This window comes from Cervus elaphus, chromosome 5 (assembly GCF_910594005.1).
Source record: "Cervus elaphus chromosome 5, mCerEla1.1, whole genome shotgun sequence".
NCBI classification, from domain to species: Eukaryota; Metazoa; Chordata; class Mammalia; order Artiodactyla; family Cervidae; genus Cervus; species Cervus elaphus.
Window position 1 is genome coordinate 3,741,108 of NC_057819.1, and position 60,948 is coordinate 3,802,055.

A 60,948-nucleotide genomic window follows, 5' to 3' on the forward strand; every position below is an offset into this window, starting at 1 on the left:
CCCCACCCCCAGCAGGGTTCAGGTGCCTTCTCCGTGTTCTCAGAGTGACGGGACCAGTGCTCATCACATAGTGGAGCTGTCCCCTGCCTCGTATTGATTCCTGTTGACCCCCACCTAGTCTATCCTGTGTTGATTTTGAGAAATAAACATAGTCTTCCCTGCTTTACAGGGGAGGAAAGTAAGGCTCAGAGACACGTTCTTTTGCTCGGTGATGGTGCCAGGCATGGAATTTGGAATGTCAGGCTCCAGAGCCCTGAGTCCCCTCACCCATCTACCCCCAGAGGTTGGGTCATACCAGGAGTACGGCTGGAGGAGGGCAGAACCCAGCAGCGTGACTCAGCACTCTGGAGAGACCCAAGGAGAGGGTTGGGTGGGGCAGCCGCAGAACAGAGGACCCAGAAAGGATGGGCTCGCCTAGCCATGTCGGTGTCCTGGATTTGAGGGCAGGAGGAGTGAGCGGCCCAAACATAACCATAAAAGCCAGGTCTACTGATCACTTATCATGTGCCAGGAGGTAGTGAAATACCTTACTGGCCTCTTCTGACCATCCCAGTAAACTTATTAGAACGGAATGTTATTAGCCCCAACTTACAGATGAGAAATCTGACACGCAAGCTCACCTAGCATGTTAGAGGGGAAGCCAAGGTTCAAACTCAACTGTTTCAGCACCATATATTTCTGAACCATTCGAGGATGACTTGCTCAATGTTGGGAGAGGAACTACAGCTGCCTGGTAGTCTGTTTGCAATCACCCCCAGACTCGGCCTCCCCGCAGCAGTCTTGGGCACTCCAGGTTCCCCAAGAATGGCAATAAAAGCAGAGACCAGTTTGGTCTGACCTTGAAACACTCCATGCCCTTAGGGTGGCCCCTGGTATCATGAGCAGGGGTGTGCCAGCTCCGGCCCTGGACAGTGTACAAGCTCCTCCACTTTGTAGCCTCCTTAATAACCCTACTCCATGCTCCTATCACCATAGCAACCCATTCCTATGGTAAGCAGCAAGGGCATGTTGGCTGAAAACACAAGGCAACAGCTTCATGACATTGGATTTGGCAGCAATGACTTCTTGAAAATGACACTAAACATACAAGTAACAAAAGAAACAACAGATGAACTGGACTTCATTAAAATTTAAAACTCGTGTGCTTTAAAGGACCTATCAACAGAGTGAAAGGGCAACCCATGAAATGAGGAAATATTTACAAATCATGTAGCTGATCAGATTAAAATTCAGAATATATGAAGAACTCCTACAAGTCAATAACAACAAACTTCATTTAAAAATGAATAAAAGACTTAAATAGATGTTTCTTCAAAGAAGATATACAAAGGGGCAATAGCTCATGAAAAGACGCTGAACATTACTGATTGTTAGGGAAAGCAAAGCAAAACCACAGTGAAACACCACCTCACACCCCTGAGGATGGCTGCTGCTGCTGCTGCTGCTAAGTCACTTCGGTCGTGTCCGACTCTGTGCAACCCCACAGACGGCAGCCCACCGGGCTCCCCCGTCCCTGGGATTCTCCAGGCAAGAACACTGGAGTGGGTTGCCGTTTCCTTCTCCATGAGGATGGCTATTATCAAGCAACAGAGAATGCTAAGTATTGATGAGGATGTGAAGAAACTGGAACGCTTGTGCATGGCTACTGTGAATGTAAAATGGTGCCGCCACTGTGCAGAACAGTATGATAGTTCCTCAAAAAATTAAACATAGAATTACGTTATGATCCAGAAATTCTACTTCTGGGTAGAACTGAAACCTGGGGCCTCAAACAGGTATTTGTACACCGATGTTCATAACAGTTTTGTTCATGATAGCCAAAAGGTGGAAACAACCCGTGTGTCCATTAAGAAATGGATGGATAAACAAAATGTATTCTGTTCACACCATGGAATATTATTTAACCTTTAAAAAGGAATGAAATTCTGACACATACTACAACATGAATGAAACTTCAACGACATTAAACTAAGCAGAAGAAGCCAGACACAAAAAGACAAATACTGTATGATCTACTCCCAAGAAGCACCCAGAGTAGTCAGATTTGTATAGACAGAAAGTAGGATGGTGGTTGCCAGGGTTACTGACTTTTCCAGTCAGGCCCCAACAAGGGTCCCCCTACCTGTTGTCATTCAAGTCAAAAGAATGAGACAGAGTTTATTGTTGAAAGACAAAGTTTGCATGCATGCTCAGTCGAGTTCAACTCTTTGCAAACCCATGGACTAAACCTGCCAGGCTCCTCTGTCCATGGAATTTTCCAGGCAAGATTACTGGAGTGGGTTGCCATGTCCTACTCCAGGGGATTTTCCCGGCCCAGGGATCAAACCCACATCTCCTGCATCTCCTGCATTGGCAGCTGGATTATGTACCACTGCGCCACCTGGGAAAGCTTTATTTCTTTCATCAAAGAATAGACACGCGCAAGCTCAAGCTCTGCAGTCCAGGGTCTCCCGACAGGCCGCGGGCAGGGCTGCTTTATAGGGGCAGGGGCGGGGGGAGTGGGCGGGGTTTGGCACAGCGGCGCTGCTTCCGGCTTCAGATAGCAGTGCCGGGTGCAGCATCTCTGCACACGGCTCGCTGCTGCCATCTTGAATTGAGTGTCGTGTGCAGCACTTCTGCACACGGCCCACTGAGCTGAGGAGTCGCTGGCAGCCATTTTGCACTAGGAACTCTGGTCTGAAAAGCCGATACAAGGCCTCTGCATGCAGCCCCTGTGAGCAATGAAAACTAGACTAAGCACAGAGGAAAAGGGAAAAAAGGTTAGACTTTATTTCATCACCTGCATTCTATTTTAATTTACCGAGAATTGTTCCTGAGCTTTGCCAGTGACACCAGGGGCTTTGAGGAGAGGAAGCAATGGAAAGTCAGTGTGTAATGGGTACAGAGTTTCAGTTTGGGAAGATGAAAAAGCTCTGGAGATGGATGGTGGTGATGGCTTCCCAACAGTGTGACTGTCACTTAATGCCACTCAACTGCACTCTTAAAAATGGAAAATTTTATGTTAGGCATATTTTACCACAATAGAAAAAAAAATTTAAACAGATACCTAAATATAAGAGCTAAAACTAAATCTTGGGACTTCCCTGGCAGTCCAGTGGTTGGGAATTCATCTTCCAATGTCAGCAATATGGGTGTGGTCAGGGAGCTGAGATTCCCACATGCTTTGCAGACAAAAAGCATAAAACAGAAGCAATATTGTTACAAATTCAATAAAGACTTTAAGAATGGTCCATATAAAAAAAAAGTTGAACATAGAATTACTACCTGCAATTCCACTCTTAAAGGTACACCCAAGAGAGGTAAAAATATGTTTTCACAAAAATTTGTAAAAAAAATGTTCATAGAGCATTATTCATAATATCCAAAAAGTGGAAATAACCCGGATGTCCATCAACTGATGAATGGGTAAGCAAAATGTGGTGTATTCATGCAAAAAAATTTTATTTAGCTATGAAAAGAAATGACATTGATACCAACTACAATATGGATGAGCCTTGTATACATTATGCTAAGTTAATAAAGTGAGTCAAAAGATCACATACTATATGCTTCAATTAATATAAAATATACAGAATAGGAAAATCTATCAAGATAGAAAATAGATTAGTAGTTGCCAGAGGCAGGAGCAGGGATGCAGGAAATGGGGAGTTACTGCTAGAGGGTACAGTGGTTTTTGAGGTGGGGATAATGAACATATTCTGCAATTAGGGACTTGCCTGGTAGGCCAGTGGTTGAGAATCCCGCCTTCCAATGCAGGCAATGCGGGTCCCATCCCTGATGGGAGAACTAAGATTCCATGTTCCTCGGGGCGACTAAGCCCATGCCTTGAACACTACAGAGCCCATGTGCTCTGGCGGCCATGTGTCAAAACTAGAGAAAAGTCTGCCAGCTGCAAGAAGATCCTGCGTGTGCCGAAGCTGAGAACCCAACCCAACCAAACAGAAAATAAGTATTTGTAAACAATATTCTGCAATTAGACAGTGATTGTATAAGATTATACAACCTTGTGAATATACTAATTTTACACCTTAAGAATGGTGAACTTGTATGTGAATTCACATTTTAAGAAGGAGGTGAAACTGCCCAGAGGGGAAACAGAGAAAGTAGACCGTCCCAGGGTTCTACCCAGAATACCACTGGGACTGGGGCAAGGCGCCCCTTCCTACCTCCCTCTCCCACAGTTCCCCTTTCATCTCTCCTTTTTAGGCCATTCCACCTCACCCCACTATATTCCGAACCCCACCCTGGCTTCTTCCCCAGCAACATTCACCCCATGGTGAGGCTCCCTCACCCCCTGGGCCCCCTCTGTACTCACCCAACTGGTTCTGATACGATGGCATTTCGCATTTCCTAGTAACTAGCGTCTGGAAGGAGGGGTCTAGGGTGTGGAGCGGGTGGCCCTGTCTACCCCCTGCGATTGTTTGCTTGTGTCTTGGTTGTTGCCATGGGCCCCTGAGAGCTTGGCAAACTAGGACTTGGAGAAGACGGGTACTGTGGGTGGGGGTTCAGGGGGTTCTTTTTCACCAGGGTCTTTGTTTCGATGTAGGGAAACCTATTCTCCTGGGCTCAGAATACCCTGCAGCCCGAGGTGAGTGGACCCAGGTTTCCTAGCACACGATGATTATTCACTTTTATCGAATACCTCCTACATGCCGGGTACAACATTGAGCCCTTTGGGGGAAGGTGCGCCTGGGCAGTGGCTCCATTACAGGTTTCAGAGTCAGACGGGCTTGGGTTCAAATCCTGGCTTCCCGTTTCCGGGCTATGAGGCTTCAGAAAAGTTTCTTAACCTTAATCTTAATCTCTGGTCTTTCATATCCTTAACTGTAAAGTGAGGATACCCCTACCTGTTTCCAAGCGGTTTGATAAGGATGTAATGTTCTCAGCACAGAAATGGGAGACTGAGAGCTCCAGGCAGGCAGGGACCCGACCCATCGTGTTTACTGTAAACACCTGTTTACATGGTGTTTGCGTCCCCAGCTCTGCCCTCCCAAGACATCCCAGGCGTGCTTTTCACCCGCCCCGCTCCACAGCATGGCTCACGCGGTCCCTTCTACGGGGTCGGGGGGGGAGTTGCCCTTTCCTCTACCCCAGTCTCCGCTAATTGACATCCTCCCTTTCTTCAAGGTCTGGCTCAATGCCACCTGTATCCCACTGGGGTGATTTCCGTGCCTGGATCTTCTCCCTGTTTGCGGTGGGGACTCCAGAGCTGAGGCTGAGGGGCGGCCTCCAGTGTGACAACAAAGTGATGAACTGCATGGGCTTCTCTCTGGATAAGATACTAACCTCCTCTCTGCCTCAGTTTGCTTGTCTGTAGGATGGACTTAATGATAGGAGCTACCCAGAAGGGGGCTCTGACGTTTAAATGAGGCGATGCACTTAGTTTGGGGCCTGGCACGTAAAAAGCCTTCAATAAACGCTGTAGATCTGTGCTAATATGGTAGCCATGTGGGGCAACCTATAATAAAATTAATCAAAAGGTAAGTTAATTAAAACTAACCACATGCTGGGAAAGATTGAGGGCAGGAGGAAGAGGAGGTGACAGAGGGTGACATGGTTGTATGGCATCACCAACTCAACGGACATGAGTCTGAGTAAACTCCGAGAGAGAGTGAAGGACAGGGAAGCCTGGCATGCTGCAGTCCATGGGGTTGGGAAGAGTCAAACACGACTTAGTGATTGAACAGTGACAACAACCACATTTCACATGTGACAACTGGCTACCAGGGATGCCCACTAGGAACCACCCCCAGATACAGAACATTTCCGTTGCTAAAGAAAGTTCCATTGCATAGTGCTGTCAGGCATGATGATGATAATGTGAGTTTGCAGTCTGGGTCACGAAAAGCGCTTAAGGGTATCTCTCATACCCCTCAGCTCCTCATAGCTCCTGGGGGGACCCCCAACTCCTCCTCCTGGCCCTGCCTGCCCCGCCTCTGACGTCCCCAGGGGTAACCAGAGACCCTCCCATCAGGAGGATTAGGGCGAGAAAGGAGACTGGTGAGAACCAAGCAGGATTAGGGGCTAATGAGAGCGCAGTGGAGGAACCCAATCTCCACGTGCTGCCCGCCTGGCGGGAAGTAGGTGTGGGTGGCAGCAGAAAGAGCCTGGAATGTGAAGAGGGGAGGGGCTGGAGGGTGGAGAATTACCTAACTGCTCCAGAGTGTATGCAGCAGACGCCCTGGACGGAGGTAGATGGCCAAAGATGGCTCCCCTTCTCCTGCACCCGATTCTATCAGGGCCCAGAGCAGAGAGGTTTCAGCACTCACCCCCCTCAGCTAAATCGGTCCTAAGATAGCCCAGGCAAGGGGACCCGGGGTGTTCTGAGGGTAAGAGAGCCCTGGGAAGAGGGCCTTGGGCTAGCCCAGCCGTTGGGTCCGAGGCTAGACCAGGGGAGAGTTTCAGCCCACGTGGACCCACCTCCCAAGGCCTGGAAGAGGTAGCTGCGTAGCTATACTGTGGTCTCCAGCAGATGCACTCCTGGTTTCCTTACAGACAGTCATGGACAATGTGGCCTCTGCCCTCGGAGCTTCCGACAGCTGGAGGATAAATCTCTTAGAGGTGCACAACCCTGGACAGTCTCCATGTCTCAGTCAAAGGACTGGGGAACCTTCTGGGTTTCCCTCATCACCTGGCAGAGTGGTGGGGCACCCCTCACTGATCAGATGTTTAAAATCCCAAGGAGCACCCATACTGCCTCACGGGCATCAGCGTCCCCCTTCTCCCCCTTGGGACCCAGGGGATGCGGGATCTTGGGCAAGGCCTCTTGTGTCCTCGTGACCTCAGCCATGAGAAGGGAGGTAGGCAGGGCTGGGGGCCCTCAGCCCTTCCCTGTATTGAAGGCACACCCGCCTCCTCTTGAATATGGACACTTGTTGCAAAAAAGCCATGAGCCTCCCACCCCAAAAAAGTGACTGACATATTTACTAGACTAAGTCCCTGACTGCCAGCCGGCAGGGCTGGGTAAGGGTGATCTTAGCAGGGCCGTAGGTGCAGGGTTTCTTCATTAGGGAGAGGGGGAGACCGAGGGCTGGAGAGGAGGGTGCCTGCAGGGAGCACACCCATTGTTTTGTTAGTATTTGCCGAGTATTAGTACTCGGATTAGTACTCTTTCCCCCTGAAGTCCCCCTGTCCCTGGAGAGGCCTGGGAGCACTGAAGGGGTTCTACAGGCACCCAGGCTGGACACCCACACCTTGGGAGGCCAGCCTCATTCCCTCCCAGCCTCCTCTCCCTGGCAGGGGACCTCTGACACACCCTGCTTTCCCCACCTGCTCCCCACCCCACCCCCCAGAACTGTCCAGAGCCAAGCATGGGACCTCAGTTAATCCCAATTATATAACGTGCAATCCAACGGTTGGCCAAGGAGGAGGCGCCCTGGAGCCACGCCCAGGAGTGGGGGCAAAAGACCTGGCTTGGTCAGGGCCGGAGAGCAGGCTCGGCCTCTGACTGGAGCGGCCCCCGCCCCTCCAGCCTCACCCAGCACCATGAGCGGCCGAGTGGGAGACCTGAGTCCCAAGCAGGCAGAGACCCTGGCCAAGGTGAGCTGAGGAAAGGGGCAAGGGCTGAGGGGCTGAGGGAGCATGGTGGCCGGAACCCTCCCCCTCTGCTGGGCTCAGCACGTCCTTGACACTGTCTCTGGGCCGTCATGTCACCCGGGGTCAGGTCCTACGGTGCCCGGGGACGTCCGCCCTGTCCAGGGCAGTGGTGGGGGGAACAGCACCATTTGCAGACGGTGGGGCAGGTGCCAGACCTGGAGAACTTTATCTGACCTGCCACCTCCCCACCTCCCCGTGGGTGGGAGCCAAAGATGCTGAGGCTCTGCCCACAGACTCTGTTCCCATTCACTCCCCGGGACCCTGGGAGATGACCTGTCTGTAAGAGCTAAGAGTCGGGGCCGAGTGTGTATGTCATCCCCACGGTCATTGGGGAAGAGGACGCATAACTGCTAACCATGTTTTCACAGAAAATGGGATGGAAAAAAAGAAGCTTTGGGGGGCTAACGAATGAAAAGAGCAAAGAATACATTCACATCTCAACCCAGCGACCCACCAACCCACCCATCTAGCTTTTCCTTCATTCCTCCTCCCATCCCGCCCCACCCAATGATCTATCTCTCCTCTGTCCATTCACGCCCGCATCTCTCCTGTCCATTCATTGGTTTCCTCTTCCTTTTTTCCCACCCATTGATTTATCCACCAATCCTTTCTTCTTTCCATTTACTCACCCATCTAGCCTTCCTTCCATTCACCTTCCCATCCCTCCATCCACCCATCTTCCATCACCGCAGGCCAGACTGCACTGGAGAGAAGGAAAGAAATTGAAAAAAAAAAAGAAATGTATCACCGAGTCTAAGCTCAAGGCTCTGTGTGAACACCTCTTCAACCAGCATCTCTCTTCCCAGTTCCGAGAAAATGTCCAGGATGTGTTGCCCGCCCTGCCCAACCCGGATGACTATTTCCTTCTGCGCTGGCTCCGAGGTGAGGGCAGATGTGGGGGAGGTCAGGGCGAGGGGCAGCAGGAGGGACCTGGTACCAACTGCTCCAGAAGGACCCATGGCTCGCAGGATCCGATCACATCATCTTGCTTCACGTTCAGGTCCTAGAGAGGGGAAGGGACAGGAAAGGAAGTCCCCTCTAAGGCCCCCGGTGCCCTCCATAGCCCCGCCACCTGCTCAGGGCCAGGACAAGATGACTGCAAGGCAGCCTCTTTCGCACCTCACCCCTTCCTTCCATCTTCCCACAGCTCGGAATTTTGACCTTCAGAAATCAGAGGCCATGCTCCGCAAGGTGAGACCTATCCTCCTCTGAAACTTTGGTGAGGGCCTTCGTCGGGGGCAGTTCCCGCCTCCAGGCTCTACCTCCATCCCCCTCCTCCTTCCCCTCCTTACCACTCATCTCCCTTTCAGTACATGGAGTTCCGGAAGACCATGGACATTGACCACATACTTGAATGGCAGCCCCCTGAGGTGAGCCAGCAGCACCCCCCCACGCTCCCAGTCTCTGACAGATGTACCATCCAGCTGCCTCGGCATCACTGGGGACCGTGAGTAGAGGGCAGCAAGCCTGAGAGGCCTGTGAACCCCCGGGAAACTGCAGCCAGATCTCCTGTAATAATTATGAATATCTGCTATTAAGATCCAAGCTTGAGTTAAGACTGTACCTGCATGAACTCATCTAATCCTCACAAATGCCTGAGGTGGATCCAGCTGTACCCATTGTACGCATGAGGACACTGAGGCTCAGCAGTGCTTACGCAGCCACCCGGAGTCCCACAGCCCCTAGGTGGAGCCGGGATTTGAGCTCAAGTCTCCAAACACAGGCTCTTCAGCAGCAGTTAGCTTGCGGCTCTGAGCCCTTACCCCCTGGAGCCTTGCTCAAAGCATCCTGTCTAGGTGGGAAAGAAACTTGGCCCACGGAGGAGTCAGGGAGAACACGCCCAGCGTGGTGCCTTAGTTAAACAACAGTCCTAGTTTCATTTGCGGAGCACAAGCTCTGAGTCAGGCAGGCTGCTATGCCAGTGTGATCTTGAGGACTTTCCCCAACAGAGGAGGGGGGGAATGGGGCTCAGAGAGGTGGCGTCACTTGTTCAAGGGTGCACAGCAGGGAAGCAGCCGCATCTGTTTTTTGAACCAGGTCTGCTCACCTTTAGTATCCATGTTTTTCATCACTAAGCCCAACCCCTCTCCATGGAAAGGGGCATGGGAGACTTTGGGGGCAGAACTCAGGAGCCCAGAGGCCTCCGGCAGGCCTGGCTGAGTCCCGCCTTTGCCCTGTACCTGCCGTGAGCAAGGCCCTCCCCTGAAAGCCCCGCAGCTTTCTCGCCTAGACAGTAGGGCCGCCCTCCAGGGAAGGGAAGGTGCTTGGACCAGGGTGTGTGCAGGCTCAGACCGACCACGGCAGCCTGGCTTGGGTCTCTATGCTCAGTCGCTCACTTGTGTCTGTCTCTTTGCGACCCCGTGGACTGCAGCCCACCAGGCTCCTCTGTCCATGGGGTTCCCCAGGCAAGAATACTGGAGTGGTTTAGCCATGCCCTCCTCCAGGGGATCTTCCCAGTCCAGGGATCAAACCCGGGTCTCCTGTGTTGCAGGCAGATTCTTTTCCGTCTTTTCCACCAGGGAAGCCCAAGGCGGTCTCTGGGAGGTTGCACATTGCCCAGTTCCATGTGTCTGTCCTCACGCAGGTGATCCAGAAGTACATGCCTGGGGGCCTGTGCGGCTATGACCGAGACGGCTGCCCCGTGTGGTACGACATCATCGGGCCGCTGGACCCCAAGGGCCTGCTCTTCTCGGTCACCAAGCAGGACTTGCTCAAGACCAAGATGAGGGACTGTGAGCGCATCCTGCATGAGTGTGACCTCCAGACGGAGCGGGTGAGGCTGCCCGGGCCCGCGGTCCCAGGGACACACCTGCACCCTCAGCGCCACCGTCAGAGGGCTCTGGGCTCACACCCCAGCTCCGACACTTCCCAGCTGTGCCGCCTTGGAAAGTCACCTCACCCCTCTCTGAGCCTGTCTCCTCACCTCCAAAGCCGACACAATGATAATGGTTGCAGAGATGAAGTTAGATAATATGAGTATGTGGCCGGCACCTGGGGCCTCTCAGCAATGCTAGCCACTATGATCCCCTCTGAGTCTTTGCCCTTGCTCTTCCTTCTGTTGGGATAATCCAACCCCCAGCACACACACGTTCCCCCCCAAACCACCACTGGCTCTGTCCTATCCATCTTTCAAGACTCAGACAGTCACCTTCTCTCCCTCATCTGGGTTAACATGCATCCCCACACCTGTGCTGTCCAGTCGCGGCTCTCAGCTCAGGACCATGGTGACCCCGTTGCTGGTCAGTCTCCCCAACCAGACTGTGAACTCTTTAAGGATAGGAACACTGGATTATTGAGCTATATGACATACTCTCAGTGACTGGCTCAAAACAGGTGTTTAATAAATATTAGCTGGACAAACGGAGGGATGAATGGATAAATGAATGGCCGTATGAAAGGATAGATGGGTGAATTGGTGAGTAAGTGGGTCAATTAACGGATGAGTGGGCAGGCGGGTGGAGGGTGGATGGACGATGATGGGTGATGGACAGTGGATGGACGGGTGGTAAATGCAGTCACTGTTTTGTCCTCTCATTCCTCTGGGGACAGAGCAGGGAGCTGGGAGAAGCCCTGGGGGTCACATGCTGAGGCACCATCCCCCAGGTTCTGAGCCTGCACCCTGATCCTTGCTCTTGTGCTTGCAGCTGGGGAGGAAGATTGAGACTATTGTGATGATATTCGACTGCGAGGGGCTGGGGCTGAAGCACTTCTGGAAACCCCTGGTAGAAGTGTACCAGGAGGTGAGCAAAAGGCCCCGGGCGCCCCTGCTTGCTTTAACCACCAGCTTGCCCAGCTGTGACCTGGCTGCTCACTCAGAGCCGGGATCTAGTAACAGGTGGCGGCCTTTCCTGGACCCCACCACTGCAGCCCGGGCCCCATCACTGTGTTTCCCGGAGACCACATACTGACCCCACAGGGGCCGGCTTCCAACAAACCCTCCCCTGCCCTGCCACCTCCGCTCTGTGACGCGGGCAAGTCACTCTATCCGTCCACGCTGCGTTGTCCTCACCTACAAAATGGGGGTACTGGTTGTCTGCCCTCCAAAGGGACCTAGCCACACTTCTGTGACTTGAAACATAAACGGCACACACCGCGCTTGGCAAACGTGCGTGTATTCTCACTCCGTCGTGACCGACTCCCTGTGACCCCATGGACTATAGCCCGCCAGGCTCCTCAGTTCTTGGGATTCTCTAGACAAGAATACTGGAATGGGTTGCCATTTCCTACTCCAGGGGACCTCCTCCACCCAGGGATCGAGCCTGCATCCCCTGCATCTGCTGCATAGGCAGACAAATTCTTTACCGCTGTACCTCCTGTGAAGCCCCAGTAGTGAACATTCAATGAACAGTAGCCATCATTATTACTGTACTACTGTTGCTATAAGGTTTGTTCTAAAGATGGTTAATATTATGTAATTATTATAAGAGTGTGCTCACAACGGTCTGTGGAAAGGTTTCCTCCAGGACCATGGAAGTGATGGAAAGAGGGGAAACCCTCCGCAGCCTTCTGAAGGCTGCAAAGGACGGGGATAGGAGAAGAGGAGGTATGGGCTCTGACGGGGTCTTTCTTGGTTCCGCAGTTCTTCGGCCTCCTTGAAGAGAATTACCCAGAGACCCTGAAGTTCATGCTCATCGTGAAAGGTGTGTGGCACGTGACTGCACCCTCTGTGCTCCAGCCCCTTATCTGAACTCTGAGGACAGTAATAGTGCCTTCTTTCCTGGAAGCAGACAGGCAGGTTGGTTGCTTGGCTGCATGCAAATCAGAGTGCCTGGAACAGAGTAAGTGCTCCATAAACAGCAAATTCTATGGTTGGTTTTCCTGCAAAAGGCAGCTCCAACCCCAGCTTGTCCAGGAATCCCCCCTCACCTCGCCTACCCACGTCTGTCTCTCCCTCCTCAAACTGCCTCTGCCATTGGCAGCCCGTGCAGCCCAGTCTGGCCTTTGCTGCCTACTGCCTTCTGAGCCTGCAGTTATCTTTATGTATTCATCCTGCTGTCCTTGAGTTGTCTACTCCTTGAAGGCAAAGCCTTTGATTCTTCACTTCTCTTGTATCCCTCACAGGCCTAGGGCCAGGTGGGAACTCAATAGTATTTGGGTACTTGTTGTTTGGGTGGGTGGATTGATGGAAAGATGGCTGTATGTTGATGGTTGACTGGTTGATTCTTTGCTTGGTTTGTTGTCTGTTTAACCAGCCAGTTGGTTAGCTGACTAGTTGACTGTCTGGTGGTTGATTGCATATCTGATTGGCTGATTGGATAGTTGTTAGTTTGGAAGATTGAGTGAGTGACTAGTTAGCATTTTGCTTGGCTATGAGGGTGAGTGTCTAGTTGGCAGACTGGTTAGTTGGTTTGACTGGATTGTGGATGGTGGACTGCTGGTTGGTTATTTGAATGGTTGACTGACTAGAAAAGGCAGTTGGTTGGGCAGTTAGCTGGTTGTTTAACTGACTGATTGGTTTTCTGCTTGACTGATATGTCAGTTGGTTTGGTAGGGTTTGGTTACTTGGTAGGGTGGCTAGTTGATTGGTAGGCTGGTTGATGGGTTGGTGAGTATTGGTTGGCTGTCTGTTGGCTGGTCTGCTGGCTGTTTGGTACACTGGATAATGGGATGGTTGGGTAGTTGGCTGCTTGTTGTCTTCGTTGGTTGGATGGTTTATCAGGTGCAGGGCATTGAGATTTGCCAAGGTAATTCATGATTCCTCCACGCTGTTGACTCTGACTGTTATGGAGAGAGTGGCCTGATGGAATTATTTTTTCCCCATTATACTTGCTTATGTCTCTCCAGCTACAAAACTGTTCCCTGTGGGATACAACCTCATGAAGCCCTTCTTGAGTGAGGACACTCGCAGGAAAATTGTAGTGTTGGGAAGTAAGTAGTTCCAGCTCCATCCCCTGAACTCTATTCATGAACTTCGGAGTAAGTTGGCCCCTCACTCCCATCCAGAGGTCCACACATCACCTAGAGTCAGAGGCTCCTCCCTCTCAAAGGTGTAGCGGGTCTTACACTATGGAGTCTGTCCAGTTACCTCTGTCTTACTCCCCGCCATACCTCTTTGATGACAAGGCCTCCACAGCTTCCTCCTTATCAGTTTCAGTTTGGTTGCTGGTCAACCTCTGGGCTACGGGCCGTTTCTTTATATTAACCTTCCATGGCCATGTAGGGGGGATAACTTGGATTGGTTATAGGAGTGGGGCCACGTGACACCTGAGAATCCAGAACACAGAGCTTTGCACAGGGCATGAAGAACAGTAATGGGCTTTATGATTGTGATGATGAAGCAGCAGAGAGGGGGAGGTCCTTTCAAAGACCCCAGGCTGCCCCTCTTCCACCCAGAGGTCTGACTTGGGTGGGCCATTTGCACATTGCAAGGCCCCCAACATGGTCCTTGACCTCATTGGGGTTTAAAGTCTCCTTAAGGCAATTAGACAACATTAATCTTGACTACTCATCACTGGGAGACCATCAAAAATGGGCAAACCAATCAGCCAGGGAAAACATGTTTCCATAGCAACACAACGCTGGAAGACTCTTCTACAACCCAAGGCCTGAAAGGCTGGGGGATCAGCCCTGGCAGCCCAGCTCCTGTAGGGCTTCCCCCACCCACCAAACTCAGGCCCTCCTGGTAGGAATAGGGGGTGCTGACAGGACCCCTCCATACTAAATAGTCACCCTTCAACCCCTCTGCCCACAGGCAACTGGAAGGAAGGATTGCTAAAACTCATTAGTCCTGAGCAACTGCCTGCCCAGTTTGGGGGGACCCTGACTGACCCAGATGGGAACCCCAAATGTTTAACCAAGGTATGAAGAGCCCCAGAACAGGGGAGGGTAGAGGAGTCAAGCTGGGTTCCTTTCTCATCTACTCATTCATTCCACCAGTGTCTACGGAGAGACACCTGTGAGCCAGTATTGAGTGAGTCCCAGCCCTGCCCTAACAGAGTTCTCGGCAGCTGTTCAGACAAATGAGAAATGGGAGAATTTTGACCCAGAGGGATGAGCTGGGAGAGGAATTTCCCGGAAGAGGCCCTGACTGAGGCTGGTGGGACACAGAAGTCTTCCTGAGGGGTGGGGAAGGACAAGATGAGCAGAATACTTCCAGAAGCTAGGGAAACGTCTTGGACAGGAGACGCAGCCTGAATGATGCAATGGCTGGGAGCGGGGAGCAAGCCCATCCTGCTCTGTGTCCACAGATCAACTACGGCGGGGAGATCCCCAAGTCCATGTACGTGCGGGACCAGGTGAAGACTCAGTACGAGCACTCGGCGCAGATCAGCCGCGGCTCCTCCCACCAGGTGGAATACGAGATCCTGTTCCCAGGCTGTGTCCTCAGGTGGGCCTCAGGCCACCGCCCACACCCCAGCTGGACCCTCGCCCCTCGGGCATCTCTCAGACTCGGCAGCAACCCGTGCTTCTTCCCCTCCCCCCAACACAGGTGGCAGTTCGTGTCAGATGGGGGTGACATCGGCTTTGGGGTTTTCCTGAAGACCAAGATGGGGGAGCGGCAGCGGGCCGCAGAGATGACGGAGGTGCTGGCCAGCCAGCGCTACAACGCCCACATGGTGCCCGAGGACGGGAGCCTCACCTGCCCGGAAGCCGGCGTCTGTAAGTCTGCCCTGGTCGGGCCCCAGCTCTGGAAGGATGGAGCCACCTGTGCCACGGTTTAGAGGAAGACACGGAGAGGCTGTGACCCCCTCTCCCAGGGACATGCAGCCTAGATCAGTGCCATTCATCCACAGAGTCATTCATTCCGTCCACACTCAAGCGCACCCTCGGTGTGCAGGGAGCCAGAGACAGACAGGCCTTGAAGGGGTTGAGAGCGTCGCAGGTCACAGGCAAGAGACAGTAGGGGAGATGACTTTCCCCAGGAGGAAACTGAGGCTCTGAGAAGTAAATCAACTTGTCCAGAGTCACACAGCTGAATGTGGCACCGAGTTGTAGCTCAGCCTGGTGGTAGCAGCATAATCCTGGGCAAAAGTCCTGAAAGTCTTACCAACCTGGAGCCTTGGTTTGCTCACCTGTGGAGCAGAGGTCACAACTCCTACCTCTCAGGGTGCTTGCAGGGAGGCAGGAGGCATGTGCAGGCCTAGCCCAGCACCCCACTTCATCCAAGGGGGCTGGTAGGCCTCTGACATTCCCAGCTGCCCCCGAGGACACCCCATCATGTGACTGTCCACGTGTGGAGACAATGGGATGCAGTGGCCATTGTTCTTGTTGCCAGTTGGTGCAACTAAAGCCAGGCTGGGCACGTGCCAGGGGGAGGTCAGGGTCTGTTTACAGGCCCTGCTCAGGAGGGGCAGTTCCCATGGGGAAGAGAACAAGAGTGGGGGGAGCTTGGCCCCGCTTGGCAAACACAAGAGGTGGGAACACGACCTGTTCTCCCCCATGGCTGGGGCAGGGCGCGGGGAGGATGGAGTCGGGCCCAACTACCCATCTTTCAATCTGTCCCCCCAGACGTCCTGCGCTTTGACAACACCTATAGCTTTGTCCACGCCAAGAAGGTCAGCTTCACAGTGGAGGTGCTGCTCCCGGATGAGGGCATGCAGAAATACGACAAAGAGCTCACCCCTGTCTAGGCAGCTCCCTCACTTCCCAGAGACCCTGACCCTTTGCTTTCTGTCTCTATATCCTTCTCCCCACCTCCCTCCAAAAGTTGCTCAGTAGTCCTTTTGACTCTGACATTAGTCAGAAGAGAAAGGGCTGCCTTGGGGAAAACACATGTGCTGTGGTCAGATCAGGAAAAATATGGGAGGCACAACTTCAGAGGATGTTGAGGTTGCAGAAGAGGAAGAAGCAAGGGTAGAAACAAGAGGTGGATGTTCCTGCAACCCGAGAAATAGAAAAATGAATCTCCTAGCCTTTGTTCTCACTTCTGAGGCATTTGTGAGCTTGAATTTCTTCCCCACGGGTTATCAGCAACTTGGGTCAGAGATGTATCTAAATTCTTTTTACTTCTACCTCTTATATAAGTAAATGCTCAACTAATGTGAAGTTGAATGGAGGTAGGGAACAAATGGGTGTGCAAGATAAAAAGAAGTCTACAAGGGGAGATTTCAGCACCTCGGACAGGGGCTGTGGCGGGGGATGGTCTCTCCTGAGACTCACGTGACCCAGCCCCCAGATTTCTGGCAGTGGCTGCCCCCTGGGGTAGGTAGGAGCTGTCTATAGAAGGCTTTGTCTGGCTCAAGACACACAGCTTTCCCAACCCCTCACCTTGGAACCTTACCCTTACCACCTCCCCTTGGAACTCACAGCTTATGTTTCAAGAAATTAAAGGCACTTCCTTAAAAGCAAAGGAAGTCACATCTGGCTCTAGCTGCTGCCCGGCAACAATAAAAAAAAAAAATCACAGCCGTCATTCAGTGAGTTCTCTCGGTGTACCATAGACGGTGCCAAGTGCTTTATGAGTTTAGCTCATTTCACTCTCACGCCTGCCCTGGGGTTACATATCACAGTCACATATGCAGAAGGAAACTAAGGCTGAGAGGTGAAGTCACTCTTCCAACACTACACAGCATCCAAGACTCAGGTGTTTGTTTTTTTTAACTCCAAAGACATTGCTCTTAATTGCTGCATAATACCACCACCTAAGACTCTGCTTTTACAGAGAAGAAGGAATATCTTAGATTGTCCAGCGGAAACGTCTTGGATGTCACCCTCTCCAATCCCAGTTTGTGGGCAGAAGAGGATTATGCCCGTTGAGCAGTTGGAACAATGGAGACCCCCGATGCTGATTAAGCAGGTCGTCCAAGGAAACTCACAGCAGAGCAGGCAGGGCTTGTGCTTCAAAGCCCAGCATCCAGTCCACTGCTCACACGGCCGCTGAGAAGTGGCCTCTTGCCCCCCACCATGACCCTGGGTGACGCGGGGAGACACCACGGCCCCAGGAGCTTCCTGCTCCGGAAGCCTCTGCCCCATGGAGCTTCCTGCTTGAGCCCCAGGTCCTGATACATGTCTTGACAGGAGGAGAGGAGTTCCACAGAGAACATGGGTGGGTGGGGACCGAAGGACTTGAGGTTCCTTGGGAATGAGCTAAGAGCCCAGCCTGCCGGGGCAAGCCCCGCCATGGGCAGAAGAGGCCTGAGTCCGAGACCATTCACGCTAAGCACAGCAGCAGCTAGTACTTTTCATCTGCACTTAGGGATGCATTTTATAGATCAGAAACAGCGCTGGCCTCATTTCCTTCAGCCCATGGGTGGCAGAAATAGGACTGGAGCCAAAGCCTCCCTCCTCCCACCTGCTGCCTCCCACCCTCCCACCACTAATTCCCGTTACTGCAGCAACTTGCCAGAATGGGACAAGACCGCCAACTCTCTGAACAGGGGGCTGGGGAGAGGGGTGGATAGGAAGGAGAAAGAGAAGAAAGGGTTGTCATATTTAGAAGAAGAAAAAAAGCAATACTTGGGACATGCTATTTATCTGAAACTAAAATTTAACTGGGTGTCCTATATTTTATCTGGCCACCCTACAAATAAGGGATGGAGAGGTGGGCGGAGAAGAGGTGGATGGATCCATGCTCGTGGAAGATGGTGGCAGCGCCTGCAGGTGGGGCAAGGATGTGGTGGGGGAGGATGGCTTAGCATCGGGTCTCACCCTTGCCCCCTGAGGGAAAGGTCCCACCCCTAGGCTGCAGCGGGGGTGCAGAGGAAGCAGGGGTGGACCGTTTCCACCCTTGGGGCTGAGGCTGCTGTGAGCTGTGCCGTTGGATTATCTGCATCTGTCCCAGCTCCTCGACTGCAGTCCACAGACCCCACTGTGGACAGAGGTGGGGACTTGCTACCAGGAGGCAGGAGCAGGGGTAGCACAGACAGCCTAGGCTAGGGCTGCAGCCAAGAGCCAAAAGGTGCCCCTTGGCATCGCCGATGCCCAGCCGTGGCCAACCCACAGCCACAGCTGACGAGCAGGACCCCTCCTGCACCCTGCCTCCAGGCGCCGAGTCTCGCTCAGGGCCAGGCGCTTTGTTCTGAGCGTCCAGGCGGTGACATGGGGAGGGAAAGAGACCCCACTTAGCCTTGGCCAGTGGGCCCCACAGTCTAGCAGTGGTCAGTGAGCAGCATAGCAGCAGGAAGGTGGAGGCCTGCAGGCTGCCCCCTGTGTGTGAAGGGGGAGACCCAGACTTTGCGGAGAAGCAAGACCTGAGCAACCCACAGAAGCCTCCTGGGGGCAGCCATAATGAGAAGAGACATTGCCCCCCTCCCCAGCCTCCTTACATTGGCCCAGAGGAGGCTGAGGAAGGAACGCGCCTCACCTGGAGCCCACACGGGACCCCAGGGCCCAGCCAAGCTGGGCCGGGCTGAGCGCGTCCACATTCCCCCACCCCAGGCGCCCCCATCCACCTGCCTGCAATGACTCCTGATTTTAGGAATGGCTCTGAAGCTTCTCACTCACGTGGGATTTAGTGAGAGTTAACTGCTGACGGAAGGCTCACCGCACGTGGACTTCAGCTTCTCATCTGTAGGATGATAACGGTAGCACCAGGTACCGAAAAGGCCGTGACAGAGTTTCCATAATAGCGCCTGGCATGCAGTAAGCGCTCCAGCCGTGTTCTCCGTGGGTGTCGTTTGATGATTCTTGTCCAAAGAGGGAGCTGCATGATGATGAGGGGGGGAAGGTAGCAGGGAGGGTTCAAGGAGCAGGTACCATTAAAGATGGACCCCGAAGGCTGAGAACAGAGGGATGTGGGGGTGGGGAGGGCATTCCCAGCAGGCGGCATGACCTGGGCAAAGCCTGAGACTGGAGGGGTCAGGGGGGAGGCAAGGTCAGAGGTGCAGGGTGTGTCACGGTGAGAGATGAGGCTGCCTCGGCAGGGAGGCTCTGAAATCTGGGCTGGGATGTTCAGACTGGGTCCCGGGGACTTCCAGGAGTCATAGAAGATATCAAGACACAGAAAGGATTTGAGGAGACTCAGTAACAAGCAGGGTCAGATCAGAAGAATGCTCCTTTACACACTGGGGCTTTAAGGAGTGCCCAAGACTTTTTCGTATGAAAATAAAACCATGGCGATCACCCTCAGATGCACATCTTCGAATCACCATCCAATTATTTCCTCTGGGTAAATTCTTAGGACTGGAGTCCCTGAACCGTATAATTGGCATACTTGCTCTCTAAATTACTCATCTGATGACACAGTCACCAATTGTTTGTCCTTGAAGTGCATGTGTCTTGCCCATTATAGTCATAATAGTGATTAAATAGCCCCCTCGGTGAGACCCACTCTGGCCGAATTTGCAAGCCATTTCTCCTGTAACCCTCTCAGCAGCTTCAGAGGGTCGTTACGGAGTATTGTACAGTGAGGGAACCAAGATTCAGGGGGGTTAGGTAACTTGCCTAAAGTCACACAGCCTGTGAGTCAGCTCTACGTCTGAGTCTGTAGAGAGCCACGGGCTGGAAGGCAGTAGGAAAGGGGGATGGGGGAGGTGGGAGGGTTTAAGGGACTCCAACTCCAGGAAACAGAGACCCAAACACAATGTGGATGTAAAGTAAATAAGCCACATCACAGGAAACACTTAGCTTGGAATCAGGCCTACTAGGAGTGATTGAATAACATGTATGCTTCTCAATAATCTTGAAAGTGGTTTGAACCAGCCAAGGTGGGCAGATTGGAAGGTGCTGCCTCCTCGTGGTGGTCCTGAGCATTGCATGAAGCGGCCACTGGGGGACCTAACTCCCAGCATGCCCCAGGTCAAAGGCCACCAGGCCCCCGGGGTGGGAAAAGACATCTCCCCCAACCCCACCAGGGGTCTGCCTTATCCTCTCAGGCCCCAGGAAAGCAATTTCCTGTTACACCCAGCATCTGCCACTTCCAGTCCAGTTGACCTCTCTGCCTGTTTCCCATCAAATGAGGTAACACAAGTTAGTCCAGTCACTAAGAACTGTCCCCTGTCCAGGAAAGAGGCAGTTGGAGACAGTGTCTCCCACCTCTCGAGGGCTGGGGTGCTTGGGGGAGGTGTTCCAGCGGATGCCTGCCACCCCAGAGCAAAGTTGCTGATAAATACAGGATGCCTCGTTAAATTTGAATTTCAGATAAACAAGGAAGAATTTTTCAGTGCATATACATTCCATGCAATATTAGGGACATACTTGTACTAAAGTCTTATTTGTTGTTTAAGCCAAACAAAACTTAATGGTGCATCCTGTTACGTTGTTATATCCAGCAGCCCTACCCTGCAGCATTCAGAGCAGAACTGGGAGGGGCAACGGCCCATTCTGTGCCTGGTGCTCTGGACCTCCCAGGTCAGCTCGCACAAACTGCTAGGAGGAGTCTGCTAATCCTACCTCACCAAGGGGGGCTTCCCTGGTGGCTCATCTGGTAAAGAACCCATCTGCCAGTGCCGGAGACTCAGGAGACTCAGGCTCGATCCCCGAGTCAGGAAGATCCCCTGGAGAAGGAAATGGCAACCTGCTCCAGTATTCTGGACTGGAAAATCCCATAGACAGAGGAGCCTGGTGGGCTACAGCCCATGGGGTTCCAGAGTCGGACACAACTGAGCACGCATGCACGCGCACACACACTGAGGGGCCACTGAAACTCCCGCTGGCTCAAAGGCACAGAGCAGATGTGTGCGGGGGGACCTAGGGGAGCCCTGCGGCTGCAGCTTCCAGGACAGATGGAGGCCCTGGCCCTAGGGGCTCACATGGGGTGGGCTGGGGCTACTAGCACAGCAGTGGAGGGAGCCTGGAGGAGGCTCCAGAGACAGAGGCTATCTTGAGGGGGTGAACCGAGGGAAGACTGGGCTGAAGTCAGGTTCAGGTGGTATCTGCCCAACAGACTCCCCTCCTAGTGTGTATTTTAGGAGACTCGCAGAAAAAGGACAATGCCCATCCCAGAGGAGGCTGGCAGCACCAAGGTAGAATTCCAGGCATGTGCAGGGGACCACTGGTGGGCAGGGAGGTACCAGACAGGCCCAGTGCTGGCCACTGTGAGCAGTGCGTTCCCAGAGACACCAGCCTCCACCTCTGAGGCCCCCAGCCCTGCTCCCCCTCACCACGTCCCTGCTCATCCCCAACAGAAAAGGAGAAAACTCAACTTCTTGAGGATTTATTGGACTGAGAGCTGTCATGCCTTCCAGCCAGGCCCCAGCAGGCCTTGCACCAGGAAGGGGCAGAGAATCCGTCCTCAGGGTCCCCACAGGCGTACTCCCATGTTTCTCCGAGTGCCTTGCTGCTCCACCATCATGACCTGGCTGAGCCTTTGGGAGTCCTGGGTCCCCAGCTTGCTAAGTGATCTTGGCCGTGTTCCTTGCCTTGTCTGGGCCTCAGGTGCTTTACCCTCCATGGGAGGATGTTATTGTCCTGTCAAGGGACAGGGCTGGGCCCACTCAGAGTCCAGGCCGGCTCAGTATCACAGATTCCGTGGAAGCGGATGGGGTTCAAGTCCTGTCTGTGAGTCACTGCAGCTGCTGCACTGAGGTCTTTGTCTTTCGGGTTCCGACCAGTTTAAGCCCACTCAGGTGCCAGGGCTTCAGACCCCAGAGAGCGAGGCATCCGCATCCCCTGGCAGGAGGAGGGAGTGGGAACAGAGCAGGGAATGGGCCGGCCCGCAGGCCAGGATGGCGGGGCAGGTCAGGAGGAGCTGGGCTTCTCCACTGAGGGGTAGAGCTTGCGCAGACTGGAGTCCAGGAGGAAGTCCACCGACCTGTGGGGAAGTGCAGGTCATGACCCAAGCTGACCAAGGGACGCTCGTGGGGGAACGGGAGGCAGGAGACCAGGGCTAGGAAAGGGACCCCTGGACGCGGGACACAAGTGCCATTCAGGTGGCAGCCATCACCCTCTTGCTTATCCAGTTGGGAAAACTGAGGCCCAGAAGGTAAAAGATTCATGCAGGGCCTCCGGGTCATCTCTGTTCCCATGGAGAAAGACGCTTCCTCCCACTCCATGTTGGTCTGATTGGGCTGGTCCCATCTCTGGTTCTAAGGGCGGGCACATGACCCAAGCCTGGCCCATCAGAAAATGGAAAGTGGCTCAGGGGTGGGCACTCAGTCCGGGATGGACCAATGACAGCCTTCCCTGGGATTTTTGCTATCACTATTAAGATGCCTCCTATGGGCTTGCTAAGCTGGTGGGAGGGGAGCTAGGGGTTGCTAGGAGCCATCTTTACTCCTAGGAAGGGAAAGTGACTAGAGCCAACATGGGATACGGTGGGGAGAAGGCCAGCCGAGAGACCTACACACCTAAGAGCATCAGTTGGTTTCTTGGTCCCAAGTAGCTGAACTTTGCAGTTACACGAAACAATCAATTCCTATTTTACTTAACCCAAGTTTCAGCTGGGCTTCTGCCACCAAAACTTCTCAAAACCCATCCTTCCCAGGGTGCACCTGTTCCTGCCTACCTCTGGTTGTTTTCTAACACTGAGTTTTCTTTCTGGGAACTGACTTGTCCTCTGTCCCATACTCTCAAGGCACCTCCTACCTTTACTGCCGATGTACCTGCCAGATCATATGACGAGGCCCTAGACTGTCCTTTCCATCTCAGGAGCCCCAAGTGCAGCGCTGCCCCTGCCGCAGGTGTTCTGTGGAAAGTAGGTACACTCCACCCCTCTCAAAGCTCAGCTCTGCCGGTACAGTGGGTGATCCCTGGGGCTGAGGGGAACACCCACCTGTCGATGGGGTGGATGATGACGGGGATGGCGAGCAGCCCCAGTGCAGTGGTGGTCCACTTGCGGACAGCCAGAGGCCAGCGGGTGGCAGTGCTCAGGATGTACAGGGAGGCTGCACACAGGCGGTTGATAGTGAAGCCTGGGATGGCCACAGAGGCCAGCGCCTGCCACACAAAGGTGTCCATCACAGCCACCGTCACCCTGCTGCTGCGGCCTGCCTCAGGGCCTGGCACCTGGTAGGCACACGAGACACTTAATGCAGCAGGGGCAGAGGCGGAAACCCCTGTGGACAGGGGAGACTGGACCAGGGAGAGGGAAGGGAAGGCGGGGTGGGGACAGAGCCACCTAAGTGTTGGGTTCTGGACTCTACCAATTCAGGGCTGAGTGTGGACTCACATCCAGGACCAGGGTATAGACTATGTCACCCACAGGACTGGGGGTGGGGGTCACTACCCTACAAAGGAGAGGGTACAGAGTGTACCAGGCCAGAGTGTGGGGACTAGACTGTCCTACAAGGGACTTAACCATGTGCAAGGCTGTGGACTGACCACAAGGGGGCGTGGGCCAGGGCGAGGGGTTGAGGGGCGGGTTAACACTCACATCTCTGGCTTTCTTGCCCTTGTCAATGGCATCGGCCAGCACGTAGGAGCTGGACACGCCATAGCTCAGCCACACGACAGCTGAAGGCACCAGGGAGCGGAAGGCCTCCCCCACCTCATTGGCGTAGCCTGGTGGGGAGAGGATAGTCAGTTCCTGAGCCCTTGGGTTGTTCCACAAGGGGGCACTGGAGACAGCTGGTTCTTACCTCAGCCTGCTGAGGAGCAGCTGGGTGAGTGTAGACAGGGAGCGTACCCCTCTGAGCCTCCGGGTCCCAGCCTATAAAACGGCACCCATGACGGCCACCCCAGCTGGCCTCTCGTGGGAGAGCTGAGCACAGACACCTTTCTCATCACTCACCTGCCTTCACAGCCTGGGTTCTAGAAGCATTTGGCTGGTGGGCAGAGGCAGTGAGAGAGGCTGACTGAGGGCAGCCCCACTGCCCAGGCACTCACCACATGCCCGGATTCTCTGTACCTGGTCTCATTCTACCCTTACAACTACCAGGCAGTGAGAGACACCCAGTGGGCATCCCTCTGCCCTGAGGGGGAAACAGGCTCAGATGCAGTCAGTGAGGAGCCAAGATGGGAGTCCTAATGCCCTGACTCCGCAGCCCGCGGGGGGCATGCCAGAGAGGGGAGCCAGCTCACCCGGTCCTCCGAGCTGGACTGCAGCTATCACCTGGGAGACCGACCAGCAGAAACCCCAAGGGCAGGGCTGGGCAAGCCAGAGCTGTGTGACCCTGAGCTAGTTCAGAACGCTCTCTGTGCCGTCTCTGCCCCGGCTGAGAGAGAACCAAGATGCTCCCACCATCTCCAGGCCCCAACGGGCCTCTGGCAATTCCTGCTTCCCTAGCCACGTGCTGTGGGGTCGCTGTGCCCCTTGCCCGGAGCTCACCCAGGTACCGCACCCACGTGTCCCGGAAAAGGTCGCGCTCGGCCCCCCGCGAGGGCGGCTCGGACATGGCGCTTCCGCCAGGGTCTCAGCCGCAGCTGCAGGTCCTACCGCCTCGGCTTCCACCAGCACTCCCGTTCGCCGCGGCGGGACCAGCCGAAGGTCCCGGACTGAAGGACAGGTCGTGCCGTCCCGCCACCAGGGAGCGTCTGCAAATTCCCCCGCACACCGGAGCCCCTCTCCCTGGCTTGGGTTTTACAGATTAATTTTCTTCACGGTTTTCTCTAGAATTGAGAGATTGGCGCCATCCTCTTCTAGCACTGACTGTGGTGGTGCAGCCAAACAAAGGCGATTCAAATACGGGATGCTGCGCTGCACAGCTATGTGACCTCGGGCAAGAGCCTGTAACCTCTCTGAGCCTCACTTTATTCATTTGTTACAGGAGGAACAGGACAGGTTTACTCCTGGAACGATTTCCAGGATTAATTACATGTCATCGCTGATTGAGTTTACTACCGGCCAGACTGTTGGCTAAAGACTAGATGAATTGCTTCTTTTAAATCTTCCCACCAGCCCCCGCCCCATCCCACTCCATTTTACAGGTGAGGAATAGAGACAGAAAAAATAGATCACTTCCCTAGAACAAAAAACTGCTGAATAGTGAAGCTGGCATTTGATTCCAGGCAGCGCAGGTCCAGTTTCCATGCTCCTAAGGTGAGCTGAGCACCTAAGGCAGCGGGGGTGAAGGGTGAGAACCCCACTGAGGTGGATGTTTGGACATTTTTCCCCATCTGTACCGGGGAATGTGGGATCTTAGTTGCACAACCAGGAATGGGACCCACGCCCCTACACTGGAAGTGTGGCAGAGTTTTAACCACTGGACCCCCAGCGAAGTCGCTGCTTGAACTCTACTGGAGACCCTTCTCCCTAGGGGCCTGTGCTCTCAAGCACTGGGGTCTCACTAGACTGCCCTTCTTCCCAGCAGGACCTCGAATGAACAATAAAGGAATGAGGCCAGGGAAACAGACTTAGGGTACAACACTTAAGGGAAATGGGCAGAACAGAATGACAAGACATGGGGTTATTGATCACTAAAGAGGAAACTCTTAGCCACCTGGACTTCGGTTTACCCACGTGAGGAATAAATGCACTTCACTAAAGCTCTGTGAATCCCTGGGGGAGGGGGGTTGGGTATCAGCAAACAAAGGCATAGCCTTTAAACACAGGCAGTCCTGGGTTCAAATCTCAGTTGTGCCACCTGCTGTCAGCCAGGTCTGTAAGAAATGAAAAGTAGCCGACACTTACTGAGCGTACACTTGTACCAGGCTTTCTAAGAGCTCTGCATGTATTACTGTTTCCTTGAATCCTTGCAGTAACGCTAAGAGGTAAGCACCGGGCTGTTGCCTGGTGCCCAGGAAATGCTCATTAAAGAATTAGCCTTATTATCATCAAATAAAGATCACAGCCTGCCATCGAGAGCCCTGTTGTCAGCCCTGGGAGGCTTTATCATTGTAGGATCGTGTAGGGCAGCCAGGTCAGCGGGATCTTGCAGGAAGCTGGGTTCGGGACCCAAAGGCGATCCCCGACCCCGGAAACACTGGCAGTGCCTGCGCGGAATTAGGAGACGGTCCCTAATGCCACGTGATCGTCGCTTCTCCGCCACCCTCCCAATCCAGGCCCACCACAAGCTCTGCGCGCGCTCGCCGGACCCGCACTAGTTAGCTGCAGAAGCCGGGGCGGAGCGAGGCGGGGCCTCCGCCCTGACTGTGAAGGCAGTCAGGACCATTAGTGCCCTTAGCAAAGATGGCGGAAGACAGCCCACCGGTCGGGCCAATCTGGGGACGAGCTGGCCGTGAGGGGCGCTCACACGAGGTTAGCGGGTAGCTCCTGCGCATGCGCCCCGCTTATTGGAGGGTAGACGCTAGGGTGCTGAGGCGGAAGTTTGCCTGAGTGAGGAAGTGTGAGGAGCGAGACAGAGGGCGCAGAGTTCCACGCTCTGCGCGCTGAACGGTCTTTATTCATTGGTTACTTTTCCTAACAGAGCGTTGTAAACAAAGGTCGGGATGTCCTCCGGAAGGGTCTGGCTGGGGCCTGTGCGGCCTCGGGGCCTCCTGTCAGCGCCAGCCTCCCCCCTGCTCCTGCCCCTTCAGCTTGGCTAGACCACCCCCCAGGCTGGGCCAGGGCCTGGGTTTCTGAGGGGAAGGAATGCCCCAGGCAGCGAGGGCCGGGGCAGGGCGCCTTCCCCAGCTCTGTGCAGGGCCTGGTGTTTGTTTGGAAGACGTGGAGCTGGGTTAAGGGTCGTGAATGCCCGCGGGGTCTGTGACCTGCGGCCCCTGGTCGCCGACCCGCCACTCCTAACCGCTCCCCCGCCCCCCACCGTGGCCATCCCTGCTTGTCACCGCAGACGGAGGGGGTGGGGGGCCTCCGAGGCTATCTGTGGCTGCCCTGAGCCCCTGCCGTGGAAGCCTCCCCAACAGGCACCAGGAACCCGCAGCACCCACCATGTGCCTCCCAGAGACGGGACTGCTAAGGCCTCGCTCAGGTCAGTCAGGAAGTGGGCTGTCGGGCACCCTGGGAGATTTAGCGCCCTCACTGCCTTGATCCCATCTGTCACTTTGGGGTGGGGTGCTCAAATGATGAGTTAATGAAAGGCTGGCAGCACTAAAAATACGGGTGGAAGCCCCAGAACTCGCACCCACCAGCCTCTCTGGCCCTTCCCAGAGCTGGGATCTCAGGAGGTAACTTCCCTGTGCTCTGTTTTCATTGGAGGACAGTGGCTGGGTACCAAAGCTCACCATCCCAGGAAGCTCTGAGTTATTGACAATCATCAGTAATTAAAGAGGCAGCCAGCAGGACCCAGGGGTCACTGAATTCCTCGAGGTGAGGGAGAGGCCTGCCTCTCACCCTTAAAGGGGAAGATCTGTGCTGATTCAGGCCACTTTCCAAGACCTGAGAAAAGCCAAAAGATCCCAGCCTTGGAGACAAAGGGCAGAAGAGCCTCAGAACCCCCACCATAACTCTAGGAACTGGCTACCTTGTTATTCCTCATTATGATCTAGATTTACATGTTCATTTGGGAGCAAGTTCCCACCCCCAGCAGCTGGCTTCCCTGAAGTGTTAGGTCTCAATCTCTCCCCTTTTTCCAAATTTCTTCCCTTCCACCCCATGGTACCTGCCTTCCTGTCTCAGCCTACACTGGACAGGTGAAGTTGGCACAGTTTACAAGGCAGATACTATCTCAGTGCCCAACCCCTGGGGCTCCTTAGTAATGTGAGAGGCAAGGAGACCCACTCCAGCTACTCTCCCAGTCTTTCTTATTCTCAAATGAAGGCTCCCCAGATCCAGCCCCAAGGCCCTTCTCCTAGCCCAGTTTTTCTGGGTGTCTGAGTGCTGGGGAAATGACCATTATTACAAGGGGCAGAAACTGATGGGGAGACACTGAGGGAGCCAGGCCTGCTGTGGGGGGAGGCATTACTTTGGGGTGACTGCCCCCAACTGTTTCATCTTCTCTTCTGAGGCTTTGTCTGGAAGCAGGACCTCCACGGTGAAACTGACCTTCTTTGCATGAATGAAACTGTAGGTGTTGTCAAACCGCAGGACATCTGAGGGGAGGCAAAGAGACAGACATTCAGGCAGTCCCCACAGAGCTTAGAGACAGCGAGTTTTGTTGGCTAAGCAAGTCAGTGTGGGAGGTAATGAGGATGAAGGTGGCATAAGCAATGGTCCTTCACCTTCTGAAACCCAGTCTAAGTGGGTTACAAGATGTTCATGAAGAGGAAGAAAAAAGAACATGCCAAGTGCCAGATAAGCGGCAGAGACAAGTCACATCTGTTAACAGCTTGGAAGGAGGGGGCCCTATAGACTGAAATCATGAGCAAGGCTTTTTAAAGGAGTTAGAGCTTGAACTGGGTCTTGAAAGGGGGAAACAGAGTTAGTAGCAGCAGTACTTGTTAAAATAACGATAGTAATGGTAACAACGGCTATTCCTGCAACTCAGGAGAGGGTTGGCAATCTATATTATTCATGATAACTCTTGAGTTCAACATTAGTCTTGTTTTATAGAAAAAGGAAGTCACTGTGTCACACAGTGAAGAAGGGATGGAGCTGGAATTTCCCTCTGGTCTGCACTGCTGACTGACTTGGGCCCTGGAAAGCCCAATCCTGTTCAGTTTCTGAAAAAAGTAAAACAGGTAACCTTTTTTTTGGGCAAACTTTTTGAACCAGAAATTTATCCCACAGAAAGATAAATGGACAAAGATGCTCAATGCACCCCTATTTGTAATCATGAAAGATGAGGAAAACGAAAATGTTCAAAAGAGAACTACTTTAAAAGTTTTTATTGAAATATACTATACTGGATAAAAAGAAGGTGGTGAGCTTCATGAGAATTAACCAGGGAAACTGTTGACAATATATCCTTAGGCCAAAAAAGCAAACTGCAGAACAGTCTGTAGACTGTTTACAACATTTCTGTTAATATCAGTGAGTGCTTAGCTGCTTAGACATATCCAACTCTGTGACCCTATGGACTGTTGCCCACCAGGCTCCTCAGTCCATGGGATTCTCCAGGCAGGATTACTGGAGTGGGTTGCCATGCCCTCCTCCTGGGGATCTTCCCAACCCAGGGATTGAACCCACGTCTCCTGCATTGCAGGTGGATTTGTTACCGCTGAGCCACTGGGGAAGCCCCTTTTGTTAATATATGTTTAAAAAAAAAAAATTCTTTTTGGCTTTGTTACTTGGCCCACCTACACTGACAAGTTTTACAGTGTCAAAATTCCTTCAAATATACACTGAATGACAGATGCTAATTCCTATGAATGTGTATGTGTGGGTGGGCACATGTCCTGTATATTGTGGAGACATGTAATGCTCCTAAAGGGCTGGAAAATATTTAGGATAATTCACAAGACCTGTTAGTGATTTCCTAGGGAGAGAGAAAATGGGCATGCAGTTGGCAGAGAAGGCTTCCAAGCCTTGGCCAACAAACAGACTGCTTTTAATCTAACCCTTCTTTTTTTGAGTTGTTCCATTGCAGTCAAACACCCCTTCCAAAGAACAGGGTGGGAAAACAAAAACACTAGCTCTGCTCTTTCTGCATCCTTGTCTTCTAACTTTTCCCAGCCGAAAAATACCCTGTGTATTTAATCCTGAGATGTGATCTTCCCTTTTTCTGCCCCTGGATAAAATGCATAGTTTAGAGCAAGGGTAGACATACCACCCACCCTTTTCTTCATGGTATGGAGTGAGTAATAATAGCCATCAATTTTCTCTCTGTGCCAGAGTTCTTCAGGACCAGTGGTGCCTCTGGAAAGAAGGAAACTTCCTCTCTGCCCTGGATGACACAGCCTTAGCAACCAGAGTCAGTCATGCTAGAGGAGAAGTCTTTGAGCTCCTTGGACCAAGCACCAGGGCTGAGATGACTCTGCCTAGCATGACATTCTGTCCTCAGAAACAAGGAAGGCGCTGTTCTTAGGCCCAGGCCTGAGGGAAGCGGAGGTCATGAATTGGAGTGGTTCATTTTGACACTAATCATGTACTCACGGACTCATAGAGGCCCCAGAGATTCTCCGGGCTAGGGCTTCTTCACTTTTGTAGGGGAACTGATCTCCTTGAGAATCTGACAGCATACAATTTCAGATCCCACAGAGCCCATCATGGACCCTCTGGGGTAGTGGTTCCCAGTAGGAAAGTTACCATTCTGAAGAGAGGTGCTGGGGGTAACTGTGCCCTCTCATTCGTGAAAGATTCTCAATTAGTGTCCATAAATTTCTCTTTTATATTCCAGATTAAAGTGAAAGTGTTAGTTGCTCAGTCATGTCCAATTCTATGCAACCCCATAGACTGTAGCCCACTAGGCTCCTCTGCCCATAGAATTCTCCAGGCAAGAATACTGGAGTGGGTAGCCATTCCCTTCTCCAGGAGATCTTTGCAACCCAGGGATTGAACCCAGGTCTACTGCATTGCAGACCATCTCTTTTTAACATCTGGGCCACCAGCAAAGCCCTATATTCCCAATAGAGTGTATTAAATTTTTAGTTATGTATGTAGGTGGGTTATAGTATGTATGAATTTCATTTCAGGATAGTAGAGAGGACATTAGACACTATTATAAAAGGGAGATGGTTGGTCTTTAAGATTTAAAAGCACTGCTCTGGGGAGCCACAGACCCCAGATTAAGATCTCCCGCTCTAGCCTACTCCCCTCATTTTAAGGAAAAAAAGAGCAAAATCTAATTATTTAGAGGCAGTTGCTCAAAACACTTGGGAGGGTTACTTGCAAAGCTGGACTCAGAAACCACGTCTCCTGGTGCCCAGCTGGGCTGTTTAACCTCCCTACATGTTTCAGCTCTCTGACCACACCACACACTCCCAGCAAACAGAGTTCAGATCTTTTTTTCCTGAATCTTTTTCTTTCCTAGACAAGTACTCTACAATCAGGGCCTGAGGATATATTAGTTGGGAGAAAAACAAAGTGGAATTAGTTCAAATTTTGAGTATGCTTGGGAAATGACCGGCACAGCCCAGGGAGGGTTCGTGGGCTCCTACCACTGGACTCAGAGCTGTAATTTCTCCACTGGGTGGTTACGCTCTACTTTTCAGAGTGTTGCCTGGTTCCCCCAAGGCATCAGCTCCCACAGGTGAGCTTGTAACCTAACACCGGGTTCTCACAGGCTCAGCTCTAACCTCGGCCATGACCCAGGCAACAGCCGACCCCACCTCGCTGTCTTTAAACCTGGGCTGGGGGCGTGGATGCTGGGGCTCTGTGCCTCCCGAGAACGGACAATAAAAAGCTCCCAGTCAAGGCCCCTGCAGGCAGGTAAACACTTCCTAGTATCCACGAGTAACTAAAATCTGGGATTTGCAAACCTAAGCCTGATTATGTTAAAGAGTTCATGGTCCTACGTGGTACTACAGAGAAGCAGTGGGCAGTGATGGAAAACGGGCTGGGCTCTGCTCCTGGGCTCGGGCTAATTACTTCCCGGGTCTGGGACCCCGCTCTCTCCTCTGTCACATGACCATCTCTAGGTTAGTCTGTGGTCACGAGATCCTGCCTCATTTCTTGCCCATATCTGTCTCTTGGTGTCTACGCATGCTACACTGTGGGACAGTATACCTCTCTATACCTCAGCTTCCCTGTTCTTTAGAATAAAGAAACTCAGGCTTGCATGGACCAAGTGCTTTATGCTCTGAGGATGACAGTGTCTGGGTTGGCGCCACACCTGATGCCTGATGCAGCACAAAGTATACCGCCTTCTCCCTGAGGACCCAGCAGCTCGCTAACAAGCATAGCTTTCCTCCCCAGGGAGCCAGACCACAGAGCATCTGTGAGGAGGGGGCGGCAGAGACTGAGGTTGCCTGGGCTGCGGGGGAGGACACAGGATCTGAGGTTTGGGGCGGTGGTGTGGACAAGTACAGAGACAGAGACATCTGTGGGACTAGCGCAGAACTGGTGGTGTTGCCATGGAAACGGCACTGGGCTTGTCCCCTCTCCAGCACTATCTCCTCCGGGTCTTGCCCTAATAAATAATAACGGCGGCCACGGTGTGCTGAGTGCTGTAGGGCAGGCATGATGCTAAGTACTGCACCGACCTGATCACATTTCATTATCAGGTGTCCCCAGGAGGTACAGAACTTCATCCCCATTGTAGCAATCAGGGGACTGAAGCTCCGGGAGGCCAAGTCACTGGCCTACGGACCAGTCTGTGGTCAAGTCTATCACAGCTGGATGACAAAGCCCTTACTGATGTTCCATGCCTGGCCCCTCGGCTCAGACAGAGAGGTAACTGGAGATTTGAGGGGCATTTTCTGTGTGTGTATGTGTGATTTTTCTGCCTAGAAATATAGTACGTGTTCTTTGTAACATAAACTGTATTTGCAGAACCAGTATAGAAAAAACAAAAGCCCTCTGTAAGCTTCCTTAAGTTCCCAGAGATAACCACCACTAGCGTTAGTATAGAATCCCCAGAATTCTTTTGACTTCTTTTTTAGTCAACGTGAGGATATACCATATATGGTATGTCTCATGCCTTATTTTTTTTTAACATGTTAAGAGTCTGCCTGCAATGCAGGAGACCTGGGTTCGATCCCGAGGTCAGGAAGATCCCCTGGAGAAGGAAATGGCAACCCACTCTTGCCTGGAAAATCCCATGGACAGAGGAGCCTGGTGGGCCACAGGCTCCCATGGGGTCGCAAAGAGTCGGACACGACTGAGCAACTTCACTTTCAGTTTCAGATATCTTATATGTCACTTTATTCTCTTTAATGTGATATTGTATTCTACTGTATAGGCAGACCATAATTTGTTTAATAAAGCCATTTAACTTATTGTCAGTTTCCCAAACTGCTAAGAACATCTGTGCACCTAGATCTTTGTGTCCTTGTATAAATATCTCTGTAGGATAACTTTTCAGATGTAGAATTGCTGAGTCAAAGGGAATTTGATCGATATTGCAAAGCTAAGTGAGGTTAAGCACCTTTTCCAATGTCTATTTGCCATTTTTATTCCTCTTGAGTAAACTTCCTGTTCATGTTCTGTGGTCACTTTTTGATCAAGCTGGAGATGAGTGAAGCTCGGCAGAGTCAAAGCTGGGTTCTGCTCACCCTGTGATCCCTGCACCTGCCCAACCTGTTCTGCCTCTCTGATGTCTGGGGAAGGGGCATCCCCCGGAAACGTCTGATAGTGGCAGTCACAGCCCCAGGGCGACCCGGAACCAGAGCGCAGGCGTTCTGAACTCTTGGAGTCACCTAGCACTGTGACTCTCCTTTACCTGGGAGCATCAGGTCAGAGTCCTACCCCGCTGTTAACCAGCTGGGTCACCTGGGCCTGCCCTCTCACCCCTCCATCCTAGGCTTCCTCATCTATGCAAGACAGGGTGGAACTGATGGAGTTCTGCTTCTAGTGCTAACCGTCTGGGAGCTCAAATCCAGGGAGAAAGAGGGCCCTCACAGGCAGACAGCTAGAGCAGGGGCTTTGAGAGACTTACAGATGCCAGGGTCGCTGCAGGTGAGGGTCCCGTCCTCGGGCACCAGGTGAGCGTTGTACCTCTGGTTGGGCAGCACCTCCCTCATCTCCCCGGCCCGCTGCCGCTCCCCCATCTTGGTCTTCAGGAAAATCCCAAAACCGATGTCCGAACCATCCGACATGAACTGCCACCTGCAGGGGACAGCCACCCACTCAGACGTGACTCTGTCTGTACGTGCCCTCTCTAGAGTCCTGTCACCAAGGCTTCTCCCGCCTCAGCCCGCCGGCCGGCACCGAGGGCGGCAGGCCCCGGTCTCCTGGGAGGGCCCAGGACCCTACCTGAGGACGCAGCCCGGGAAGAGGATCTCATACTCCACTTGGTGGGAGGAGCCCCGGGAAATCTGCACACTGTGTTCGTACTGCTGCTTCACCTGGTCCCGCACGTAATACTTCTTGGGGATGTCACCCCCGTAGTTGATCTAGAAGCAGGGCACGGGATGAGCTGGAACAAGTACTGGGGCCAGGTGTTTCCCGGTCACCTTCAGCCCCCTGGGGAAGCCCGTACCTTGGATTTACATTTGGGGTTTCCATCAGGGTCAGTCATGGTGCCCCCATACTCCACAGGCAACTGGTCGGGGCTGATGTATTTCAGCAAAACCTCCTTCCAGTTTGCTGGCAGGAGAGGGAAGGAAGGAGGAAAAAAAAAAGGATCAGCACTAGGCAGGATTTCATCACAGCCCTGGCAGTCTACACACAAGAGGCAGAACAAAACCCGTCCGCCCCCGCATACCAAACACGGGCCTTGGGAGCACAGGATGTGCACACAGCTCTGCAGAGGGGTTCGAGAGGGGCTGTCACCCAGGGGACTGCCCAACACTGTACCAGGAAACGAGAGCAGAGTCATGGCCCCATGGCCTCTGGCCAGCTGGTCAACCCGAGGCAAGCCACTCCGTTCTGAGCCTAGGTCCTCCTGCTGCCTTGCAAGATCATGGTGGGATGGAAGTGAACTAAGCACTCGAGAAGGTGTTTGTCCTAAACTGTAAAGTGCCCTATCCTTAGGAGAGTGTATTATCACTCCCAGGAAAGGGATACAGATGTCTCAAGTGCAAGCAGGAAGGAACAAAGGGAAAGGCATTCCATGCAGAGGGCACAGCACGTGCTTCAGGCAGGAGGGCCCGAGTCAACATGATCCGCCCTGGTTAGACCGACGTGAGGGCCCGACCGGGGGTCTCGTCCCCCATCACCCTCTGCTCAATCATGACTGAATGAATGCATCACTGTAGACTAACCTCTTAAGAGAGCTCCCTTGGCTTTGCCCCTGGCACACTTTCACTTCTGCTCTTGTTTAGGCTGTCTGGCAACCGGTGATTTTTCTTTTTTTTTGGCTTATTTTAGTAATCATACCCTTTCCTGGCTAGGAGAGTTGGCCTCAGGTGCAACCAAGGCTGAGATCCACTCCTCTGCCATTTCAGACTCCTAACCGAGTGTCAGCCGAAGGACAGTATTGTGACCCTGGGAACCTCTCCGCGCTGACTGCAGACACGACAGAGGCAGCAGCCCCGAGTCACAGGGCACCGGCTGCATCCTGTGAGGCCGGTGCCGCCTGGAAACCCACGAGCACACTCTAGGGCTCCCAGCCCGCAGGCATCTAGAGACCTGCGACCAAGCAACCGCAGGGACACGTGCCCGGTCTCGGGGTGCTTCCATCCGTGCTGAGCTGCAGCCCAGGGTGAATTTCTGCCCCCTCTCTGTTGAAGATCTGTGCCTTCCCAGCCCAAGGCGGATTCGGTTGAAAGGGTTTCAGGTGTGGGTGGGAAACATACTGAACCTCCTCCGCGGCCCCGCTGCCAGGAAACCAAACTGGGCTCACGCACGTGGTGGGCGGCAGCCACAGAAAAGCCAAAACTCATCAAGAGCCTTTCGCTCAGACTTTTTTCTTCCCCCAGCTCAGCTGGAGGGTTGGAATCCGGCCAGGACGATTCTTCCCATCTTACAGACAGGAACTGAGGCAACAAGGACAGAACTCGTTGCGCCAGAGCCAGGACCAATAGCCAGAGGTCCTGTGCCCTCCAGACTGCTTCACGCCACACCCAGGCCTCAGCACACGTTTGCGAAACCTCCGCATTCAACGTGGTGCCTGAAGGCGAACATTCAGAAGCCTTCAGAACTCCCTGTTCTCCAAGTTCAGCACCGCAGGTGGCCTTAAGCCATCCATGAAGCCGATCCACTTGTCTAGGCTTTCCTCCCACCACTCCACGTCACACTCCAGCCAGACTCGCCCCCTGCTTGTCCCTGGCTGCCTTGATTCCCGAGCATCTTCCGTCTTGGCCCCTGACGTCCACCTGCTTCCCCGCCAACCACTTCTCCGCCTCCCTGGCGGGCTCCTCTTTCTCTGCCTGCCCTCGAGCCTGGATATCCCCCACGCTTCAGCCTCTGTTCCATGGGCAGTCTCATTTCCTTCTCAAGGTCTTAGCCACTGCCTGTTGTTGTTCCGTCGCTAAGTCGTGTCCGACTCTTTGCGACCCCGTGGACTGCCCCACACCCAGCTTCCCTGTCCTCCACCATCTCCCAGAGTTTGCTCAGATTCATGTCCATTGAGTCGGTGATGCTATTTAACCATCTCATCATCTGTCACCACCCCACCCCCCTCTCCTTTTGACTTCAATCTTTCCCAGCATTAGGGTCTTTTCCAATGAGTCAGCTCTTCGGATCAGATGGCCACAGTACTGGAGCTTCAGCATCAGTCCTTCCAGTGAATATTCTGGGTTGATTTCCTTCAGGGTTGACCCTGTTTCTGAAAAGTCCCAGAACTCCGGACCAGAGTCTGCCCCCTAAGATTCAGGCCCAGGCCTCCCCAACATCTGTACATCTCACAGTTTCCTCGAATTCAACTTGGAGCTTTTCCTTCCGGTCGTATTATTTCCCAGTGGAAGTGACTGCAGTGCTCAGTCACTTGTGCCAGACCCCAGGGAGCCATTCTAGATTTATCTTCCTCCCTTCCTACTTCCAGGCAATTGAGTTCCACCTCCTACAGAAGTCTGAAATCCACCCTCTCCTCTCTGTCCCTACCGCCCCCGCCCCCACTCAGCCTTTCAGCTCCAGACATGTGGACTGTGGCCATGGTGTGCAAAAATGGTATCTCGCCCCTCACAATCAACAGAGAATCAGATCTTGGCAGCTACTCCGCCACCCAATCGGAGCTCCTCTCCAGTGCCCAGGAGCCTGCAGAGCCACACCCAGCTCCCCAGCACAGGCCCTGGGTTCTCTGCCACCCAGCTCCTGGCACCCGGCTCCCTCCTCGTGTCATCTCTTGCCACACCCTGCGGTGCACGCTACAGCCACCCTTGCCACAGTGTGCAAAGTCTTTGCTAAGTGCCCTTCTCTCTGCCCAACGGCTTGCTGCCTCGCTTTATCCAGCCGCCCGACTCACTCCACAGCTCGCAGCCGAGGGAGGCGCCGCCCCCTACCCAGGCTGGGTGGGCTAAGCGCCCCACTCAGTGTTCCTATGGACGCCTCCCTTTTACATGTAACATCACACACTGCTGTGGTTTTACCCAGGTGGCTCGGTGGTATAGAACCCACCTGCCAACACAGGAGATGTGGGTTCGATCCCTGGGCTGGGAAGATCCCCTGGACCAGAAGTGGCAACCCACTCCAGTGTTCTTGCCTGGAGAATCCCATGGACAGAGGAGCCTGGTGGGCTGTGGTCACGGGGTCTCAGAGTCGGATGCGACTGAGCACACATGCATGCTCACGCCGATACACCTGTTGGTGTCTCCCTTTCCGAGAGGCCACCAGCTCTTTAAGGGACTCTGTCCTCCCTCTGTGGCCTTGACACCTACCTAGTCCAGGGCTGGGCACACAGCAGGTGCCCGTTCAACGAAGCCAGCTGTGCTCCTGTGACCCCCCTGCTCAGTCGCGTCCAGGGCCTCTTCTAGCTTGTGTCCCAGCTTTCTCTTCAAGGGCCCTCTCCTGTTTCATTGCAAGCTCACCGAGAATGAGGGCTGGCATCTCATTCACCTTTGATTTTCCCCAGTGTTATAGGAAGAGTTCTCATGAAATCAGAGAGGAAGAAGCCCCTTGCTGGGGCCCAGCCTGCTCCCGGGGTCCCACTGCGCCCCAACCAAAAGAGGGAGCCTTGGCCCTGGTGGCTCAGGCCTTCCCTGTGACGCCATCCCCGGAGGAGTTGCTGCCACGCAGCCCTGGTTCAGAGACTCTAGGCTACTCACCTCCCAGAACCTGGATCTTCTTACGAGTGTCCTCACTCAGGAACGGTTTGACGAGGTTGTAGGCCACAGGGAACAGCTTGGGAGCTGCAACAGAGACCAGGCCACATGAGCCCCGGAGCAGAACTCACTGTGTCCCTAACCACGTCTATCACGGCCCCCGGCATCGGGCCACACACTCCCGGGGCTGTGGAGCCCACGTAGGCAGCCTGTGTGAGGTTCAGCTGTCCCATCTGTACAGAGGGGAATGCTCCAACTTCCTCACCAGGCTCGAAGGAGGTAAATACTAAAAGCCATGTGAATTATGACGCCGTCTGCGTAGTCACAAGTCAGTCTTCAGAATGTGTCCTAAAACCGCCACCCCAACCTTTGGCTCATTCTAATTTTATTCTCCCCCGAATCTGTCCCAGGAACATTTTCGGCCCCTCCTTCCTATTTGGCTTCATCACAGGTAGTTCCCAACTTACCTTTAACAATAAAAAGACGCTTCAGTGTTTCGGGATAATTTTCCTCAAACATGCAAAGAAACTGTGAAAAGAATTCAGCGGGCTCGGAACTCTGTGCCAAGGAGAGAGGCTCTGCTTCCTCCAGCCTCCCCTACCCCACAGGGCCTCCGAGCACCCCTATCTCTCACCCTCCCACTCCACCCCAGCCCTGGCCCTCACCTCTCCGTAGGCCTCCACGGCCGGCTTCCAGAGATGCTTGAGACCCAGGCCCTCGCAGTCATAGATCAGGGTGGTGGTCTCTATCTTCTTCCCCATCTGCAGGGGCACAAGAGCAGAAAGTCACATCATGCGGCTCCACCCCCATAAACACACACCAAAGGCCACCCCGGTTCAGGGGAAACACTGATTGTACTTTGTACCCATATGCAACCAGATCCGGGCAGGGCCAGACCCAGGGTTTTCCAAATCAAGATAATTACCCTCAGGCCGGAACTGTGGCCTAGACAAGTCCCCCTTCCCGTCTAGATCGCCCTCTTCTCGTTCAGTAAACAACTGGGTAGGCCGAGATGACATCTGAGGCCCCTTCTGTTCTGCAGTTTGACCTGGTGTCCGCCCCCTTTCCTCTGCGCTCCATGCGGCCACGTATCTCACAGGCACACATGCTCTCAGGCCAACAGGAGCCCTAAAGGGGCATCCCCGTCTAACGCTTCTCTCCACACGCAGCCCTGCAGGGCCTCGGCACACGCTAGGTGCTCAGCGACTGTGGATGACACTGTTAAAATGTCCCCAAACCTATCACATCGTTTCACTGCATGTTTACGACGGCTGAGGAGGAGGGAAGGAGAGAGGACCGTGGCGGCTCCAGCTTGCTCTTCAGTCTCTCTCCTGTAAGAGAGTCAGCTGTCCTTCTGTCTGTCTGACTTGAGTGAGACAAGCACAGAACCTGAGCTGACACCAGCAGCACCCAAATAACCGTCCAAGGATAGGGTGGGCCCGACAAAGGCTCCACTGGTGCCCAGGCAACAGGAGAAAAGGAACAATAACTTAGTATGTTTTTACGAAGCCAAACTTTACTCAATCTAAAGGACTGCCTCTTCTTTCAATGGCTGAGTCAAAGATCTCTCATGATGAAAGTCACACTGCACTTGAGAATATGTGGGTTATTTTGAAATCTCTTGATATTGATTTCTAACATAATTCCAGTGTTAAGAGAACAGACTCTGTATGATTTCAATACCTTGAGACCATGAACTACTTGCACCTTGTTTTATGTCCCTTTATATCTTCCAGTGTCTCCTGGTTTATAATCTATGGGAACTTGAACAGAATCCGTATCCTGCTGTTGTGTGAAAACTGTATAAATCTTAATTATGTTGAATTGATTCACAGTGCTTTTTAGGTCTACTATATCCTTCTACTTTTCTATTCATTCTATTAATTTTTGAAGAGTCTGTTACTGAAATTCCAACTAAAAATCTTAATTTATCTACTTAAAACAATAATTGTAATATATAGTGAAACTGTATGTAACCTTGTTTTGTACTTTCCAAGTCTCCTGTAAATGTATCATCATACTCTCATAATTTAAAAAATAAGAAAGAAAAAAAAAATAAAAGGACTGTCTCTTTTTTTTTTCCTGACTGCACCATGCTGAACTTCCCTGACCAGGGATCAAACCCCCACCCCCCTGCAGTGGAAGCAGGGAGTCTTAACCACTGGACTGCCAGGCAAATCCTGAAGTTCTACCCTTTGTTCTGAGATGACACTCTCCCTATAGTTTGGGGGTTAATTATGGCAATAATAGCTGGTAAGTGTTTTCTCAGTCCTTACTTAGAAGAAAAATGAAATCTGGCAACACAGGTCAGCCCCTAAAACTCTGTAATCTCACTGGTCAATGAAATCCACGCATCAGGGCCTGAGCCCTGAGGCTGCGCTTCAAGCCACATGTGACATCCACGGGCCGGCGTGACCAACTCCACCGGCCGTGCCGGCCCCCTCACCTTTTCGCTCTGGCGGACACATTCCTGCAGCAGCAGCTCGCAGTCCCGCATCTTGGTCTTGAGCAAGTCCTGCTTGCTGGCCGAGAGGAGCAGACCCTTGGCGTCCAGGGGACCAATGATGTCGTACCAGATCGGGGAGCCTTCCAAGTCGTAGCCGCACATGCCCCCTGACAGGTACTGCTGGACCACCTGGGCCAAGACAGAGGGGGGCGCCTGGTCAGCAGGCCCAGGGCAGCTACCCCTTTCCCCGTGTCCAGGGCCCTCCTCTGGGTTGATCCTCCCCCGGGTGCCAATGGATACTCATTCAGTGACTCGGCATCGTCAGACCTTCCCTGAAGGCCCCAGGCCCAGAGGCCCAGGACTGTGGCCCTAACAGACCTCACATGGGGTACTGTACTGTACTACTGCAGTCCCTCGGGCGTGTCCAACTCTGCGCGACCCCATGGACTGTAGCCCACCGGGGTCCTCTGTCCATGGCATTCTCCATGCAAGAATACTGGAGTGGGTGGCCATTTCCTCCTCCAGGGCATCTTCCCCACTCAGGGACAGAACCCGAGTCTCCTCTGTCGCCTGCATTGCAGGCAGATTCTTTACACGCTGAGCCATCGGCCAACTTTCGGCCTTGTCAGACCTTTCGTCTGAGGGTCCCAGTCCCGTGGACGCAGGATACAGGCTGTGGCTGTAACAGACCTCCTCACGTGGGATGGGGCGGGATAATCCGTCCTCACCTCTGGAGGCTGCCAGCTCGTGATGTTGTCAATGTCCTTTTGCTTCCGGAACTCCACATGCTGCAAACACATAATCGGGACTTTAAAAGAGCAGGGCAGGGGAGGGGGCCACCCTTAACAGGCATCTAGCAACGGGTGACAGCACAAACAGACCACTGACCACAGGTAAGTCACGAGAAAGCCACTGGCAGGAAGAGAAGAGAAGGCAGTGCCTGTTTCCAAGGTCTCAGCAGCACAGATTATAATTCTTGGTTGGCCCAGAACTGTGAAAGCTCTGTTTCCCGGGAAGGGAATGCACTCTGTTGCCCAGGATAAGGCAGTACAGGCTGTGATCAGGGTGGGAGGACTGGGCAGAAGTCCGGGCACGGTGTGATTCCCGTGGGCAGGAATGGAAGCAACCAATGGGTCTCACCTTCCGGAGCATGGCCTCGGATTTCTGCAGGTCGAAGTTTCTTGCTGTAACAGGGAAACACGGACAATAGTTAGGCCAGTAGCCTGGGCACTGAGGACTGAGAGCCTGTCCTGCTCCTGCGCTGGGGCCCTAGGGACTCTCAGATCACCCCTCATGCGGAGGTGGGGTGAGGACATTCACTGAGGGTTTGGGGAGCACCTCGACCCCTGGGCTTGCAGGGAGAGCAGGCCAAGGCTCAGGGCAGGTGGGAGCAGCCTTGCAAGTTCAGGGTCAAAAGAGTTCTCTCCTAGTAGATGCAATCAAGTCAAGGATCTTATCTCCTCTCAGGAAAAGCAAACCCTGGACTCCCTTATCATTTAGCCTTCTCCTTCCACAAAGCTAATCTCCTGCAGGGTCTAACACCCAGTGCTGAGAACTTGACCTTGGGTTCAAAGATGAACACAGCTGCCCCGTAATCTGGGGCAGGACTGGCAGTACATCCCAGTAGGATGGGGGTGGCGGTGATGAGCCTCCAGTCATCAAAGGACCCACGCATACCCCAGGGGGACAGAGGGCCCTTCTCCTCCCAGGATTCCCAGGAAGTTTCAGAATCAGAGTTCCCCTGGGTCAACAGTTCAGCGCCAAAGAACTGATGCTTTTGAACTGTGGTGTTGGAGAAGACTCTTGAGAGTCCCTTGGACTGCAAGGAGATCAAACCAGTCCACCCTAAAGGCAATCAGTCCTGAATATTCATTGGAAGGACTGCTGCTGAAGCTGAAGCTCCAATACTTTGGCCACCTGATGAGAAGAACTGACTCATTAGAAAAGACCCTGATGCTGGGAAAGATTGAGAGCAGGAGGAGCAGGGGATGACAGAGGATGAGATGGTTGGATGGCATCACTGACTCAATGGACATGAGCTTGAGCAAGCTCGGGGATTTGGTGATGGACAGGGAAGCCTGGCGTGCTGCAGTCCATGGGGTCACAAAGAGTCGGACACGACTGAGAGACTTAGCAGCAGCAGCAGCAGCAGCAGAGCAACTGAACTGAACTGGGTCAACTGAATCTCAAGCACAAACCTCGACACACTGTCCTGCTCAAAGTTCAAAACAAAGACCTCTCTGCCCACCAAGGCCACCTGCTCCCAGACAATCCAGGCAGCCATATGCACTTGGCCCTCACTGTTCTGAGCAGAGACCCTTCTGCAGAGACCCTCAGAGAGGAAGGGGTGCTTCCTCAGCCACGTGACAACCCCTCCAAGCAAACTCTGTGCTGCCACCCTGAGTCCCCGCCTGCCAACATGCTGCCCATCCGTCGATCCTTTAACCACCCTGCACAGCCTGGTGTCAAGTCCATCCACTTCCCTTTGGAGGTTTTCCAGTTTCCCAGCACCCCTCCTGAAGTGTGTGGGCCAGAGCACAGGTGTTATCTACCCTTCTCCAATTAAACCTAAGAACTTTCTTGGCCAGAGGCCAGGTCCTTAACTTGAGCAAAGCTTCCCAAACACTGAAACCCCCAAATCCTTTTCACCTGGGCTACTGAGAAGCCTCTATCCCATAGGCTGAGAGGCGGTTTTCTGGATCTCTCTCTATCAGATTTCATCTTGTTACAGTCAGCCACATTGCATTTCTTAAAGAGCTTCTGAGATCCACATTCTGAGCAATTTTGCCATGGAGCCTATGAACTGCCCCTCCCAGCCCGATGTCCCCTGTGGGTCACATCGACACTCAGATCTGCTGACAGCCCCGGGACCTGGGCCAGACAGGCTGCCCTCTGGACCGCCACCGGCCCCTTAATCGCGGCTCTCCGGGAGTGGCCGGGCACATTCCCTGACTCTGCTGCCCTGAAACGCAGTCCACTCTCCTGCACCCAAAGGATGCAACAAGAGATATGCCCAAACCCACGCTCATCACTCGGGCCAGACACGCGCCTGCAGAAATGAAAAGGCTTGGCTCTGGGGAAGTCCCCTCTCGTGGTCCCCCTCCACGTGCCGTCATGGCAGTTAGGGGTGGGCAGCTATCAGAGGAATATAACCTGGGTTTGCATCTCAGCCCTTCCGCCTTCTTCCTGTTTGACCTTGGACAAGATATTGCAGCATCTCTGGCCGAATTGCCCAATGAGCTAAAAAACACTTGGAAGACACAAGGCACCATGCTGTCATGCCAGGGGAGCCCAGCCGGGCCTGAAACTGGGAATCCTCCAGGCGAGGGAGGGAACCCCCAACTGTGACGTCATCCTCCTGGGGAACAGGAGTGGTGGCGAATCGTGAGCCCCTTATCTCAGTGAAGCTCTCCAGTGAACCCTTAGCGGTTCGGGCCCAATATTCAGGGTCTTCGTGGGCCCTCCCCAAGCTGCCATTGCCCCTGGCAGTACAGGCCTGAGGCCTCCCCGGGCCTGTTCGTTCAGGCCTCTCCAGGGCTTCTGCCCCCTGGTCAGGGGGCAGCTCGGGGCATGGCTTAGGGCACTGCCAGAGAGATGGGCCTGGGAGCCGGAGTCCTGGGTTCTTATTTCATCCCTTCCTAGTCCTGGGAAACGAGGAGGCTAAGTGTTGCCCTGCCGGGCTCACAGATTTCCTCCATCTCCTGGTTTTACCTTGCCATCTGACCCTCCTCCTCACTAGCGTGCCCAGAACTGGGGAGGGGAGAGGGGGGTGGTAGTGGGAAAGTGATGTGTGAGGGCCTGAGGGCCAGCAGAAAGCTGAGCCCATGTCGGGGAAGAGAGAACAGAGGAACCCAGAGCTCACTCACACCTAGGCTACAGAAAGCCACCTGGCTGGCGGGTGCCTTGCAAATGTTTTCTTTAGAATGAGAAGGAGAAAGAAAAAAAGGTTTCTTTTAAAAAGGTGGGTGGGAGGGGGTCGGAATTCCCTGGCAGTCCAGTGATTAGGACTCTGAGCTTCCACTGCCGAGGGCTTGGGTTCGATTCCCGGTCAGGGAACTAAGATCCTTGCATGCTACACAGCACAGCCAAAAAGGAAAAGAAAAGCAAGGGGACAAAAAACCTTAATTGAAATGCACAGTAGAGTCTGACCAGGCCTGAGCTCCTGCCCAGGAAAATGTGGGGCACAAATAAAGTGCAGAGGAGATACGTCCTCGGTTTGAAGAGACAGAGCCTGCCTTGGCAGAGAAGGGGGTGGACAGCTGTGGCTGACTCGAGAGGATGCTGGCCTGGGAACCAGGGGCCCGAGGTTTCTGCCCTGATTCCGTTTCGCATTTGCTGTGTGCCCTCAGGTAAGCGCCCTCCCCTCTCTGAGCCTCAATTTTCTCATGTGGCAAACGAGGATGACTGCACTCCTCTATTCCTGCAAAGAGAAGGACAGGAGCTGTCCTAGGACTGGGGGCTTGGGGTGCCTGGGAAACCAGCTGCCGGCTTCTCTTACGTAAAAGACAGCTGCGACGCTGTTCACCTCAACAGCTCTCTGAAACCACAATCCCCCCACCTCAAGGGAGCTGGGAGGTGTGTCTGATCCTCCGGCAGCTGGCCCTTCAGTAAAGGCTGTTGGCTCACTCTCCCCACCCGCCCCCTGCTAGCTGCAGCCCTTCAGTAAAGGCTGAGCCAGAATATCCTCCCACTCTGCACTGACTCCACCGCCGCCCCTCCTCGCTGCCCCCCACCCTTTCTGAGTGGGCAGAGGTAGGGGGCAGTTCACAGCTTTTTTTTGGGGGGGGAGGACAAGTGGCACTTTCTGAGGCACACAGAGCCTCAGGGGGCTCTTGTGTCCTGGGGTGTGGGGAGGCCTGCTAGCAGCCTCTCCAGAGTGCCCCAGCTCTTCAGTTCCTGGGCTGAAACAGAAAAACGTGTCTCTCCACCTATCCCAAGACTCGTAGGAGACGTATGTGTGTATCTATATCTATAAACAACTAATCGGCCGGGCCTTAACTTTAATACTGGGGGCTACGACTCTGTATCTCCACTCCAGTATTCTTGTCCGGAGAATCCCATGGACAGAGGAGCCTGGCGGGTTGCAGTCCGTGGGGGTCACAAGAGTCGGACATGACTTAGTGACTAAACCACCACGATTCTGGGTCCCAATTTAATCTCTGCTAAAATAACAGAGAGAAATGTTCTCTATTATTTCTGTGTCTGGCGGTAAAGTTTCTACAAAGGAAGAAAAAGAAAAATATGTCACAAGAATTGAGAAAGAGGGTGGCACCTGACTTGAATCACAGAAGAAGAGAAGAAAGAAAAAAGATTTCAGGAGTTGCAGCGTGGGGTTGAGTTGGACCCCGATGCTAGCAGAAACGTGTACATTTCACCACCACGGGCATGGCACCGCTATGTCCCACCCTGCAGCATCCAGGACACCCTATCTCGTCCTGCTCTCCCACACAGGGGCCGAGGACAGAGGTTCACCTCTGGCCCAGGTACAGGCCAGGCAGAGCTGGAAGAGATCTCAGGGCTCTGGAGCCAGACGGTGGCTTGAGGGGAGCTGTGTAAACCTAGATTGGGCTGAATCCCACCCACGGTATTCCCCTACGCACTCTGCCCCTCCCTGAGGACACATGAACCTCTGGCAGCAGGCACCCTGCTGTTCCCACAGAAGGGGCCAGCCTCTCCCAGGGCCAAGACTCTGGTTCTGAACTTGGCTCTGCCTCCAACTTCCCACCAGCGTGGGGCCTTTCCCGGCATTTCCTCAACCTGCTTCCCCACATCCATCAGCAGAGTGTGTTCATCCAGTGGACGGACAGGGCACAGGGCTGGGAGCCAGCCCACCTGGGCTCCGGTCCTCTGCCTGCAGCTCAATGCTGTGCGCCTCGGGGCAAGTGACCTCTCTGAGCCTCAGTGTGACTGTCTACCCAATACTATCCAACGGAGAGATGAAATTATCTAAGAGCCAAGAACCCTTTTGGTTCTAAAGGTTGAATCCTCCAGATCCTGAGCGCGCCAGGGGCAGGGTTCCCAGAGGTTGCCATTTCTGTGACCCAGAGCAAGCCTCTAGCCCAGGCTCCCTCCTGCAGCCCCTCTCCCCTCACCTCGGAGCCAGCGCAGGAGAAAATAGTCGTCTGGATTCGGCAGGGCGGGCAGCACATCCTGGACATTCTCCCGAAACTGCAGTGAGAGGCAGCTGGGTGAGCGGCAGGTCCCACCCTGACCGCCCTCTGCTCGCGGCTCTCCGTAGAGGCTTTCGCTGGACCCCTGCTCAGTGGGGGGCAACTCTGCAGACACAGGCTGAGCACCTGGGCGGCACGGGGCCCTGTGTGGGTCATGCAGGTGGGAGCTGGGTAGCGGAAGGAGATGGGCAGGAAGTACAACACCGCCCCGGCCTGGCTGCGGGCACTTACACACTCCTTCGTGGCCGACGGGCAGACATGTCCCTAGATAACTGTCACAGGAGACAACCTGGGGTGTGCCACTGTAAGGGCATCTGTTTACCAAGCATTTCTGGTGCGCCCAGCACTGAACTTGGCACTGATTCACTCTTCACTCAGAGTCCCTAGAGGTATGACTGCTCCCACTTTACAGATGAAGGAATCAGAGCTCAGAGAGGTGAAGTCACAGCCCCAAGGTCAACAATTAGTAATCAGCAGAGCTGGTAAGCAAACCTCGGTCTGTCCCAGGCCAGAGCAGGCACGCTTTCCACCACGGTCTCCCCCTTTAGTGACGGAATGCTGAGCAACGTGCTGGCGGGCAGAGGGAAGAGTTAGATTCTAACTGGGGCCAGGAAGAGGCGGGATCTTACGTGACTTCATATAATAATGGCATTTGAGCTTGAAGGACTCCAAAGGCAGCAATCCGGGTGGAGGGAACAGTTCCAGGCAGAAGCCACAGCGGGGGAAAGGGCGGCGAGTGCCAAACAAGAGCTGGACAGTGACCCCAAGGATGGCCACGCCCACATCCCACCGCTCTCAACCCTGGCTGTGAGCATGCCCCCACGTGCCATGCTGTCCCCAAGCCTCCTGCTCCCAGTCACTGACCTATGGGGCAGCCACAGAGGGACCAATGAGGACCCACCACCTCTGCCCCTTGCTGGGGTCAGCCAGGGACTGAAACCATCCCAGCCCCCAGAGAGCTCCCAGAACCCCAGGGACTCTGGCGTGCCGCCACCCCTTACCAAGGACCCTCCCCAGCCCCCGATTCCTAGTTTAATCACCACCTAATCCCTTCTCTGCCTGATGTCCCCTGCAGGTCAGCAGTAATATCTGAAACCTCCCTACCCCCCAGCCTCCTGGGATGGGGAGGCCCGGCCTGGGGCGACAATTTCATGGGGCTGGTGCCACGGCCCCACTATTCCTGGCAGGAGGCACCTGCCAACCCTCCTCCCCCAGTTTCTCAGCAGTGGGAAAGTGCCCGGTTGTGGAGCCTCCAGACCTTAAGGCTGGACCCAGTCGGTTCCAAGAATGGTCACTCTCTCCTCTCCCCAAGGGCAGCTGGTGGGAGAGGGTGGGGCTCGGAAACTGCTGTCCCCTTCCTCTGCCCAGGCACCAAGGCAAAGGCAGGCTTCCCTCCTTGCCTCCTGGAAAGCATCAGCCCGAGTCCCCAGCCAGGGAGGTTGGGGCGGGGGCGGCGGCTGGGTGGCAGGACAGGGGAGTTAGGGTGGAGGGTGAGGAGCTGGTATCAGCTCAAACTAAGCCCAACTCAGCCTGGCCCCGGTAGGATCCCAGGCTTTGCACCAGCAGGTGCTCCCCCTCCACCATCTCGTCCAAACTCCTCAATTTCTTCCCTCAAGGAGCGAGCGGAGAAGGACCGCTTGTGCCCAAGGTCGCAGACAGACTCGGGGCCAGAGCAGAAGCCATCCAAGTCTCCCAAGGAGCCCTCGGGAGGAGGCCCCTTCCATATGCCACTCACTGCCCCTCTGCCAGAGGAAAACCTCCCGGAAATGGGAGGGGACCTGGGGCCCTGCCCCTGCCCCCGGGGCCCGGCTGCCAGTGCCCGGGAACCAACGTTGCCTCTGTGCCCCCCCAGCTGGCTCCGTGGGCTCCCAAGCAGCCACTTCTTTCCCAGGTGGCAGCGCCAAGGACTCGCCCGAGGATGGGGCCGGGGCGGCCAAACTTCCCCGGGGTCCCCTCGGCCGGCGGAGGAGGCCAGGGCGTGTGGGGGGTCGGCGGCCGCGGGCAGCTCGGAGCGGCGGCCGCCGCTCCCTCCGCCGGCCGCCCGCGGACCCGCGCTCGCCCCCCGCCCAGCCCCTTCCCCGGCCCCCGCCGCCGCCGGAGGAGGAGCCGGCCATCGTCGCCGGGGCCGGGGCGAGGCTCACCTTGCCCAGCGCCTCCTTCTGCTTGGGGCTCAGGTCGCCGACCCTGCCGCTCATCGTGGCTCAGGCTCGGGGCGCGGCGGTTGCCGCAGCAGATGGAGCACCGACGCGTTCTCCGCCGCCGCCGGAGTCGAGTCCCAGCCTTTTGCCCGGGCCGCGGGTGGCGGCCAAGCCCCGCCTCTTAAAGAATCCCAAGGGGCGGAGTAGGGAGCGATGCGCCGGGCGCGGGAGCATCCGAGGCGGGTCCCCTCCGCCCTCCTGAAGCGGAGACCTGGGCGGGAGGGGCGCGCGCGAGTGCCCACCCGGGCCGAGGCCGGTGGACCGCAGTGGGGCAGGAAGTCTGGGTTGCAGTCCTAAATTTACCTTTAGCTCACGGTGTGACCTTGGAGGAGACACCTGAGGTCTCTGGGCCGTGTGACCCCATCTGGGTACTATCTAATGATTTCTTGTAAGATCAGGTCCCCAGGATGCCAGACTTCTCCCTCCAACCCGGGAGGGAGCTTGCCTGATGCCCCTGTCGCGGGGGGCCAGGTCCCCTAAAACTAGCCATCGCTTCCAGGACAGTGTCTTTTTCTCTCTGGGGTCCCTGCCTTCCTCCTGTCCTGCCATGGATTTGGGCCTCTGCTGCCAACCCAACTGGGGGCCTTGCAGGGGTTAACAGCCTTTCCCCTTCCTGCCGTGGGGCAGGCAGTCTGAGGGGTAGGGAAGCCCAGACCTAATCTCCCCACCTGGGGCCCTGTCCTCTGCTCCTGACCTTCTCAGCTCTCCAAGAGGCTCGCAAGATGCTGGCACTCTCCGTTGGCATGGAGGAGTGCTTCCTCTCTGGGAATCAGAAGATCTTGGGTTTGAACCCTAAATCTTCCCCTTCGTTTTATGAGACTTTGGGGAGCAAGTTCACCTCTGAATCCAAGCCTCTTCGTCCACTAAATGGATTTGGATGATCTGGACCTTGGGTCAGCAGGAGAGGATAAAGCCCGCTAACGTACATAATGCTCTGAGCGCAGTGCTTGGCCCAGGGGTCCCCTCTGTGACCACTGCCTTCATCCTCTCTCTGCTCAGCCTGCCTTTGCAGCCTGCCTGGCCAGGCTTCAGCCTCGGGGTGGGGGTACAGGGTGGATGCGGAGGAAGCCACAGTGAAAGCCGATGGCCAGTGAAAGCTTATCTGCTTCCCCTGCCCACACCCAGAGGCCGGAGCTGTGGGTTCCCCGGGTAGTTGCAAGCCTGACTTGTGGGACAGAAGCCATCTGACCGTCCTGCCGTGTCCCCTCCCCATACACTGAAGCCATTTCCTACTTTCCACGCTCACCAGACTTCCCTCTCTGCCCGGGTTCCCCTCCCCCATGCTAATCCTACCACCAGGGTAGCAGCGGGTCACATGCCTTGGCCATTCTTTCCTCCTACTGCATGCCAGGCCCTGGGCGCTGTTCTGGGGATCCTGAAATGAGTAGGGTGCCATCCTGCACTCCCAAAAGAGACAGAGGCACCAAAGGCGGTAGTGGTAGAGAACCTGCCTGCCAAAGCAGAAGATACCAGAGACCCAGGTTCGATCCCTGGGTCAGGAAGATTCCCTGGAGGAGGGCATGGCAACCCACTCCAGTATTCTTGCCTGGAGAATCCCTTAGACAGAAGAGCCTGGTGGGCTATGGTCCATAGGGTCACACAGAGTCTGACACGATTGAAGTGACTTAGCAAGCACGCACGCACGCCCTGATGTCTGGCACTTGGGCCTATTTTCTGGGCCACAGATCACTAATACTCAGGCTCCCTTAAGGAGCTAGAATACAAGGACGAGATAAATGTCGCAAAGAAAAGGCTTCATGGAGGGAGTACCATTGGACTGGGCCCTAAAAATCTGGGGTGGGGGACTTCCCTGGCTGCCCAGTGGTTGAGAATCTGCCTTGCAATGCAGGGGACTTGGGTTCGATCCCTGGTAGGGAAGCGAAGATCCCACATGCCATGCAAGCAAGTAAGCTTCTGAGCGCCAGAGCCCGTGCATCGCGATAGAGAGCCCACGTGCTGTGATGAAATCCCCATGTGCCGCGGCTGAGACCTGACACAACCAAATAAGTGAACTTTAGAAAGAAAATCTGGGGTGGAAGGAAATGCAGAGGAGAGTCATTCCATGCTGGCATGATGGCACGAACAAAGTTTTGGTGGTAGGTGGGAAGCATGGCTACAACCAGACACGAGAGGAGAGAAGGAATAAACTGGGAAGCCCAGCGGGACCTTGATGTGGCCTTGCTTAGGGGCATCTGTGCTGTTAGACCGTGAGATCTTGGGAACAGGACCCTGTTTTACTCACCCTGGAATCCCCACAGGCCCCTTCCCCCACACCGCGTATTGCACACAGGAGCTGCTCCATAAATGAATACTGAGTGAATGAATGAATGAGTGAATGCAGGAAACATTCTCATGGGCACTGAGGTGGGAGCCCGGGGACGGAGACTTAAACACAGATCATTCAAGGATCAAGCAACTAACTCACCTAACGTAACAGCTGTGGAAACTGAGGCCCGAAAAAGCTGTGGCCTGCCCACAAAGGTATCAGTGGCGTGACTGATGAGAAGAGCTTTGCCCACTGCCTGGCACATGGAAGGTGCAGAGTTGCACCCTCCCTTTGCTGGCTGGAATTCACGCAGAGAGAGGCCCAGAGCCAAGCCCCTGCCACCTCTGCGCTGGCTCCAGAAGAGTGGGAAGCACACAGCCCCCTGCTGTCTGGGTTAGAAGGCAGAGGCAGGCTGCAGCAGGCTTCTGAAAGATGCTTGGGAGGACTTCGCTCTGCGCCTGGCATGGCCTCCGCTGTGAGGTTTGCAGCCGGGCACAAGGTGAAGGTCTTGGGTCCACCCTGGTGGCCGAGAGGCCCCTATCCCCACCCCTGCAAGGCGTTTTCAGGCAGTCCTAGTGGGGCAGGAGGTAAATGGGCCTCTCCTCCCCCCCCAGGGTAAAGAAGTTGGAGATTCATTTCCTATTGCCCGAAACTCCAAGACCAGAATAGCGGGACAATTAAAGCAAGGGGGCTGGACCCTGCCCAGACCACATATTTCTTGTTTTTGAAGTCAGGAGACTTCCCTGACCACACATGAGCAGAAAGGCTCCTGGGAGGCCAAAGGGGAGTTATGTCAAAGGATGTTTTACCCAGACCCCTTTTCGGTAGAATCCATCTTGGCTAAGAGATGCGTGTGTACACATGGGAGGACCCTGAGATAAACCAAATACGAACGTGAACCAGGCAAGTCAAAATGACTGGCCAAAGGAAACCCGGAAGAAATGCCCCCATAAAAGTAATTCAAAGTGCCACGAGGATGCAACTCAGGGACTCGCTCTCTGAGTCTGCTCATGTGTCTATCTATCCACATGTAATGTACTTTTTTTTTTTCCTCTTAATACTTCACTGTTTCACGACTTTCCGTCTTTGTGAGAATTCTTTTCTGCAAAGCCAGAGGGCCAGGGCTCTTGTCACTGACCACTGGCTTAGTGCCTAGGATCTGGTACTTCCACCGCAGTGACCCAGCTGGGAACCCAAGCTCCGCTCCATGTCATCGCAGGCCGAGGCCACCCGAGAGCTCCTGCCGTCCTGCCCTGGCTACAGACTCATCGGCTTTGGCTCCAGGCAGGGCACAGCCCCCTGCCTTGCTGCATGCCTGGCTGAGATCTTTCTTTAAGACCCTTTCAGGCGCAAGGTGAACTTTTCAGTGAAGGGCCTACTCAAAGGAAACTGGAACAACCCCTCGTGTTGGTTCAGCACTCTGCAGACGACAAGGCGTTCTCAGAACTGGCTTGTCATTTAAGCCCATGATGACCCTCTAAGGCGGGTAGGTCAGGTGACTTCTTGAGGAACCCGAGGGAGAAATCTGGTCACATGAGAGTGTCTACAGTTGTGACTTGAACCCAAGTCCTCAGCTTCTGGGCCAAATGCTCCCAGGTGCCCATGGGCTAGAGTGTGGACTGGCCTGGGAGCTTCCTGGAGAGGCTGCCCAGGAGCAACAAGGAAAACATTTACCCAGCAGCAAACATGACTCAGGTGGTAAAGAATCTGCCCGCTACGTGGGAGGCCCGGGTTCAATCCTTGGGTCGGGAAGATCTCCAGGAGGAGGAAATGGCAACCCATTCCAGTGGTCTTGCCTTGAAAATTCGGTGACAGAGGAGCCTGGTGGGCTACAGTCCATGGAGTTGCAAAGAGTCGGACATGACTGAGCGACTAACATTTTTCACTTTTCAGCAGCAGTCTCCAGCCCCAACCAAGCCCCCTCTCCCAGGGTATCTGGAGTTACCTACTGTGAAGGCCTAGATGAAGTATCCTTCTCAAGCCTTGGGGCTGCCTGTTTCTCCACTGAAATTTACCTATCTCCAGTCCAGTGGAATGGCCAATCTGATCATATAAGTCCTGGAATCAAAATCTAGACTATATATTTATTTATTATATATTTTGTTGTTGTCTAGTCTCTCAGTCATGTCTGACCCTGTGACCCCATGGACTGCAGCACACCAGGCTTCCCTGTCCATCACCAACTCCCAGAGCTTGCTCAAGCTCATGTCCATCGAGTCAATGATGCCATCCAACCATCTAGTATTCTGTCACCCCCTTCTTCTCCTGCCCTCAATCTTTCCCAGCATCAGGGTGTTTTCCAGTGAGTCAGCTCTTCACATCAGGTGGCCAAAGTATTGGAGCTTCAGCTTCAGCATCAGTCCTTCCAATGAATATTCAGGACCGACTGCCTTTATGATTAACTGGTTTGATCTCCTTGCTGTCCAAGGGACTCTCAAGAGTCTTCAGCACCACAGTTCGAAAGCAACAATTCTTCGGTACTCAGCCTTCTTTACGGTCGAACTCTCACATCCATACATAACTACTGGAAAAACCATAGCTTTGACTATACATGCAGACCTTTGTCAGAAAAGTGATGTCTCTGCCTTTTATTATCTACAAAAATGAAACTTCTCCAGGCTGGTTACTTAGCGAGACTCCCTCCTCCACATCCCCACCTTTCTCCATCCCCCAGACTCCCTCCTCCACATCCCCACCTTTCTCCATCCCCCAGACTCCCTCCTCCACATCCCCACCTTTTCTCCATCCCCCAATCCCCATCTGAGTATGTGGCTCCCCTGCTCAAGAATCTGCAATGGCTCCCTAGTGCCGTCTGCAGGGATCAGCCCAAGCTCACTGACTTGCAGTCAAGGCCTTACGCCCAGCTCACTCCAGCTTTCCCGTGGCCTCGACGGTCTCTCCTTCCCGCCGCACACTTTTGTCTCAGTCCGAGAAGCCCCCAGCTGCTCCTCAGATTTGCCCTCGTGCCTCTTCAGAGCTGCTTCCCTCTCCCGTTTCCTCCGGCCACGACCTCCCTGGCCTTCAGAGCCTGATCCAATCCTGTTTCCAGCAGCCTCGCCCTGGTCCTCCCGGCCCAGCATGACCTCCGCCAACCAGTAGCCCCCTCTCTGCTGGCCTTGACACTGACCGCTTTGTATTGGAGTGGTGACGATGAGGCACGGCCCAGCCCTACAGAAAGAGCCCAGCCTCGCGAGGCAGGCAGGCCCGAGGTGAGATCCAGGCCCTGCCTCTTGCCAGCTCTGTGATGGGTGTGCCGTTTCCAGCGAACCCCGCCGGCATGGGCGTGCAGACAGCTGCAAAGAAGGCTGCTGGGACCCAGAGCTGAGGAGGTGTGTGGGTAACAGTTTTAGTCTCAAGAGGTAATACCCGGAGCTGGAGATTCCTGCAGGAGGCAGTTCTGAACCCAGACAGGAGCCCTGGACTGGGAGTCCAGAGCCTGGGCTTTAGGCCGCTCTTTTTTGTTTGTCTGTTTTTATTTACGTATTTTTAGCCGTGCCGGGTCTTCACTGCTGCACGCGGGCTTTCTCTGGTGGCCGTGAGTGGGGGCTGCTCTTGGCTGTGGAGCACAGGCTCTAGGCACGCGGGCTTTGGTGGTCCACACTTCAGAGCCCATGCCTGCCGCGAGGGGTCTCAATCATTGTGGCTCAGGGGCTCTAGAGCACAGGCTCAGTAGCTGTCCCTCAGCGTGTGGGATCTTACCGGACCCGGGATCAAACCCGAGTCTCCCGCACTCACAGGCGGGTTCTTAACCACTGGACCACCAGGGAAGTCGTGTTTCCTTGTTTTATTTTTAACTGAAGTGCAGTTGATTTACAATGTTGTGCCAATCTCCACTGTTCAGCAGAGTGACTCAGTTTTACACTTATGTGTATTCTTTGTTTATATTCCTCTTCATTTAGGATTGTGGAGTGAATGTGCCGCAGTGGCCATTTAGCAAGGGGCCTCCTTGGGGTCATCTGCCCTTGACCTCTGGGCCTCAGATGACCCTTCTCTGAAACAAGGGCCTTGACCAGGAGGTCAGAGGCCCCAGGGTGCCCTGCCCTCTGGCTCTGTGGTGCCAACAGGCAAGGGGTGGTGCGGAGATTGGCATGGTGATTCGAGAGTCGGAGAGAACAGTCCTTTAAACCCTTCAACAAATATTTGTGGAACGCTCTACTTGCAGGGGGCTGGGGCAGCTGGAACTCTCCGGAAAGCCCTTGTGCTTGTGGGAGGCCGTGCAGAAAGGCCCGGATTCTGAGCCTCTGCCGGCCCTGCCACGTGCTGCCTCAAGTCTTCTTCTGACACAAGTGGGGGAAGAATAAACAGATCTGCACTGCCAGGGACAGCGGAGGGGACAGCGGCAGGCTGAGGCCGCTGCGGTGAGGGACTCGCTCCACTACCTGCCTGCCCGCCCCATCCAGGCAGCCCAGGCTCCCGAGTGGAGCTCAGAGCTTGAGCCCCTGTCATACCTTGGCTCCACAAGCACATATGCAGCAGGAGTGGGGCCAGGCGGGGGACACGTCAGAGGTCCTGCCCCCCGGGGAGTTCCTGTTCCACAGGAGACGGCCAAGGCAACAGACCATTCAGTACAGAGCGGTCAGTGCTGCCTTAATGGGTGCAGACGGGAGGGTCCCTGTCCAGTCGGGGGGTAAGGAGCATCCTAGATTCCCCAGAGATGCCATGGCTGAGCAGGAGTCGGCCAGACAGGAGGGAGCAGGAGGCCTGGAGACCATTTATTCATTCATTCATTCATTCATTCACTCATGTGTGCATGCTCAGTCGTGTCTGACTCTTTTGTGACCCCATGAACTATAGCCCACCAGGCTCCTCTGTCCATGGGATTATCTTGGCAAGAATACTGGAGTGGGTTGCCACTTCCTTCTCCAGGGGATCTCCCGGATCCAGGGATCAAACCTGCATCTCCTGCATTGGCAGGCAGATTCTCTACCACTGTGACACCTGGGAAGCCCTGTTCATTCACACATCTGGTACATATTTAACTGAGCAGTGTGCTAATCGTGGAGTAAAAAGATGCCTTCAGGCAACTTACAGTGTTGGAGAGGGGCACGCCCAGACTGAGATCCACCTGTGGAGAAGTGTATAGGGGTGGGGGCCACATAAAGAGTCAGGGCTTGGCGGGGCATAAAGGTAGGAGGGCCAGCTGTCGGGAAGGACCCTTGAGCGGTGTTGTGGTTCAGTCTCCAAGTTGTGTCTGACTCTTCTTGACCCCATGGACTACAGTACGCCAGGCTTCCCTGTCCCTCACCATCTCCCGGAGTTTGCCCAAGTTCATGTCCATTGCATCAGTGAGGCCATCCAACTATCTCATCCTCTGTTGCCCATCTCTGAGTGTTGGAGGTGGGGGTTGCTATTCTGAAATCCTTGAGCTGGATGGGGGTTGCTGGTCTTTATCCAGGTCAGACCTGGGGTATCCTGGAGGTTGGACAAGAGTGGAATATCCAACAGGGTGAGTTCAGACTATGGACAAGTGTGCCCTTGAAGGTCAGAGGGCCACATAAGGATTTCCCTTGGGGGGAGGGGTACGTATCAGGGAGAGGGTGGGCTAAGGAGCCCTCAGGGTCCAGCCACAGTCCTGCCTGGCTGCCCAGAATACAGGATGGCAACGTGTCAATTCCCTCACAGTTTGCTCTCTGCCGCCCCCTGCTTTCCCGGTGGACAGGCTCGCTGCCTCCCACCCCGCACTGATGCTGCAAGGGCAGAGGCAGCGGACCGGGAGCGGCAGCGAGGAGTCCGGGGGCCAAACCCAGCTCCTCCGGCAGCAAAGTCACCGGCCCTCTCGGCGCTGGTCACCTGGGGAGAAAGCTGATCCTCGCCCCGCTCCTGGGGCTGCTGTGAGAATTCCGGGCGAAATAATGGCTGGAAAAGCAGTGGGTGCACACAGCGGGGGGGGGGGGGGGACCTGCTGAGTGCTCTGGTCTCTCCTGGATTATTCCTGAAGGCACACGGAACGTGAGAAACCCGGCCCGTCCTTCCCAGGACACCCGCTTCCTCCTCACTTCCTCAGTCCACCCGGGCTTTGCGAAGACACAAATCCTCTCCCCGCCCCACTTCCCACACCCGAGCCCCCTGATTAAGTCCCTTCCCTTCCCGGGTATCGCTGTCTAATCCCTAAACCCTTTCTCACCGGTCTCCTGTTGTCTCCAGGAGTCAAATCCCTTTAGAATGAGGTGGCCCAGTTAGCTGTGAACCGAGAGGCTGGGGGCGGGGAGCAGGCATTTCAGGGCTTCCAGATGGGAGGGGTGAGGAGGGGAGGGCAGGAGGGGGTCCTGGAGACCCTGCCACGGCTCTGGTGCCAGCTGGTGCGAGCCTGGAGACTTCTCTTGGGAGGAGCGGGCTGCCATTTCTACCCACACCCCTGCACCCAGATTCTGCTGCCAGGCTCATTCACTCCCTGCCAATGCCTTTGAGAAGCGGAGCAGCCCGTTCTGCAGCCAGACTACCTGGGTCAGGTAGGGTCCATCACTGACTGGGGTTACTTGACCTCGGTGCCTCAGTTTCCTTCTGTCAGATGGCAATGACAATCTTCCTACCTCATGTGGTGCTAATGAGCTTAGAGTGAATTCATGCAATTCTCTTGAACAGTGCCTGGTACATAGGAAATGTATCTCGGTTGTTTTACTTGAACTTCCTGCTTCTTCTCCCAGATATTTTTGCCATTTGGGTCTTTAAAAAAATTTTTTACACATTTATTTAGCTGCACCAGGTCTCAGTTGCAGCATGAGGGATCCTCGATCTTTCCTGTGGCATGCAAGACTTTTAGTTGCGGCATGTGGGACCTAGTTCCCTGACCAGGGACCAAACCTGGGCCCCCTGCATTGGGAAGGTGTAGTCTTAGCCACTGGATCTGCAGGGAAGCCCCTGACATTCAGGTCTTAACCCTCACCACCCCCCTGTTGGAGAGGCCTCTTTCCCTGGCACTTAAGCTGAAGCAGCCCCCAGCCCCGGTCACTCTCTAATGCCATTTTATCTCCTTCGTGTGGCACTTACCATGATCTGAAATAAGTGGTTATGTTTGACTATCTCTTCTCGAGAGCAGGAGCCATGGCTGGTCATGGTCACAGCTACACGCCCAGTGCCTAGAACCCCACTTGGGTGGCCATCCATCTGTGGGCATGACCCAACACTCTGTCCCCTGAGGACTGGACACTGATCTTGCTGACCACCTCCCTCCATGCTGTCTGTCCCCTGAGGACTGGACCCTGACCCGCCTGACCACCCCCCACACTGTCTGTCCCCTGGGGGCTGGACGCTGACCCCCCTGACCACCCCCCACACTGTCTGTCCCCTGGGGGCTGGACGCTGACCCCCCTGACCACCCCCCACACTGTCTGTCCCCTGAGGACTAAACGCTGACCACCCTGACCCCCCCCCCCCGCCAAAGCTCCAGCCCCTCCCCTCGACACGTCACACTTACACGGCCACTCTTCACCTGCCCCGTGTGATCTCAGGTGAGTCATCACCCCTCACTGGGCATCTGGATGAGTGGAGGGAGGTGTTGAGGAAACCAGGCAACCTAGGGACAGCCTAAGATTTTGCTGAGACGATTTGTCTTGTGTTCTGGGGCTTGTGACTATAACGTGAAGAGACCTCAAGGACCTCTGAGTTCTGAAAATACAGCCCTCCCTGCCACCATCTAGCCTTCTCCTGTTGCAACTGGCTTTGAAGCCCCTGTCAACTGGCGGGGGTGGGGGTGGGGGGAAGCACAACCTAAAAGTTATGTTTTATTTGGTGGACAAATCTAAGGACTTAAGCCCAGAATACAGTATCTCAGATAATCCTGAGAAACTGTTCAAAGAGGAAGCAGTGAGGAGCCAAGAGGGATAGGAGCTTTTGTGACAAAGACCAGGTAGTCGGAACATCAGAAGATTACTGTTAACAAAAGAAACTGGATATCTCAGGTTAAGGAACTTAGCAGTTTTCTGTGTCTGGGAAGATGCAAGAGTCTGGGCTCACTGAAATAATTCCTTTGATATGCACCCCCAGCTATGTGGGGCCAGCAGCCTGTGTGTCCTCATCCCATGGGTGATGAGTTCCTGTGAGCAAGGCTCTGCCCTCCTGGAGGGCTCAGTCACTAGGTCGTGTCCAACTCATTTGCCATCCCCTAAACTGTGGCCCGACTGAGCGACTTCACTTTCACTTTTCACTTTCATGCACTGGAGAAGGAAATGGTAACCCGCTCCAGTGTTCTTGCCTGGAGAATCCCAGGGACGGGGGGAGCCTGGTGGGCTGCTGTCTATGGGGTCGCACAGAGTCGGACACGACTGCAGTGACTTAGCAGCAGCAGCAGCAGACTGTAGACAGCCAGACGCCGCTGTCCACAGGATTTCCCAGGCAAGAACACTGGAGTGGGTTGCTATTTCCTCCTCCAGGGGATCCTCCCGACCCAGGGATCGAACCTGCGTCTCCTGAATTGACAGGTGGATTCTTTACCCTGCATTGACAGATGGATTCTGCATTGACAGGTGAATTCTTTACCCTCCTGAAGGCCCCCTTTGTGAAAACTGCGAGACCAGCACCTGGCCCAGTGCGCCCCACCCCCCACCCCCAGGAGCACTCCCTGGGGACTAGCCTGCCACCTGGTGGCAGCTTCAGCACATTGCCGCGTCTCCGTCACGGGCTCGCTGGTGCCCACCTGTATTCTGAATATGAATTTGCCCTCTCATATCCTACCAGCACTACCATCCGTGGACTCGCGGGATGCTCGCCCATTTTATGCACAGCCTGGAATCACACCGAAGAATTCATTTCACAGCAGAGGAAGAGCAGCCCCTGCCAGCCGCCCCACCCCCCCAGCCACATACCCCATTCCTGGTACCAAGTCTAAATCATTTCCCTGTCCCATCCCATTTGTGCATGGGGCAAAACACCCTACGCACCTCACACTTTTGTTAACAGCTTCATTTCTTCCTCGGTCCCCGTGCAACTTTAGCGGGGGTGAGGGATGAGGGACACGGGGGCCTCTTCCACACAGTTCACAGTCCAGCCCAGGGCCAGAAAACCTTGTACCCCAAGACACAAGCCATTTGGGATCACAGCACGCCTGATGAAAGGAGCTCCCCTACCCCCAACAACCGTTTAGTCCAACTCCCATTTGGGGACCCAGGGCAAGAAAGCTGACCTCGACTGCTCCCCCAACAGCCCCTAGCTCCACCCCACCCAGCAGCAGAAGGACCTGGACTGGCCTGGCCTGGTCTGGGCTTACTCTCCCACATTAAGACTGTATCCTCAGTCCTCTGTCTCTTCCAGGATCACCAGGCTTACCCGTGGGAGGACAGACCACAGGGTGACAGCTCACCGGGTTTACAGCAGCCCTCAGGCTCCCACAGATGGAAGGCGAGGATGTGGACATTCGTAGGGGAGCAGAGGTGTGTTCCAGGTGGGGGGCGGGTGTGAGCTAAGATCTGAATCTGGGAGGTGTGTGTGTTCGGGGACCGCGAGGACCCCCTGCCTTGGGAAGCAGTGTGGGAATAGGGAGTCAGCGGTGGAATGGGGACACGGAGGCAGTGGAGACAACAGCCTGGCTGATTACAGGCTCTGCCCTTGCATCCTTGTCACTGGGGCTGACAGACAGGCTGCGACGTTCACAGAATCGGAGAAGCAAGACTCTCCATGGACCCCACAGGGCCTCCACAGTGCATTGCGCGACTTAGGAAGAACGATTCCTTACAAAAGAAGGTTAGTAACCTATGCGAAGAAGGATGATATAACGAACAATCAGGTGACTTAAAAAGCAGAATACTAAAAAAAAAAAAAAAAAAAAAAGCAGAATACTGAGACTGCGGGGGCCCCAGGGTGCCCCTTCACAATAAAACTCCACACTGGTGATCTGAACTTCGTGTTTCTCATTCGCTTGATTAGAGTTTTGCTACTGTACAGCCAGGCCTGCATTATTTTTTTCATTGAAGTGAAATTCACACAACCTAAAATTAACCACTTGGAAGTGAAAAAAAATTCAGGGGTTTCCCTGGTGATCCAGTGGCTCAGACTTCGCATTCCCAATGC

The 60,948-nt window shown here is 54.3% G+C and overlaps 3 protein-coding genes and 1 long non-coding RNA gene across 5 annotated transcripts; 2 read left to right on the top strand and 2 right to left on the bottom strand.

Annotated features, from left to right (window-relative positions):
* The first annotated feature begins 7,404 nt into the window (after positions 1 to 7,404).
* On the top strand, positions 7,405 to 16,941 carry LOC122693676 (SEC14-like protein 3). Its single transcript, XM_043901356.1, has 12 exons — positions 7,405 to 7,539; positions 8,403 to 8,478; positions 8,744 to 8,787; positions 8,907 to 8,966; positions 10,181 to 10,369; positions 11,241 to 11,336; positions 12,176 to 12,236; positions 13,381 to 13,464; positions 14,288 to 14,394; positions 14,784 to 14,923; positions 15,026 to 15,195; positions 16,045 to 16,941. The coding sequence occupies exons 1-12, from the start codon at positions 7,486 to 7,488 to the stop codon at positions 16,164 to 16,166; spliced, it is 1,203 nt and encodes a 400-aa protein (XP_043757291.1). The 5' UTR covers positions 7,405 to 7,485; the 3' UTR covers positions 16,167 to 16,941.
* Positions 16,942 to 21,612: 4,671 nt separating this feature from the next.
* MTFP1 (mitochondrial fission process 1) lies at positions 21,613 to 24,957 on the bottom strand. Of its 2 annotated transcripts, none has more exons than XM_043901358.1 (4): positions 24,680 to 24,957; positions 23,786 to 23,913; positions 23,186 to 23,349; positions 21,613 to 22,225 (listed from the first exon to the last, which is right to left on the bottom strand). In XM_043901358.1, the coding sequence occupies exons 1-4, from the start codon at positions 24,744 to 24,746 to the stop codon at positions 22,153 to 22,155; spliced, it is 432 nt and encodes a 143-aa protein (XP_043757293.1). In that variant the 5' UTR covers positions 24,747 to 24,957; the 3' UTR covers positions 21,613 to 22,152. The 2 variants fall into 2 exon arrangements, with proteins under 2 accessions (XP_043757293.1, XP_043757292.1); XM_043901357.1 differs by having other exon boundaries at positions 23,186 to 23,418; positions 24,680 to 24,906.
* Positions 24,958 to 26,671: 1,714 nt separating this feature from the next.
* SEC14L2 (SEC14 like lipid binding 2) lies at positions 26,672 to 48,824 on the bottom strand. Its single transcript, XM_043901354.1, has 12 exons — positions 48,624 to 48,824; positions 46,405 to 46,480; positions 41,453 to 41,496; positions 41,041 to 41,100; positions 40,313 to 40,501; positions 38,532 to 38,627; positions 38,334 to 38,394; positions 37,870 to 37,953; positions 34,206 to 34,312; positions 33,980 to 34,119; positions 33,663 to 33,832; positions 26,672 to 28,278 (listed from the first exon to the last, which is right to left on the bottom strand). The coding sequence occupies exons 1-12, from the start codon at positions 48,675 to 48,677 to the stop codon at positions 28,148 to 28,150; spliced, it is 1,212 nt and encodes a 403-aa protein (XP_043757289.1). The 5' UTR covers positions 48,678 to 48,824; the 3' UTR covers positions 26,672 to 28,147.
* Positions 48,825 to 54,181: 5,357 nt separating this feature from the next.
* Positions 54,182 to 60,555, top strand: LOC122693331. Its single transcript, XR_006340876.1, has 3 exons — positions 54,182 to 54,305; positions 60,193 to 60,311; positions 60,514 to 60,555. It is a non-coding gene; the product is annotated as an uncharacterized LOC122693331 (long non-coding RNA).
* The last annotated feature ends 393 nt before the right edge of the window (positions 60,556 to 60,948 follow it).

Bases quoted from the DNA above. Each gene is read 5' to 3' on its own strand.
- LOC122693676 (XM_043901356.1), top strand. From the start codon at position 7,486: ATGAGCGGCCGAGTGGGAGACCTGAGTCCCAAGCAGGCAGAGACCCTG. The intron at 8,479-8,743 runs GTGAGGGCAGAT...ATCTTCCCACAG, and splicing joins CCTTCTGCGCTGGCTCCGAG to CTCGGAATTTTGACCTTCAG. The intron at 14,395-14,783 runs GTATGAAGAGCC...CTGTGTCCACAG, and splicing joins ACCCCAAATGTTTAACCAAG to ATCAACTACGGCGGGGAGAT.
- MTFP1 (XM_043901357.1), bottom strand. From the start codon at position 24,746: ATGTCCGAGCCGCCCTCGCGGGGGGCCGAGCGCGACCTTTTCCGGGAC. The intron at 23,914-24,679 runs GTGAGCTCCGGG...TCTCCCCACCAG, and splicing joins CACGTGGGTGCGGTACCTGG to GCTACGCCAATGAGGTGGGG. The intron at 23,419-23,785 runs GTGAGTGTTAAC...TGTGCCTACCAG, and splicing joins AGGGCAAGAAAGCCAGAGAT to GTGCCAGGCCCTGAGGCAGG.
- SEC14L2 (XM_043901354.1), bottom strand. From the start codon at position 48,677: ATGAGCGGCAGGGTCGGCGACCTGAGCCCCAAGCAGAAGGAGGCGCTG. The intron at 41,101-41,452 runs GTGAGACCCATT...ATGTGTTTGCAG, and splicing joins CCGAGGCCATGCTCCGGAAG to CATGTGGAGTTCCGGAAGCA. The intron at 28,279-33,662 runs GTAAGTCTCTCA...GCCTCCCCTCAG, and splicing joins CTGCAGCGACCCTGGCATCT to ATGTCCTGCGGTTTGACAAC.